At 38.9% G+C, this 72,089-nt stretch overlaps 1 protein-coding gene across 2 annotated transcripts; it reads right to left on the reverse strand.

Annotated features, from left to right (window-relative positions):
• Positions 1 to 20,980: 20,980 nt before the first annotated feature.
• On the reverse strand, positions 20,981 to 35,265 carry DIRAS2 (DIRAS family GTPase 2). 2 transcript variants are annotated; one of them, XM_072859385.1, is made up of 2 exons: positions 35,022 to 35,265; positions 20,981 to 21,867 (listed from the first exon to the last, which is right to left on the reverse strand). In XM_072859385.1, exon 2 carries the CDS (start codon positions 21,826 to 21,828, stop codon positions 21,229 to 21,231), a length of 600 nt encoding a protein of 199 aa, XP_072715486.1. In that variant the 5' UTR covers positions 21,829 to 21,867; positions 35,022 to 35,265; the 3' UTR covers positions 20,981 to 21,228. The 2 variants fall into 2 exon arrangements, with proteins under 2 accessions (XP_072715486.1, XP_072715487.1); XM_072859386.1 differs by lacking the exon at positions 35,022 to 35,265 and adding an exon at positions 25,296 to 25,394.
• Positions 35,266 to 72,089: the final 36,824 nt, after the last annotated feature.

Consider the following 72,089-nt stretch of genomic DNA (forward strand, 5'->3'; position numbering starts at 1 on the left):
AGCACACAGCTTAGCTGGCATGTTAGAAGGAAATATCAGGGTACCTGAATTTTAATGGTATGCTCTGCCACATGCCCCCCAAAAGTATTGACAAAGAGTCTCTATCCAAAAAGTGTCTGTATTCAAAAAGAACACGGCTGGAAAGAGCCAACCTGGATTTACGAAGGGCAGACTGTGCCTGACCAATTTGACTGTTCTCTCTGGTGAGTTAGCTGAATCCATCAACGGGTGGAGAGCAGCAGATATCATTTACCTTCACTTTAGCCAGGCTTTCAGTATGGTCTCTCATAACATGCTTATAGCCAAGTTAGGGAGGTACAGACTGGATGAGTGGACTACCAGGTGGGTTAAAAATTGGCTAGATTGTCACACTCAAAGGACAGTGCCAACAGTTGGAAGGCCAGTTACTAGTGGCATTCCTTAGGGGCTGATCCTGACATCAATACTGTTTAATATCTTTAACAACTCACATGATGGGATGTAGTTCCTTGGCAAATTCACAAATGAGACTAAGCTGTGGGGAGTGGTTGATAAACTGGAGAGCAGTGCTGCTCAAAGGGACCAACTGAGGTCAAAGGGACCTCAATAATCTGAAGAAATGGGCAGACAGGAATTTCATGAAATTCCACAGACACATGAGGAGTCATGCCCATGGGATGGACAAACTCAATACTCCAGGCTGACTGCTGGAAAGGGACTTTGAAGAAAAAGTTGGAGGGTCATAGTGGACAAGAAGTTGAATACGGGTCAGCAATGTACTTGCAGTAAGGAAGACTAACTGCATACTGGGCTGCATTGACAAAGCGTAGGAAGCAGGTTTAAGGAAGGGATTATTTTCCTCTATTCAGTATTCATAAACCCTCAACTGGACTATTATGCTGAGTTTCAGGTCTCCCAGTACAGACAAGATATTGACAAACTGTAAGATGTCCACCAAGATGGCTGGGGAACTGGAGCACAGGAGTTACTAGGAGAGGCTGAGAGAACTGTATTTGTTCAGTCTTAAGAAGAGAACGTTAAAGGGGTGATCTTCTTACTATCTTTAACTACTGTATGGAAGGGTTTAGAGCCAGACTTGCCAGGAGGCAGCAGAACACAGTGACAGGATGCAAAGTAGCAGGCTCAAGTTGCAGCAAAGGAATTTCTAGTCATATACTAGAGGCAAAATCAAAATTGTCCACTGTGGCTGGCGCCACTGGGGAACTTCTAACCTAAGAGATGTGGAGAATTTGACTGGAAAAGGTTTTGAGCAACATGATATACCTTTGAATTTGTCCTTGCTTTTAGCAGGAGGTGGGACTGGATGATCTCCAGAAGCACCTTCCAACCTATGTTTTCTGTGATTTTGCACCACAACACCCTCAAACCACAATCCTGGTATTACAACCAGTGGCTGCCTGGATAGACTAAACTTTTGATAGCATTGGCATTTCCCCCTCTCCATCCACCATCTCCCTCTCACTGACTTTTGCAGCCCACATAGTGTTACCGCTTGCATGCTGCTGCCTACTTCAGCACTGCAACGGCAACCAGCTGCTCCTACCAGCCAAGATCTAGTTCTCACATACAGACAAGACCATAAATGATGTTATTTCATCCTTTGACAGGTTCCATACACAGCTGAAGACATTACCTGTCCAGTGTATCATCCTTCTCTTCCATTTAGTAGAGGACACCCATTTCTAAGTAGACACTCGTACAAGTATGTGAACTTCCAGCTTAAAAACAAAAAGCCCTGAAAATAGAAGTCTTCATTTACCTGTAAATGGTACCTTGGATTGCAGTTGCAGTTTACTTGCTCTTTTCTCTTAGCCTTAACTAATTTTTCTAGCCTTCTCCCTTTCCTTGAGTGTCAACAGGTACGGAAGGACAGGTTGTGCATGACCCAGACAGCTTGCACAGAATTAGCGTGCTCTGAGGGTGCTGGCTAGTTAAGTCTGTAGGTGCACCTCAGAAACACAGCCCAAAGCAGTCTACCTCGAGGTGTCACATTTTTGGGGAGATAAAATGTTTGTGGTACCAAACTTGTACAGCTGGAACATGGCTGTAATTTCCTTCTATCTTATTCTATAGCCTGGTACAATCAAGGTCAGTGTTCAGCGCACTAGCACAGTTGCTACATAGTCGATAGAAGTCCTGCCTCTGTTACAGATTTTCTGTGTTATTGGGTCCTCTGCTCTTCATAACTGTTTGTGAGGAAGGGTAATAGGACTTCTGTACCCTGTTCATATGCAGTAAAAAGTGCTAAATATGAGAGGGATACTGTAGTAACATGCAGTGTATATGTCTTTGGTATATATGCACTCACTTTTCTGCTAACAGATGCTTACTAAATTATTTTTTTACAAGGATGCCAAGTTCTATTTTAGAGTCTTTATTTTGTCTTCTCAGAATTGAATCAAAAGCCCCATTTTTTTCACTACAGAGTAATTCTCTGATCTCTGTTTTAGACATTTAAAGATAAAGATGACATACAACATGAAAAAATAAAGGTGGGAAATGTGGGAAGAAGATTTAACAACACACACACACACGCAAAATACTGCCCTATAAAGCAGTAGTTTTTATCTGAAAAGCACTATGTTTCTAAAGTGTTTTCTTATCTTGATAGACTGCTTGGATTTTTCTTCAGTTGGTAACTCTAGGACAAAGCTTATGGTCTTGTGGCGAATCAACACTAGAAGTCTACTGACAATATTCAGTACACACTTCCAAATTCTATGTCAAAATCCTTACCTACATTACTGTAGTTTTAAGGCTGTCCCTGGACAGTCAACAGTATGAACAAGTTGTACTGCTACATATGCTAACATATTTTAATCTCAAAGACCTTTAAGAGGAAAAAAATAATCTGAAATATATAAAAAGAAGTGGTTTTTATTAAAGATGTAGCTGACTTATTTGGTTTCAAAAATGAAACCTTATCATCTGTATTAAGCATATATAAATAAGTTATTCTGAAATATGGCAAAAATCTAAACTAAACTGATTAGCATGTGATTTGTCACTGTGGATTTTACAGTAATTTTATAAAAGCAATCTGTGAAATAAGGCAGTAAGTCACCTGTTTCAAGTGTAAGAGGAATTTATTAGGCTGGCCTTGAAACAGTGGTAAAAGCAAAGATCATAAAATTAAAATCTTTTAAGTTTATTTTTCATAACAACTTTTAAACGTATTTATTGGTGCATACAGAATGGTATTATTAATAAAAAATTGTTCTCCTTTTTTTTTTCTTCATTTTACATAAAATCCTGCAGTCTGCAATCATCAATAATCCGGGATTTTACCTACGTTGGATTATCCAACAGGCTAACCGGGTATGGAGATTAATTTTGCTGTTAGATTCTTATGCCTCATTTACAATGACGCTGTTAAGAAGAGCATGAAAATTAGTTAGTATAATTGTGAAAATGGAAATTAAACTTGTCTTTTACTGAACTATTGCTCATGTTTAAGGACTGAAAACTTTTAGTCTGATCCTTTAAGCATAGCAGGAATACTGTACACTTAAGTGAACTTTTGATGAGTTGGTTCATTTTCAGATTTTCAGACACAAATATGTCTGGTTTTACTACAGCAATTAATTTCTAGGATGTCCTTATTCATTCTAATTATCTTGATTATATATAAATTTATTCATTGTAAAATGAACATTTTGCAAGTACTGTCTTAAAGAAATATTTCCTTTGCATTTCTTCACATTGTTAATTTGCTTTTGGTTTTAAAGTTTGTAGTTAATGGAAAACATCATCAAGATGTTAGCAGAAAAGCAACAAACCAGTATAATCCATCTTGAGAAAAAAAGCTGAACTTTTTCTGTGATACTTGAAAAGTGCTGCTAGCAGTTCTCTAACTGCTCAGATAAAGTGAAAAAATTTAGGAAAATTCACAGTAATAACTAAAGGTACTAATCAGGTCCCCTCTCATTGGTGAAAAGATCTTACAGATACCAAGAACAAGTGTATCCAATATTTGTGTTCAACATTTGCTTTTTATATTTGTGCTGAGATTTCTACATGAAATTTCATGTGTGAAGGTATTTCTGAAGTTAATCACAAAACTTTACAACCCTGACAACTTGAGTGTGCAAGTCCTTTGACTGAGGAGCAAGAATTGCACCCTTAGTAATATAATAAGGCAACAGTGAAAGTTACAGATTTTGCACTACAGATCACCATGTTTCATGTAATCTCCACCATCAACTTCAACTGTTTTACTATGTTGTTTATGGCAAAGAAAATATTTTAACTGACTGCCTGCTCTGCCACACAGCAATGGCTGCTGCTACCTTTCAAGAACAGCAGACACCACTATTTTGCCTTGGACATAGGAAACACAGATGCAAATTAAAGGAAAGGTATTAGTAATAATTGTATTCTCTCAGATCACCTCAAACAACTAAAAACAGCTGGGTAAAAATAAATCTGTAAAAATAAACTTAGGTGGGTGATAACAGTTATGTTCACACAGTATATTTCCCAAAGATTTTGGAATAGCTAACTGGATGTCCTTGAGTGTTAATACTGCCTTTCTGTGTGATACAACAGATTTCAGCTTTATTGCATCTTTTTGCTGACATTTAGCATTATGCTTTGCTGGCCACAGCCTTCTGCATATGTCAGATGTTGTCAGCTCTCCACTCGATTTGATGGCATGTAATTGAATAGGACATGACTTGAAGTGGTAGTGTTTTTCAGCCAAAGTTTTTATAAATGTATTTATTCATCTGTCAGTAAAAGGGGTCTTAGAAAATAACTAGATTTAAAGTTTTCACATATTGTGAATACCTTGAGTCTTATTTCTGGTGCAGCTGCCTCTCTTTTCCCCTCCTTTCCTGAAGACATCACTGTCCACAACTCAGGCTGTGTGACGGTTTCCCAGCTGAAGTCTCTATAAAGCCTTTTGAACCAGAGCCATGGCTGCTTCATTGCTCCAGCAAGGACTTGCTGTCCTGGTAATTGCTGCAGGCATCCCTCAACTTCTCACCTTCCTTAGGCTGTGTTCTCAAGATCAACTATATCCCATCGAGGACATCTGGATAGCAATTGGTTCACAGACTTGGTATTTTTCCTCAGTTTTGAAGAGCAGTTTTCCCTTATGTGGAGAAACTGTTAGACCCTCAAGTGAAACCCAGCATGCACTGTGCGATGCCTTGGCTTCCTATTCAATACATCCCCAGGAATCATGAAGGAATTCAGGCAGGAAAAGTGGCTTTATCTCAGGAAAAGTGGCTTTATCTCAGACCGTGAAGGAAATCTGCCAAGTAACTAACATAAAGTAACATCGCTGACTAGTGTAAGCAGGGTGCTAAACAACACAAATACTCACTTCCTTCTTACCAAGGTTGGGGTGGTGTGATACTACGTGTTGTATTCCTAACACAAAATTGGGATTTGTGTGTGAAACTGTGTTAAAACTAATATTTTAAAGGATTTTGATATCGCGTTCTTCCAACAGCAGTGACAGTTGTTAGCAGTGTATATTCTGTCACTGAGAATAATCCCTGAAGACTATATTGCTGACTTGGGTTGTTTACCCCATATACAAATGACATGTTTCCATGTGGTGGGACATGTCAACTACGTGCCATGCTGGGCAGAAAGAAGAATCTAAATTTAGGAAAACTATTTATCTAGTCAGATACAATTACCCCATCTGACCCTGAGTTCCGCAAATCTTCTCAGCTTTGTATTTAAATACGACTTTAGAATATGATCTGTCCATCTATCTTTTAGATAGGCAGAAGAACACTGTGGATGTTAGGAAATAACTGTAACTCTTCTGAAAAGAAATGACACAGAAATGAAACAAAACCTTGACGTAAATATTCTTCTGCTTCTTTAGGTACCAATAATATCCCATATAAAATACATAGCAGGTTGCCCATGTTTCATGTATGTTGAGGGAATGATGGTACAGCTCTTGCTTTCTTCTAAAGTCTTAGACAGTACATTTAAATCTGTGCATAAAAAATTGTCATTCTAAGAGAAACATTACTTTTTCATGGCAAACTGACTTTTAAAGATGCTAGACAATTATATTTAATAGCCCACTAATTAAATATAGGCCACAGAAAATGAATTTTAATAGGAACAAATAACAAGTTTATATACTCTAGCTTTTATCACTCTCTCTAAAGAAAAAAAGAAAACTGTTCACAAAATTGTCAGTCTTTAATCTGCTACATTGTATGCTGCATTGTTTAGTATAGTCTCCAGTGGAGTCGTATACATCTGAAAGTATCACATTATGTGTTTGAATGCACATGTTAATTCAAACATGGAAGATGCGTATAGTGCTGAACCAACTGCATTGCATTTAAGATTTGCACTTCTCAAGTTCACCAAGAATTTTTCTTTAAAGGAGAGAAAAAAGAACTGGTGTAAAAGCAGCGAGTTAAATAAAATCTTTATTTTTCCAGTTGACAGAAATAAAACAGAATTGGAAAAAAAAAGAGAAGATTAATGTCTTCAAATTCCATTGGGATCTTCCCTGGAGGCATAGTTCCCCTTCCCAGAATGTTTTAAAGATGGTAAGGAACAAAATAATAAACAAAAAATACTTTAAGAAAAATATCAACCATCTTGACAGACGATCAACTCTCTAGATAGGGTGTTTTGTTGTTTTTTCTGGGTTGTTTTTTTTTCAATGGATCTATCGTGATTAATCTCCCTTTGAGATTGCTTGCTATAGTAATTGAATTGTCCATATGGCATTAAAGTAATTTATAGAGTACTAAGATTCTTATTCGACCAGAGAAATCTTATTCTATTTCTCATAAAATAAATCTGCCATCATTTTTGCTGGCAAACACGTTTATGTTTCATAAAATGACTAAAGTCAGCCTATTTTTTCTCATATCTGGAAATACAAAAGATAACAAAAAAAATCCTGAAAAGTAATCCTATGCCAGCTACACCGCTTCTCTGTGCAGATGAGGAACTGAAAGATAAAAAATGCAGTGAAACACGATTCTTCCTGCCCACACTGCTGTCGACGTGGCAACCTCTATTGCCACGTGGGGATTTTTCTCCTACATCACAGCAACTATGTCCAAATGCCAGAAAAAGTCCTTAATCAGTCTGAACTGAAATTTCAAGTATATATCCTAATATTTATAACTGGCTGGTATTTTTTTTTAAGTAGGGCTCACAGAAAAGAACAAACAAACCCTAATATTATAATGTCCAAATGTTAATGTTTTGACTTTCTAGAATATGTTTTTATGTCAACTTTTAGACAAAAATTGCTAGGATAAGAGAGAATAGGTTACATTAACCATTATATAGTGGTTGTAGTTTTTCTTGTTGGATCATATATTTTTAGCAGGAGAAGTAAAAGAAATAATATTTAGAGTGTTAATCTTACTTGATAAAACACAAAAACCCATGAGAAAATGGTAGACGATGACTTTTTTCTGCCACATATAACACAATAGTAACAGAGAAACTATAATGCCTGAAGAAAGCAATCTTGTCTGTATTATTTTTTCCCAGAATGTTTAGCCATAAGAATGGGTGAAGAAAGATGGAAAAAAAATAAGAACTGTTATGAGGATCTCCCAGGAAAAACTAGTCTTCTCTTTAGTTGAGTCGAATACTAAAGGGCAAGAACTAAACATGAAAACTGTTTTAAAGAAAAAAGAGCATTACAAATACCAGTCTCAGGGTTGCCTTTCTCTCTTTCTCTGTTTTATCTTTAGCAATGTCTAAACTCTACTGGCAGTTCAACTGAGCATTTTTGAAAGAATAAAAGAAGTTAAAACATCCAGTGCCTATCTTAAGCTGAGTATTTATAATGACACTCCTCTTCATAATGAATCCAAATAGCGTATTCAACATGTAAAGGTAATAACCTTTAACTAAAAATATATATATCCTCAGAAATATTTTCTAAAACATAACCACTGACCACAACACCTGGAGCTAAGGTACTCTTCAGTCAGTACATCACATTGTTTTAAAGTCCGCTAATCCTCCTGGTGGTGTCTTCTGCTGCTTCATACACCTGCTACTCTGTCCTATTGCAACTACGTTGTGTATCATGCATTACCAATGCTGTATGCATTTCACAGCCACCATTTTTCCTGCTAGTGGTAGTATTAGTGTAAGAGTACGCCTGTTGTAAAGCAATGCATTAGAGGGACAGTATAGTTTGTATCTGTGCCGGGATGACGATGACCTATCTTCAGTGACTGTGATGGATCACAGAAGCAACAGAAAATGACACTGGTGAGGACTTCTAGGATGTGTTTGAGAGCCATATCAGCAATGTTATTAGCATTCATGTCTCTCCCATCAGTGGGTGTTTTCCCCAACCTGCCGCCTACAATGCGGGTAAAAGGATACAGATCCTTCAGTCAGTCTCTGTACTCAGTCTCCCTTTGGGTGCTTCCCTGCTCAGACTACTGAAAAATTTGCAGAAGCGGATGTGCAACAGAGTTTATTCTTCTTCACTTACTAGCATAGTTGAAGTGTATTATGGCTCTTACCATATGGCTCTTCTGTACTAGCCCAAACCATTTTTTCATCTATTCAGCATAGATCAGGCTTTCTGGATGTCCTGTTACTCCCATTGTTCTCTGGATCTCTTCAAATGGTCGGCACATTTCTTAATCTGGACCCAAAGCTGGAGGTACTTTGAGGTTTCACTAGTTGGTTAAAGTCTTTTTTTGTCTTTTTTTTTCCTTAGAAATGCATTGTCTTTATTTTGCTGATCTTCCTTCTTTATATTTCACAATCAGTTTCATCCATACTGTCTTCTGCTATCTTAGTCTCCATAATTTCTTCCCTGTTGATTGACAGTAATTACAGATGGTAATACACACTTTGCTGTAATTTTCTCTACTTTCTGCTTTATAAAAAGAAAGAGAATTTGCCACCAACCCTCTCCAAGACTTGCTGGACTGAAACATCCTGCTGTATTCTTTTCTCACCTAGCATTCAGATTGCTAAGGTCTCCCACATTTGCTGTAGGCAATCCCATTATAGTATTTTAAGTTTTAAAAACACCTTTCTCCTTACTCTCCCACCTCATTCTTTAACTGAAAAGGTCTAAAATCACTAGAAGTTACTAAAAAGGAGTCTTGTTTTAATGTAATGTCTGTTTAAAGAAGTTCTTGCATTTATAAATTAATACTCACAGCTAAATTAAAAACAAAACAAAAAACGCATGCATACCAATTACAAAATTCTAACATATGGAAAGGTACCATTGGTCAACATATCTGAAAGCTAATGTGATAAATCTTAGATGTATTGTTTGATTTTAAAATAAAATAGTCAGTTGCAAAGAGAAAACATTTAACAAACTATAAGCTCCAATTTTGTTCTACTTTTTTCCACTAATTGAACCTTTATTTTGCATCCCATCTGCACAAACATCAGAGAAATCTCTGATTATAGGTTTTTAAATTATTATTAAAAAGAAAATGAATGAACATGAATATCAGTAAAAGAGAGATTAGTATACATAAAATCACTACTCCTGTACAGGAAGTATTTACTTTTAAGCAGGATATAATTTTCCAGGATTTTCAAAAACTGAGTAATTGGTGAAGCGAATTCATGCTAGTCAAAAAGCCAATGAAAATAACACGGCTCTTGAAATGTGGACATCTCTTTGCTGTTTGAACTAGTCTGGGATCTTCAACTCAGTCCATATAATAACCAGAAGACATCATGTACCTCCAGCCTTCAAATCCAGATGATTTATAGGTAAAGTTCCCCACTTTTCAAACCCAGTCTCCTCAGCCAGCATTCAGTTCCAGAAGGTTAATTTTAAAATGTCATATTCAGAAGACACCTCTCCACTTTAATTCACATTCCACAAGTTCATAAAATGTCTAAATCTTTTCCCCAAATTTCCATCAAATATGAACAATTTAACTTAAATAAATTTCCACCACTGTTACTTCCTAGGTCAGATTTTGTTCTAGTTTAACCTGTGCAAATCCAGACTAGTGTCACTGATTTGAGGAAGAACAGATGCACCTTCTCTATGTCTCTGATTGACTTGTGAATTCCTGTGTTGTTGATCTCTGTATGTTGGTGTCCTTCCTGCCTGTGTAAATCCATTCATCACATGGTGCATTCTGCCTTTCTTTTGCTGGCGTTTCTTAAAGTACTCAAATATGCTTTTTAAGCAAAACCCTGCCTCATGGTGGTATTCTATATGCGTGCACTTACTGCTTTTAACCTGAGGAGAACGAGCATGACTGCAAGCATTTGGTGCTGGAACCGTGAATGGGACATTCCTTTTGGCATTCACCTAATCCGAGAAGGCAGCAACGGGTTTCAGAAACTCTCTTTGTTTGGTCAGGCACTTTGGGAAGAATGAGGAGCAATATTTTCCTTCCACTCAGCCTGCCAACCTACCTTCTTTCTTATACAAGTCAATGCTCTTTAAAACAAATACTTAAAAAGTAATCTATGAGAATTAGTCTCAAAAAAAAGAATGTTCCTTAGAAATTTGAGCTGTGTAAATAGGGAACAAATACTACTTATCAGCAATCCCTCCAGATTTACACTACACCTTTGTTTTTTTAACAAGGAATTAATTACATATTGATGCAGTCTTCAAGCCATTTCTCTCTCCGTTGGAGAGAAAGCACTAGACTGGGACAGAAAACCTGAATTACATCTGACCATTTGCTGGTTTGTAATCCCTGACCAAGTCTTTGTGTGAGATTTTCCCCACGTGCTAAATAGTACAAAGTTTCTTGTTGGTCTGTTGACATAAAAAAGTCATATAAAAGTATTATGCTGTACATACCTCGTTCAACTATATCAACAGAAATTGCTTATAGCTGATCCTCTTATTATTCAAAAAGAAGAAAATAAAGGGAAGTTCAGAATCTAATTTTCGTTGAAGGTCATTGGTCGCTGTTATTCTCAGAAGGATCACCCATTCAGATTCATTCATTGGCCCTCTTTGAAAGGTGTCTAGATGTGTCAAAAATCACTGGAAACTTTCCCAGTAGATCTGGGAAATTCTACTTTTGCTAGTTGGAAATATGGTATTCCAAAAATCAGACAAGCTGAGCTGTTCCCACTAATTTTTAGGATTTTTATTTCTAATCCTGGCCAAAGTCATAGGATAGGAGAAGTGGAGCAGTACCTATTTATTTATTTATTTCAAAATAGACAGTCTTCATCAAAGACCAAATGAGCTACTGGTCACTCAGTGCACATATCCGGTCAATGAGCAAATCTAAGCCAGAGCCTACTGAACTTAATTCGGTGTATTTTCCCCCTAAATTCTCTCAAGGATTGAACATCTATTCTTTACAATTCAAAGATGCTAATGGGAATATTGTCACTTTTCCCACAGATGGGGGATTAAAACAAAATCAATGGACTCATCATCATACCCTGCAGGTAACTTTACTCTTCAATTACTTGCTCCCTTTCTCACACCATGATGAAATTAAGACCTTTTGTCATTTTAGTCTTGCCCCCAGTAAGCAAAGATGATCATGTCAGTGAAAGCAAAAGTCAATAGTTTTATGTACCGAATTAGTGCTCCTTTCAAGGTTGAGTTGAGAACTCCAAATTTATTTCACAGCAAAGCTGGCTTTAAATTAATGCTCAATAAAGCTTTCATCTAACATGGGCTTTCCTTTTCAAATTTCAAAGATAAAACCAACCACCCTACAGCTTTTCTTTTAAAATGAAAATATCCTGCAAAGAATACATAAATTATGTCATACCTTACAGACTAAACAAAACTTCACATCCAGAGCCAAAAATAATTTTTCTAACCTCTAGGTCAGTGTCTACACTGGTACACATGGTGATGAATCCCATTACCTTAGACCTATGAAAAGGAAGTTGCCTACAGGCTCCAAAACAGCAGTGGGGCGATAGTGTGCGATGGATGTTAGGGTGAAGACAGCAGGCAGAGGCATCTGCTGGCTGGGGTGGGAACGCTCTCCATGCCAGCTCTGGTGCACGTAGCAGTGCCTGGCATGCTCAGTGTGAGCTGCCAGCTAACTGCCTGTGCTTGTGAAGGGGTCTGTGCTGAAGCCTGGCATATGTGACCGACAAGCAACCAAATTCAGAGGAACTGAGGAGGTACTGCAGATTTCTTCTCAAGCAAACACACAGGACTGGGAGTACGGCCCTTCCACACTCCCCCTGTGTCTCCTGTGGGCTTCTCTGTGGTGGCATCATCACTGTGGTGGAGCTGCAGTCTTTATCAACAGTTGAGGGGCTTAGCAAATGAAGTTGGAGGGAGAGAGTTATTTTATTTTGACACTGGAGTATTTTGAAATGAGAGCATGAGACCCAAGAGCGTAAATTCTGATGTGTCCAGAGGGAACAGATTTTCACCCTATGTTGTAAGCTTGTTTTTGAAAAATTGGCAGCTATTTTATAAAAAAGCTTTAAAAGAACATAGAGAAATGAAATTTTCACTTCCTATGTTCCCTAAGTTTCCTGCATCTTCAAGAAGAAAAAAGTTGTTCCAGTTTCATACATAAGGAATTTGGACACATAGGTATTAGTCATTTTGCTGAAGATCAAACAAAGTTTGAGTTAGAAAAAGGAAAACATTTCCTAAAAGTCCCCTTTTGTAACTTACTTACAGGTTTATCTTTCTCTTGGTTTGGTAGCTCCCCATACCAAAAATCAACAATATAACACCATAGAGTCCAAAAAACGGCTGTTTGTTATCACACCAAGTCCATTGTTTCCACACCAAATACAGTGTTCTTGAAAACAAGCTGGAAAACACAGGGACAAATTTATTGCAAACTAAATCAAGAATGGGTTTGGTCTCTGACATTCAAAAAGAATTGAACTTGCCCATACTTCCATGTATTTGAAAGTTAAAATACAAGAAGCTCAAGCTGTTCCTATTCAAGCTTCTGCTTTGTGTTCTAAAATACCCATTTCAGTGACATTTCAAACCGTAAAACATATTTGTGTGGGAAATGGATGACTAATACTGTCTCTACAAATGACTGTTAATTTTTTCTGTTGAACTTCAAATTCTAATTGCCATTGAATGCACTTTAAAAATTCCTTGCTGAAAATAGTCTTAATATGAAAGTTTATTTTCCTAAACTAACTCAAATTAAAAGACCCAGAAGAAGAGCACTAATTTCAAGTTTCTGAGGAAACACAACTGACAGGCTAAAGAAATCACAACAGTAAACAGAATACAGTTATAACTACTAGCTTGCATTTAAAAATACATTATCTCATGCATCTGTATAGTACAGAATAATATGCTTTCTTGACTGCAATGCAACATTGATTTTCTAATTAAATAATCTAACTTCCATAAGAAGTTTAAAATGGTGCTGTGTAACCTACATGACCCAACAATGTTTAGACTATGGTAACTTCTAGAGGCGCAGAGCTGTAGCTAAAAACACAGCCAATGGAGGCCATACGATGAAGTGTATTACCTTCAAGTCACATCCTTTTTTAATCTCCTTGCATCAACACACTAGTGCACAATACACAAATTTCATTTATTTGTACCCCTGGACTAACATACCATATATACCTACACACAACATCAACTCTGCAGATTTCAACCTGGTCTGGACTAGACATACAGTGGGAGAAACAGTGGAGCTGTGGATCCACTGGTTTGATTGGTGAATACTAGAAGTGCCTTTTGGATTCAGGAATTATTTCATTTAAGTAAACACATATTCTTTACCTGTTAATTGTTGCCCAGATATGTTTTTGTTCTTTTTAGTACCTGCTACGTTACTTCTGTGTGAAGCATTTGCGTCTGCATCTGTTGAGGTACCTGCTAAACTGTATTTCCACAAATTTATATCTGGACCATAAACATTAACCAGAAGCTTTCAGTGTTGCCACCTCTGCTATGACCATCACAGCATGGGCAGTGTCTACCAGGGCAGAAGCGATCGCCTGTGCTCCCTGTCCCCATTCCCATCTACTGCACAGGAGGGAACGCCAAGCCCCTCTGAGGGCCCTGGGATCTGCTCTTCCCCCCTTTCTCAGACAAGCCTGCCCATATAGCAGCACCTACTTCTAGAGGAGGGGAGAAAGCACATCAGTGCCTCTGGCCAAGTGGTGCTCTTGCTTTTTTCTCTGCTCTATAAACCGTTTCCAGCAGACAAGGGAGGGCTTTGAATGCAGTAAAGGCAGCCTGGCTGGCTGCTCTTCCCAGGGAGAGGAGAGGCAGGGAAAGCAGCCAAACAGAGGTGCTGCTGCTTCTTTTCCCCACCCTCCCAGTAATAAAATTTTGTGTTTGCATCCATCTGGCTTTGATGGTATTTTCCAGTTCTGCAATCTGGGCACACTTTAATTGCTGTTACATAACTGACAGGATTTTTTTTTCATTATTTTTCACTTGGGAATGATTTAACAGAGTTACTGTATCCCTCTGATTACTGGACTTGTCAAATTATTTTGAACTGTTTGTTAGTAAGTAATTAATCAACTAAAATGGTCCTCTACCATAGTGGGATTACTTGGTGGCTTTTGTAACATAGCATTGAGCTTTGGCTACTAGGTAAGTAAAAGACTGCGAAACAATTAGGTGTTGCTCAAACTTTCCGAATGAGGCCAACCTTAAATTCAGTTTTGAGTTTGAAAAGAAACAGGAGAACAACCATGGACAAATATGGTTTTGGCAGCATAAAAGGAGGGCAGAGTTTAAGATTGTTTCTTTTACCCCAACCTGTTTTTAATGTTCCTATTGACTGCTACTTGCCCTGAGTGATTGTTCTTTGACCTAATGGATTTTATTATTAGAATAATTCCAAGTATATGCAGTTGACTTTTTTCCTCCTTTATTTCATCCTTCCTAAATACTACCACTGAAATCATACATATTCACCTTCCCTCCATGTTCAGCATCCCCAAACAAGCCACTCTCCATAATCCTGCCTCTTTCTTCTAACACAGTCCTTCACCGTTTGTTGGTGTGTGAACATGCTCTTCACAGAGCAATATATAAAGAGATTATTATTTGGACACTTACAGATGTGCTTCTATAAAACTACCTTGCTCTCCCTTGCTGCTATATTAGACTTTGTTGTTACAGTCAGTTTTCAATTTCATTGTAAAAGACAAGCTGTGATCCGTGTGAGGTTTGTGGAAGGAAAGGACCTGGTGTTCGTACTGCAGGGTGGTCATGGCTGTATAAGTCATCCCCTCTCATTGAGGAGAACACCTGCCTTTTCCCACACGGTGGGAAAGAGGACCACACTTGCCCTTCTCCTCCCTGCTGCCTGCTTCTCAGCTTAGGTAACTGCTTAGTCACTTTCCTGCTTTTTGCAGATGCTTTCCGTAGTCACCTATCTGCTTAACCCAGGGAAGGGCTGGATGGTGTTATTGAACACCCATCAGAAATTTCTGCTTTTGAAGAACTGAGACCCCTCCTGGACTAAAGAGGAAAGAAAAAAGAGCTAAAATCCTGTGGCTAGAGAGTGTGTTCTCATACACAGGCCTATAAATTAGCCATCCAGTGTAGAGTTGCTTTTATAAGGAGTTACAGATTTGACTAGACCACTGGGTGAGCAGCAATTGCTCTCCTTGTGTAGCCTACTGTTGTGATGTCCATAACAGCAGTGTTCATTAGTGCAGCTCAGCATAGCCACTGAATATTGATTTTTCCTTTGAAAATACATTTAGGAGTCCTCGCTGATCTCAGAATTTCCTGAGAAATAGTAAGTTCATGCAAAATCTTCTGACATTCCCTTCTCTCCCTCCCCTCCCCCCCCCCCCAATTATATTCCTCCTACCTCTTTATTACAATGATCCAACTGCGCAGGGGACAGGTGGCCCACAGGTGAAATCTGGAATTAAATTCATGTGCTTAAGCATACAGTGCCATTGTATTGTGATTTTAAGAGTGCCTAGCTTTGAATAAATTAGTAAATAGGCCAGCGGTCTGTTTTTAAGGACCAAGCTGACAAGCAGCAGGAACTGAACCAAATAAGGAAGGGAGGTACCAGAAGCAAAGGATCTTTACAACAGCACTGAGCAAAAGCTGCTGCAAAGCAGATATATGTTAGAGTGATTGGCACTTCAGTGCTCTCCCCATCTCTCTCTGCAAGCTAATGAAAAATTATCCTTGTCCTCTTATATATAGAAAAAAAATGTTTGCCATACAACCCTTACGGAAAAGCACCTCTTCTGCTTCTTTATTTCCTGCTTTTTCTAATGGAATGAATACAAACACAATGGCAGCTTCCATGTGACAGGCACTGTCATCCACAGCTTTCAGACCATTAGGATAGAGATATACTTGTAGGATCTATTGTGGGCCATTTCTTAGCATCTGAATGAGGAATAAATACATCTGACTGAACAACAAATGCTACTTTGTGCTTCAGTTCCATTATGATTTTCAATAGGTCCACTATAACTCATTATAAAAAGTAGTGCTCAACCAAGGTAAACTACATGAAACAGAAGAGGCTTAATGCTTTCTCTAAACCCCATATTCCTCTGGTTAATTTAGAGAAGAGTCTTTATCCTTCACAAGGAGCATCCAGGTATATACTTTCAAAGGTGCTCAAGCTCTGCTCTCCCTCTCTTTCCAGTTTTAGTGGAGTTGGACTTTAGACACCATTGACTACATGAAATAAACTTGTGGATTAATTAGAAAATGTACATAGAAAATGGGTGGGACACGCCAGTTAAAGTGCCAGTGAAAATGCCAGTGAACTTAATGTGACAAGCATGTATTCACAACTTTGAATGAGGGTATGTGTTAACAATGAAAATATTTTCCAGTGGGAAACAGGAGTAGTAACCAATGACAAAAAATTTAGAGACAGCCAAATTAATGCTTGTGTGTTTCTGTGGAATATGATAGGGCAAACATCTATAAAACAATTACTGACTATATTGTGCAAACCCCAGGACACTGACTTGGCACATCCACTATTCCACAGTAGGCTGTGCCAGTAAATGATGGTGTATTAGAAGAAAAAAATGAATAATGGGAATTATTAGGAGTTCTGGGATGTCTTTTACTAAAAATAAAAAGCTTTGGACTGCATGTCCTATTACTTCACAGTGATATGAAATTTGCATTCAATACTCAGTATTTCATCACTAGTTCGAATGTCTACCAATGTGCCTAAGTATTCAAGCTTGTTTGTTGATCCCTCCCTCTGTTGAGTATGAATTATTGCTTACATACAGAAATGATTATGTAACTGAACAACTGTTACCACATCTGAATTGCAAGAAGTGTTAAAGTACTATATTTGGCGTTTTTTGCAACAGGTGGTAATACAATATGCAGTAGTAGGAAATTTTGCAAAGACATCATGAATTTAGTGGAAATAAGGAAGAATAGCAGGATCCATGTAGTAAGTTTCAATTTTGCACAAGCACCATGTTTTATCTGTCATTATTTTAAAGTAAATAATAAAATATAGACTAGCTTCCAGAACTGTTTTGCTTTTTGATGGCCAGAAGAAACACCCACTGAGAATCTGTGTTTTATGAAGGGAGATTGCTTTGATAGTGTAGGTGTTTGCCACAGTATAATAAAAGAAAGGTAAACCTTAGATAAGATAATACTGCTCCAATTCTCTCAGGACTTTTCAGGAGTCTGATTTGTACAGCTGAAGACTTCAGGACACTGCCTAACACGTAAGAATCTATTTTGATTTAGAGAATTGCCTTTACAACTTTTAAAAAATACATACTTAATATACCTATGAAACAAACACAATACAGGCATCAACAAGGCTTCTTCCAAACTTGTGTTTCCATTTAAAACTTTATTTTGTATGTTCGGAACATCACCGGAAACATAGAAACTTCTAGGCACAAATGACTTAATATCCAGAGTTTTTGAATAAAATATTTGCTAACGAAATGGCAACAACACATTTTCATGATAACTATATATCTTAATATTTCATATATACATATAAAAGTCATGCATTGTAAAGAGTCATTTTGTCCAGATCATGTTTTCTGGGTGCTAAAATTCACTGTAGATCTTACATGTTTTAAATATGTCATATTTTTTCTGTACATTTTAAAGAGTTTATTATACTGATATCACATTCCCAAAGAAAACACTAAATGTAATAAAGCTGTCTATTTTCTTTATTTACCTTACCTTTTTTCCCTGTATTAAAGAAAAACAACTGTGTAAGTAATAGCAAAACAAATGTTTTAAACCAGCTCACAAGTACATAAGATATGTAAAACCTCGTAGTATAAACTAGGATGACAATGCAAGGGTATCAAATATGTTCTCTTTTGAGTCTGTGGTCCATGAGTAATATTGCTTCTGCACTGGCCTTGCTTTGATACATGCAAGTCCATGCAATAATTCATGGCTTATTATGTAGCAGGTGAGGAATCAACTGGGAATTAAAGGAAATGGTCCTCCAGCCTAACAACCGGCAGCTACTTGTTTTATTTCCACCTTTGCCATACAATTACTCTTTTCTTGCTATGAGGCACATTCAAAAAAAGTTCAGGGCCAAATTTCAGCCGTAATATCCTTGCAGACATAACCTTTTCAGTCTAATTCAGATCCCCTATATTCTACTTCTGCAAGATTCTTTACTATGTAAATAATTCCTCCGGTTAAAGTAATAATGTTAAAAGGATCTTTGTCTTTATATGGCCTTTTTTCTTTGAGTTTCTATCATTATTCCATGGTGGCTGCATAGGCGTGTGCCATGCATGATGACCTTTGGCACCAGCGCATTAGCATCAGCGGGAGACCTCTGTACTGCTGATCTCTGTATGTGACCCATTACTCCTTAAGTGTGATCATTCTTTTGATTTTCCAGTTTCATTAGTGGAATCCAATGCTGTAAAGATGAGTATCTTCAGCCATTTGCTTACAAACAGAGTAGATGTATAAACATGTATACAAGTCTTACTAAATGTAGTGCTTTTAAATGATTTGTATCCGTGATCTGGAAATACTGTTTGATCTATTGACAGACTGACAAAAAAACGATGCACTTAGCTGTATAAGCCATACCAGGTTTCTTTACGTGTTTTAGAAACTATTTAAGAATGTGAAGAGGCAGCCTGACCACACGCAAAGTGAGCACTGGACTGGGACTGAGGAGATCTGCTTTTGTTCCTGGGTCTGCCACAAGCCTGCTGGGTAACCTATGTGCAGCTGCTTCCTCCCTTCGTGCCTCAGTTTCACCACCTGTGAAGTTAAGATAATGATTCTGTCCTTTTTGTAAAGTACTTTGAGATTTATAGAGAAAAAGCATCATGTAAGAGTCAGGAATTTATTGCTAAGGAAGAGCCTTAGCTTTTTTTCATGCTCTCTCCAATTTTCTCTTGTAATGTAATAAAGTAAACACATAAAATTCTGTCTTCTTTGAAATCAGTAGGAGTTTTACACTTGATTTTAATGGTGCCAGAATTTCTTCTGAGTGAATGACAAAAGTTGTGCTCCTTTCTAGACAGTGCTAAAAGCAATTCTTGCTCAAAGAAACGTATACTATCACTCTACCTGTGAAATGTCTGCACGTTTGTTTGGAAGGTGGAAGGTAAACAAGCAATAGCTCTGAGACCAACAAGTTAACAATTTTTAATGCAAATACTGCATTTGAACAGCTCCTAGAAGACATTTATAATGCGACAGCATGCGTACTAATAATACTAGTACTTGACTGCATTTTCCCATAGTATGATTTTGACATAAACATTTACCAAAAATACAGTGGTTTGTTTTTATTATTTCAAAGCAGTTCCTAAGGTGCAAATTGTAGCTTATACAATTTTGATGTGTCCTTTAAAAAATGTATGTGCTTCTTTTATCTTAGATGGTCTTTGTTATCAGTAGGATACATGCTTTACTCATTCATATTACTTTTTAAAAAAGCTTTGGAGAGAGATCCAGAAAAGTTCACATTTTGTACACCTTTTCCCCTTCCAAAGGTTTTGAGAAGAGCGGTTTCCCCTGACAGAGTGGTTTGAACCAGTTTTTTTCTATTCTGAACTTTGTATTGCATCGTAACGCAGTACTGACTGCAACTCTTAATATGCCAAATCCTGTGGTACTTATCCCAGCAAATCTTCTCTTAGAGACTCTTGTGGGCCCTAACTCCACATGTAGGATTTGGTTCTATAAACAGTCACAGCAGTTGAAATCATGAGTTTAAATGGTAAATATAAAACGCTTCAGACAATATAAAGGCAGTAGATCTAGTAGTGCATGAATGCAAAACCATTCTAACTGGAATATTGTAATGTAAAGAAGTTTCACTCAGCTAATCTGGTAATTTGAATAAAAACTTTGTATACTACACCGACCCCTCTCCAAGGGTACCGCCAGTTCAAGAGACTTTCCGTTCATTCGCAAATCACACAGCATGTTCGTTTAACCATCAGCAGCATTTGAACTGAGCCTTTCCCATAGAGGTTTTTGTAGGGGACTCCCCAGCCAGTCCTCCCTGGGGAAGCTTCCTGTTCATGTATGTACACCATTTTGATACAATCTGACATTCTCCACAGGCAAAAAACTGCTCTTATCTTAATATATGAAATATATTCGGGCTAGAAGCACAGGTCATTCTTGAAGCGATGGGTCCAGAAAAGGAGATCATCTCCATCTCTCCTACAGGGGCTGGCTTTTCCTCATCCTTCAGTTCAAACACTGCATCATACTAGAAAGAAATCTCATGCTGGGGGGGTAGAGAGAATATCTGTTCCTATTAACTGTGCTACCCCCACTCTTCCTTTTAGTGTGAAATAGTTAATTTACTTGGCAGATCCAAGACTACCCTATGCACACTGCCCCACCAGTCAGTAATGAAAATTGCACAGAATTGTTTGTCCACAGCATTCTTAAAGGGTGTGATAACGCCACCCAGCATGCATTTATACGTTCTAGGTTTCTTCATGGCCACTTCTTTGTTTTTCTTCTAACATCACACATTGCCTTCTCTTGCAGTTATATGCAAACGTAAATAATATGAAGTTGACTTCTCAAATCTTCCACATTATGCTAAGGATGAAATTTCTTTTCTTCTGTAAACCACAAAATTAGACATATTGGTCCATCTTTCTTTTACTTCCTGATTTTTTTTGCTGATAGCTAGAGTACATGATTTTTAATTGTTGGCTTTTTTCATGGTAACCACAGTAACTCATTTTTTCAAATTCCAAATATCTGTTTTAAAACAGATACTAATAAATAGGGTCTTGTATGGTTGTTTGCTGTCTGTAGGTTTTACATGGGTATTGTCAACAGGTGAGACTGCATGACTGACTTCTGACAGTGCAATTTCACATCACCACACATTTGCCTTTCAGCTTCTCTTTCCTTTTCTGCTGCTTGCTTTTTTTGCCATCAATTTGTAAACTCACAGTCCTGCGTTTCTCTAGGTTTAGCAATTCTTGGAATAACTCTTTCACATTGTGGTTCAGCTTGGCAGAGGTCTCCATGAAGGCACATTTCCACTTCTTAGCCATGGCTTCTCCTTCACTGCTGTCCACCTCTCGATTTTGGTTCTCATCATTTTTGTTCCCCACCAGCATTATTGGAATGCTTTCTATGTCTCCTTTAATCTGACAGATTTGTTCATAGATTGGTTTGAGTTCCTCCAAGGACTGTCGGCTGGTGATAGAGTAAACCAAAATGAAAGCATGTCCTTTAGAAATAGAAAGACGTTGCATGGCTGGAAATTGATGGCTCCCTGTAGTGTCAGTTATCTGCAAAGTGCATATGCTCTTATCACAGCTGATCACCTGCCGATAGGTGTCTTCAATGGTAGGGATGTAGCTCTCTCTGAAAGTGCCCTTCACAAATCTCAGGACCAAAGAACTTTTGCCCACTCCTCCAGCTCCAAACACAACAACCCTGTAATCATTGCTTTGCTCAGGCATGTTTCTCGGTGTGTCTGTTGCTCAGCTAGAGGGAAAAATCTAGGAAAGGAAATGACAAAAACAAGAAGACAGACATTAACACAGATACATGTGGAGAGCGCACTTTGTGATATCTTTCCCAATAAGAGAAATTAACATAATGTAAGTGATAGCATACTAGTTATAATAATTTAAGCAGACTTGCAGTGGGTTACAGAATTATTTATTTCAGTAGTAAATTTAGGATTTGCAGTCCAGCCTGGACTGGTAATAAAAGACCATCTTCGTCACTTCATGACTTATTTTAAATTAATACTGTGAGTTTAAGTATTCTTCCTACTGGACTAATATCCCCAGAAATAAAAAGCTGCATCTGGGAAATGGTATTTCAGCAAGGCCAAGGTCTGAACACATTGTAGAAACTGAATTACTCATCTGTCTCTAAAACAAGCCTCCTCAAATCATTGCTGAAACACACTGGTATATACGTGTATGACAGTCAATTACTCTAAACATGCCATCCCTTCAGTAGTTAGGAAATTTATCTCCACTACAACTGGACAACACTCCTGAGTGATGTCTAAGATGTATTGTAGTTTATTCAGCAATAGCACCAGGTATTCTTTGTTTCCAACTCTTTGGGAGCATGTACCCCACTTTGATGTGTTTTTCCACTTGCATTTCAGGTCAAAGAGTACATTTTGGTAAACTGAGATTGTTCATGTTCAGTCTGCCTTTTCGTTCTAATCTTTATTTCACAGCAGATGATATTTGACTGGAGATGTGTTACACTTATCAGAACAGTTGTGCAGGCATCTTCACAACATTTTAAGAGGCTTATATTGTCAAGATTGGCGAATCCATATGTCAAAGGTCACAAAACTCTGTGATCCCTGAAGTCAGTTCCCCTTGACAAAACCTGGACCACAGTAGGACCTACCTAAACAGTAGGACCACAAATATTGTCATCATTATTAAATAAGAGAAATGGTAAGGCTTTCACAGGGTTGCAAGCTGGAGTTGTTTTAGGATTCATTGAAATAAATGTGAAGATTAATTTGTCCTCCCATCAGTAGCAGCTCATTAGGTACATGGCACGTACAAGTCTCTTTTTATATTTAGTGAGATTTAAGCAAATAAACACTAGAAAATTGAACCCTAAAAGTTGAAAAGAGTCTAGGATATTGCTACTTTTCAGACCAAAACTAGATATATAAAAAGTACATGTGGAACAAACTGCAAAATTTGCTGCACTTGTATTTGTTCTTAAGAAAATGGGCTGATTTAATAGGGAATCTTGTCCAAGTGCCCTAACGGTGCCAGGTTATTGAATTTGCCTGTTGCAATGTTACCTGGGTAGCAGCTAATCCAGAACAACCCAAAGGGATTTCTTACTGAATAAGGAAATCCTTCAAGTTATTTCTTCACTGCAGCAGCAGGAGTGATTGCATTGTGGGGGCTGGGTTTTAAGTTACCCTTTACCTGTCTAGCACAGGGAGAATAGCAGTGATGCTGTAGAGGTATGGATGTCCATGGAGCACCCATGACCTTATCCCAGTTGCCAGCCCACGCTGAATTTTGTGCTTCTGCATCTTTGATGCTGTTGCTGCCTGTGCCAGATAGACTAAAGCTATGGCTACCCCTGCTGCACTAATGTCTTAATTTTGCTGTTCAAGCATACCCTGATTTTGTTATCCTTCTTGTCCAGAGCATCCTACTCTGTCCTAATTCTAATGTCTGAGTAAGCTGAAAACATCTGTCTTTACATAATGTGTTGGATGAAGGAGTTGTACTTCCTCATCTGCCACACCGTAGGCAGAATAACCCATGCAACTGGGGATGCTGATCCTGAGGCAAAGTGGAGAGCTGTGACAGCTCTTCCTACTCGGCCTGGCTTCAGGCAAAAGGCAGCTTCACCCCTTCTATCTGTCCTACGCTGCAGTCACTGTCACTCTCAGAGACCTGTTTAAATATAGGAAAGATTGATAAATAAGGGTGTTCATCCTGAGGCACTGAAGGAAAATTGTTTCTCTCTGACAGCAGAATTCAAGGAATGGAAAGAAGAGTAGTCTCAGAAAACACTGGTGTATGTGTTTATATAAGAGGGAAAACCCTCTGAGGAACAAGGAAAATGGGCGAGCAGCTCACAGTGTTGAGAAAACAAACAAAACCAAAGTAGCTAGTAAGAAATGAGAACAGAGGAAGCTAGCAGGATGCTGTTCCACTAATAAACTTGTATGTAAGAGCTGCAAACATGCAAATACAGAACAGTTGTAGAGCTTAGAGTCATGGGTGACTGCAGAGAATGAGCTGAATAATAATTTTTACTATGTGGTTGTACTCTCTGTGTGGATCTGGTCAGAGATTCTCCTGCAGTGAAAATAATTCTGTGTGACTGCGGTGCACTTGCACCCAATTGCGCATTTGTTAACGCTTTTCATACCGCCCTGTGAGTGTATTGATTTTTCTTTGTCTTAAAATACATTAACTAAAACACACAACAGGACAAAATAAAGTACCACATTGTTTCATCAGCTTTCAATATTCTGGCCAATGTGGGTATGGAAAAATTAACTTGAAAGAAGTCTGACTTCTCAGATGTACAACATCCTCTCTGATTCATACTTTGAGAACCTGTCTGTTTCATAATTTAGAACTGACTTTTTCTGGAGTTTGTGTATAATAAAGCCTAATTTGCTTCCTTTGCTACTTTCAAAAACTACATCAGTAAAAATTTGCTCTCCTCTTCTGAAGTGTCAGGTATAACAAAACTATTCTCACTTAAAAAGGCAAAGCACTTTTCATAACATACATCCATACCCTTCATTTTTTAATTGTTTGGTTGCAAAGATCAGCAAGTGAGTCTCCATATACCTCTGCTGACTTAGCTCTGTTTTCTGCAGATGCTCTGTTAGCACAAGGCTCGAGCTGCTGTAGCTCAGCTGCTGCAGGTGAGCTCGACAGGCTATTCACCGGGACAAAAGGCTGTTTCCAGTTCAAACTCAGCTACAGACCCTTATGTTGCTCTGCATTCTTTCCCTAGCTGCTTCTGACATGCCAGGTAAAAGAACTGAAGGGTTGTTCTGACAGGAGGATACAGTTTAAGGACTGAGTCATTTTGATATAAAACCTGTTATTTCTTTATATACTAATAACAAAAATATGTATTTAAAAATGTTTAAACAAAGTACCTTGCATTACAGATTATGCACTTGATAGTTCAAACTCTTAATGTTCTTCGGGCAACTAATTACATGTGGGTGTGTTAGCATTTACTAAATCGGTATCACTGATCCTGTATTTAGCCACTGGATCTCTATAGTTATCTCCTATCTTTAATTGGTTTTTATGGTCTAACTTTCTATCAATTGTATTTATGACTTGCCTCTTATGTTTGTATTTAAGCCATGAATAACAAATGCAATAATGGGCAAAAGTACAGGGAGGCTGAAAAATAACTGCTGAAAATTAATCTACTGAATACTTACCCTTAGAGTAACATGAGATTAGAATCTCACAGCTGGTGAGCCCTTCCAGTTTGTACTTGAATCTAGGTGTAGAAAAAATTTCTCACTCTCCAGTCTTTCCACAGTTTTGGTTTTGTTGCAAAAGATGTTCCCCATGTTTGCATTGTTAGACTTCCGTGAAATGTCACAGGTTGCAGATTTCTTTGAAATTGTCTGCCTAGATGGTCTCTTTTAGGGTAGCATTCATTTTGTAAAACAGCCTGATACTACCTTTGCTGTCTGGAGTCAGAGGCTTTGATTGCATCTTCACTGATACAGTTCTTGAGGTTTTATGATGTTCTACTGAGATGTCAGTCTGATATGCAATACAGCAGTTGTCAGATGTTGTGTATTAATTTCCTGAAAGCTCTTTTTCCTCAGGTAAAATTATCTCATGTTAGTCACTGATTTTTATTTTTTTTAAAGTCTAAAGAGATGTCTCTGTTTATATTGTCATTGTTATGACGAAAATCCAATAAAGTACAAGCAATGCATTTAGTTCAAAAGCTTATATCAATTTAAATTAACAGTCCATCAGGCTATCCATGATGACACCACTATGCAAAGATACAAGGTGCAAGGTGAAGAATAATACCAAATGTAGTCATAGATAAGATGGATTTCAGCATGGTTGTAAGGATAATGGCCATTTCACCACATCAAAGGTGAAAAAGGTACCCATTACTTATATGACTTACAAGAGGGAAAGAGAGCTCTGCAAGGAGTTTTTTACTTGTCCATTATGTAAATAAACAGGCATTTCTCAGGGAGTATTTTCACCGTATCTGCCAATGAACATGGACTTAAAGAATGGGGATTTTCCTACTACCAGTCTCTTCATCTTTTATTACAAGACTTGCTTTTTCATTCTTTTTCTTTCTTTTTCTTTGGTTGCTTTGCTTTGGTCTTTTCAAATCAATGGAAAGTTGGACATGTTTGAAGCCAAATGATAACAGCTAAAAGAGCTTTTTCTTGCAACATGACGCGGAAAGCACTTTTTTTACTCTCATGCTGAACAAAATGTTCTTTGAAAGTCTGCTTCTTGATGATCAGCTAGTGTAAACTGTGACTTCTTCAGTGCATGAATGCTGTAGCACTTTTGATTTATGTCAGCTCTGGCTTTTACACAGGTGTTGTTCTTGCCATCTTTGTTAACCGAGGAGAATGTTTTCATACTGTTAATGCCTGTGTCATTGATATTTGAGCAAAGCCTTGGCCAGAGATCAGTATTCATTCAAAATACCTCTTCTTTTTGCTTTGATTAGGAGGATGACTGGCCAAGTCACATCAACATGAGTAGCTATGCATGGATTGACAGTATTAATGAGGGTAATTAAAATTATTTGATGCATTTAGAGTAAAACTGCTTCCTGAATTTGCTTTGCCATATCAAAATTTCAGTTTGATAGGTTATTGTGACATCATGCCTTGTTTTCAAAATGTTTATCTATATATTGGTGACTTCCTTGCACTTGAATTTAAGTCTCTCATACTTTTGTTAGCAGATACTATCCAGATATTGTTGGATAATTGGAACATTAGGCTAAATATTATTTGGTCATAATAGTTATAACTTTTCAGATTCCTTTACAAGCCAAAAATGTAGGGAGGTGTGTCAGATATTTTGGATCATACCTTCTCCCTACAAAAAAACCAGGAAGTCTTGAAATGCAAAAAAGTCTTTCATGAAATAGTGTGAAGTGGGATTTGAAGATAGCAATTGACTGTATTTTGCTCAAGGCATTTTTGCAGTCCCAGAGATCATTAAGCCATTTGACCTAAGATTTCTCTGGGTTTTTTCACTGTCTCCAGTGCAGTTTAAACAAAGTATCTTGGTTTATTCCTAAAAAGAATACTTTGCCTACAGCTGTTCCATCTAATGATAACTCTCCAAAAAGCATCTCATTGCTTTAGGAAAGGTGATTATGCTGCTGCTGCTGAAATGCTGATAATTAGTTGAATTAGTTGCTTCCAGAAACTTCTCAGACTTCAGCACCAGTTTTGCTGTTGTTTCATAGTAATAGCTTGGTTTTTGCATTCGTGTAAAAGCTCACGATAGGAGTCCCTCCAAGACCAAAGTTTATGCAATTCATCACTGAATCTTGCCCAGTGATTTCAACCAAGACTGGAGGATGGTGAAGAATGGTATTTCAAAATGATGGCAATACTGCATGATCAGTAAAGATTAAATCTACTTCAAGATTTCCAGCACTGAACGGCCAGGCACTAACGTACTGGTTTACTGAAAGAAAGCTGAGTTCATGTCTTGTAGAGTACTGTTATAATGAAAAGGGAGACGGGCTCTGTTCATGGGACATGTAGGTCCCAGTTCAGCAAAGTCCTTAAGAAAGTGCTTAAATTGTGTCCATCCTTGTCATCTGTTTTTTTAATCTGGGCTTAATTGTGGTCTAATTGAACATTGTTTCTAAAGTCTGCATATATAGCACTCGTGCTATAAAGGCTGTTTACAGTGGAGGAAAGATTAAGAAAATCAGTGATTTTTGGCAGGTCAATGTAGATGTAGCAGTTAGAAATGACATGGGAATTTTTCAATGTAACAAGTCACATTGGCCAAACAGCATTCAACTATTGGACACTGAAAGCAATGTAGTAATCTAACTTTAAGATCTGTGTAGAAGTTACCAAGCGTGGCCAAAAAAAGACCTGAATGAAAAGAGGCTTTTGGAGTTCCAGGTTTATTTTCAGAGTCAATACAAAAATTGGATTGCATAATAGGCCATAGCGGAAAATGAGTTGTTCTCAACTATAGTTTGATAAAAAAGCAATGCCAACTTAATATTTTATACCACCAGCCAGAAGGAAGCAGACCAGACTGAGTTACAGAGAAAATGGCATCTTCTATGGAAACAAAAAATAAATACAGTTACATGTCATAAACCTGCTGTTTTTCTCTGACACACTGTTCTTGTTGTAATATTTACTTGATCTTCTGAGAGTAAGAGACAAAATCAGACGTTCTTATTCAACATATTCGTAGGAAGCACGAATTCAAACTACAAATTCAGTTTGTTTCAACTGAAACAGTTTCCATTTTAGAGCTAGACTCTCTACAATGTTTGAATTGCTTGAATTTGCATAGAAAATTCATCATTTAGAATTTTGTAACTGAAATGAAAGTAGTGGCTCAGTCTGTACAAAACTGGATGGGACTGAGTCAGAGCAGAAAGCCAAAACTGCCCTGCCAGCAAACGCCAGCAAACAGAGTGTGTGCTTTGGGGAAGTTTGGCCTAGGTGATTGTCGCATTTGCTTTCAAATATCTAAAAAAGAAGAAGGGAAGAAAAATAAAAATTCCTCAATTTTTTCAATGTTGGCTAAAGTGTTTCTTGCATTTTGGGACAGATTGTTCCCTGCATTACAAATGTGTATGCTACACTACAGATACAGTCTAGGTATTAAGCCAGGATATCAATTTTAGAAAGTTCTTCCAGAGAGGTTCTGAGAGGTTTTGCAGATTCCCTTCATACCACTGGCTTAACATAGAAGAGTAATAGAAAGGAGAAGAGTCTTTCAGAATGACTTGCTGAAGTTTTGTTCTGTATTTACAGAAGTAGAATATTGTCCTAATAACATCTGTAGGTAAAGGAGGTAGAATCCAGTCCCTGTACTGTTCTGTGGTCACAGATGCTGTGCTCTGCTTTAGCAAATTGTTGTATTTTCATCACACTGTTATTGAAAATCTCATTCCCAAAACAATGCCATTTCAAAATTGTTTGAAGCCCTATAAATTATCATATCAAATGGATCCCTTGGTAAAACAAAAAACCCAGACACGTAGTTGTCATAGCAGAAAAATCTTTACTAGCTCTTGGGCTAAGATACAGCCAGCAGAGATTGTGGCAGAAATAGTTTCACTAGGCAAGAAAGAACTGGAAAAAGAAAGGGGAGAGAATTACATGAGTTTTCTACAGGGGCAATAGGTATCATGGGTTTCTGAAACTAGGTTTAACCAAAGTAGCATTGCTTGTTGAAGAAGAAGGCAGGATGGAAGAATGAACAATGCAGAAAGGTCTGTTGATTCCCTTCTCTGCTGAGGGTTCACGTGCAGAAAATGCAGAAGGTGCTGGACCTGATCCAACAAAGAGCTTTAGAATTAGGAGTACATTTACACCATTTGCTCTGTTGTTGCTCAAGAGTTTTCAGAACTAACCTTTGAGTAACAGGTATGTACTAAGGAACCTTTACCGTAAAACAAGATTCAGCATCATTGAAGATACCTACCACATGAAAAAAACTTCCTTTCATAAAGAAATAGCAATAATACGCTAAGTTTACCCAGGGTGGATGGGTGTCTTACTGGTTGTCACTTCCTGTTTAGTGGATTGGCTAATCTTAAAATTAAAAAAGGAGAATTTCATGACTCAGTTCCTGTTTAAATTCAAGCTTTGCTTTAGGCATGTTAGATACTTTATTGACTTAAATGGAGCTAGTCTCATATTTATCTATCTATTCAAGCATTTTAGTAGACCAGTGTCTTAACCTTTTAAGTGCTTAGGGTCAAAACTCAGTAGGAAACAACTCAGAAGCCTTTGCGTATGTGTAGTTAGGTATTTGTGAACTCTCACATAGAAATAAAAATGTCAAGGTAACAGCACTGTATTCAACTCCCTAAGGGACTGATTTTTTTGAGTTTTCTCCCCAGCTTAACAGAACAAATACTATAGGTTTTGCTCAGTTTTCAATAGATTTAATTTACCTGAGTAAAGATGGAAAGATCAACTTACAATGTTGTATGTTCACCTTTCAACATGTAGGACATTATGCCATTGAGTAGAGCAATAGGGTTATTAACAGGAATTTTTCACTCATATAAATGCAGGATCAGAGACTCAGTCTGACCTTTCAGCCCCTCTGTTTTTAATAGCAGAACATTCTTTTTTGGCAATTAGCTATGACTTTACATGTTGTAGTGAACTTCTGCTTCTCCAGATGCCCACTAGCCAAAATAGGTGACATTTTATTCTGCATCTTATGGAAAAAGGTGTGGCTTTTAGGTTTTCCTGAATGGAGAAAGTTAGAAACATACAAAACACTAAAAAAACCCAAACCAAGAAGGAAAATTTCCTAAATAATAATTTGGCTCTAGAGGCTTTGTATGTTAAATTCCATATATTGCTAGATTCATGATAAAAATCCCAGCATAGGCAACAAGCTAGTTCCATATAAGTGTGTGTATTCACAGAAGAACCATGCGTCTGTGGAAGACTGGTTTCAATTCAGCAGAGGAAACTGTACAAAGACCAGTGTCCCTTTTGCCTTTCCACTGTAGTCCTCAATTCCTTAATGTTCATTTGAGACTATTTGTGCAAGTCTTCTATAGAAGCAGAATTATTAAAAGTTAAGGGTTCTGACTTATTCTTATGAATATAACTCCTATTATTACTTTTCCTTGCTCGGCTGGAAAGGATAGTTAGATTGCATCCTGACCACTGGAACACTTCTGATACTCTTCCACTGCCCAAATAATACCCCATTCAAAACAATGAGGCTTAAGCTGAGAATATCAGTATCTGTCTTGCTGTCCTAGCTGTGCATGGTAAGTCCTCCAAAAACTCTGCCAGCCAATATAATACATTTTGCAACTGGTTCGCTGGGCAATAACTTGTGAATAGTTTAATGCAGTGGGTTTCAGGACCCAGAAGGATCCCTGACAAGTAATTAAGTAATGCAATCCCGTCGTCGATATGCTTCCAGGCACTAGTAAGAAACCTATGCTTCCACTGAAAATTGTCTGCAAATCAGAAAGGGTTGAAAACCAGCAATTAAAGTATAACTGTGGGGTATGATGCAGGAATGACAGCTTTCTGACAGGAGTTTCCAAATGTTCAGAAGAAGCTATTTGCTGCCTATGATGTGCAATTTATCATAAGCTGGTTTGGGGGGGAAATTTTATTTATTTTTCTTTTTACTCTAAAGTGTATTTTCTTTAAGAATTAGTTTGCAAATCTGCATCTCGGGACTTCCACAAAAATGAATACTTTACTTACTGAAATTTTTAAAAAATTTTTAAACAGAAAAGCAATTTCATACTAATCTTCACCACTGCCCCAGCTTTCAGGACGTTCTACTCTGAAGTAAGGAAAGTAGGTTTAGCCTTTAGAGTAGTTTATTCTCAATTCATGTTTCTTTTCCTTGTAGACAAAATTATAAAAACTATATTCTAAAGATTGAAAAATACTTTCTCAGTAACACATGGTAGCATTTTAATGTTTGAGTGAACAAATTGGGAAAACTGTAATGTTTTTTATTTGGGTTTACAGCAATCTTTTAGCTATTGATGGTAGCTAATATTTGATTATTTAAATTACTAACTTTTTCAGAACAGATAAAAGCCGTCAGTCTAGATTTTGGGGGGAGAATATAAAAATAAATAAAAATAAATAAAAGGGTAAGTCTTCTTTTCTTAGCTTCACATTAATTTTAGGTCAGAACTACTGGGCATTTTGGGAAGGAAACATCTGCAGTCCAGGAATGGATTTGCTGCTTTCATATGGCTGCTTTACTACATACATATTTTAAATGAGAATGTTAAAGGGCTGTCATAACTTCATTGACCCTTATTCAGATTCAAATAAAGCCAGTTCCATTACCTTCAGTCTGGGTGAGGGGGATTGCATTTTGCTGCCATGGAATACTGCAGGCCTGCACAGTGAGAGAAATCAGAGACTGATTTTCATCTCAGATACAGAAGTCTAACATTCAACTCAAATTTATTGGCTCGAGAGGAGGTTCTCCTGACCTCAATGTGAGTGGAAAAGTGCATTTGTCACAGACTTGACACACCTGTTTTGACATTTTGCTCTTGTCTTCCTTTGATACTCATTTTAAGAATTACAGAGTAATCAATATTTTGTGGTTGAAAACAAATCAATATTTGTTTTCTCAAAAAGGCAAAATAAAGTATGTTCTGTTTCAATTCATACATACAGTTGCCTTGTCACTTGGTGGGTCTTTTCCACTGCCTTTCCAGCAGTAAGATAAGATAATTTAATGCACATTTTAATTTTAGTGCAACAATAAGTATGCAGTGAAAGTATCTGTTCATTGATACTTAAAAACCTTTGTGTGGGTGGACAGTAAAAAATAACAAAAGGAAAAAATTTTCCAAGATTTTTTTTTTCCTGGTACATGTAAGGAAATTGATCATTTAAAAGATAAAGTAATATTGCTAATATTATGTATTCATGTTTCACAAAACTGCAATTTTTCTTCTTGTATGTAATACTGATAATTTCTCAGTTAGGCGTAGTAATACAAAGTATTAAGGGGAAAGTAACAAACATATGGTATCAGCCCTACATACCAAACCAAATCTCCCACAGTGAATACTGTTTCAGTTTAAGTGTACAAATGGCCTGAGACTCACACGCAGTGTGGGAGCTGGAACATTCAAATGCAGCTTATTATATATTACAAAAAAGTTACTGATGGACACTGCGAATTGACAGCAATCCAATGTAGTACCTAAATCAAAACCATAAAAAGGCCAGAAAAGGATCAGGTTATAAAGAGAAAGAAGTAGAGGAAAAGGGAATATGGAATTGAATGTGGTCATTCTGTAGGAGCATCTTTGAACCAGAATACTGCTTATTGCAGGTTTTTAAAATAAACTAAGTTTGAGGCAATAACACACATTCTGTCACAATGAAAGTGTGAGTCTCTGCTTTTTCACACATGATGGTGGGATCTTTACACGGGCAGGTGTCTTGGTTAGCACAAAAGAAAGTTATCGGTTGATCCTCAAAGGAAACTAGAACCAGCACTAGTAACAACTTCAGAAACAGCATTATCAATTTATATATATTATCCACTATTTTTGTTGGTACTACAGAGACTGCAGTGCTAGTGTAATGTAATCTTGACCACTTGGCCAGAAGAACCCATGCCTCTGAACTCCATCTTCCAGAGAGCTCTGCTCTGCACTGTGAGAAGGGAATATTATTCAGCCGGATGACCATCAGGGCTTATGTGTCTGCTGTTTGGCCATAGGGGTGTAAACAGCAGTGCAGCACAACCTAGGAGAGAAATATGTTTTCATTTGGCTCTGATGTGAGATATGTGGAAAACTGTGTTTCCAAAGACCTTGACCCATTTGCAAAGAGACTTTCTAATGCAGGCAACTTCCAGTGAAAAGTAAGAATGGTATTCAGTACTGAAAGAGATCTTCTGGATTATGAAATCCAATTCTTTGCCATTGCAGGCAACCATTTCACATAATCCCTTCCATCAAGTTCAAACTGAAAGGCATTTAGAGCCTTTTCTTTCTATTACTTCAACGAGAAGGTAATTTCAGAACCTTGCTGCTCTAATGCTTTGAAACCTTCCATCCTAAGTGTATTCACAGCCCATTTATACCCATTTGTTCTTCTCTTTTCCCAGGGGTGAAGATAAATAGCTGTACCTCGCAACAATTCCCCCACTTCCATGGGGCCATTGATTTGCAGCTGTGTATTTGAACCTGTTCCATGTTTGGACAATTCTTCATGCAAGAACCTCAGAAAGGTGGTGTGCAGTGTGAGAGAGAGCATGAAAGCTGGAGGGATACTACATTTCACAGCCCCTGAACAATCGCATGGATGCCATTCTGCCAGAATTAGGCACTACTGCATTTAGTAAGCACAGCTGGACCCCGGGGGCAGCCCCAGAACAAAAGTGAAGTCCACCAGTCAGAAAAGTAAAAGGGGGGTGGCAGGAGATGCCAAAATAGCCCTCTGACCTGCAAACAGTCTACATACAGTAAACTGTGAACCCTGACAAAGGTATAACAGCAATCAGTTGCAACAACTTTGTTTACATGGAAAGGTATGGGGATGCACACATTACGTACCTACACCTGAGTGCATTTATAAATAGGCATATATGTATTCATGTATGACTAGGTACTCATGAAAACAAGACATTCAGAAATTGCTTTAAAAATAAAATACACCAAATCTTGCTGCTCCATTCTGGGCTCACCCAGCTGTGACTGAGTGCTGCAGCATATAGAGCATCCCACATTTCATGGGGAAGATAGCAAGAGAGGAAGTATTATCAACCCTGAATTCACGTCACTCACGGATGCTTGAGAATTGCCTTTCATGATTTATTTTCTTTCATTCAACTGAGAGAGGCACAATCTACTGAACAAATAAAATATTGTCCACCTGTCAGTGGAATGCTGCAAAGTTGTATTTGTTTCAAAGAAAGCAACATCTGGTGCTAATTTATTCAGACTCAAAATTTTTGTATTCTTTCATCACATAAGTTAAAATGGTGCTTTCATTTTTAATAAAATGAATCTCTCCTTAAAGCACTGCAGTGGCAGTGGTATGAACTAGGGCAAAATCCAGCACCTAGAGTTTTAATGAAAGACAGTTTTAAAAAAAAGGTTATGAAGCCATTACTAGCATCCCAGCACACAGAAAAATTATGTTGTTTAACTGGTCAGTATGCATGTGACCAGCTTCTGGCTTCCTTGTCAGCCCCAGCTTATAGCATGCCATGTTCTCCCCATAAGATATACGCTTAGATCAAATCGTGCAGTCGTCAACTCGTGCAAAACTCTATTGACTCCGCTGGAAATTTTGCCTGAGTGAGGACCGTGGATTTTGGCCAAGGGAAATAAAGCCCTCTAATCTCAATGCAAAGCTGTACGCAGAAAAAACCATGTAGACAAGGTGGAAAAACAACGGGAAGAAAAATTTTACCTGTGTAGGAAGAGAAAACTCCAAGTGCTCTTCAGTTTCTGCCTGTCATCGCACCAGCTGTTCACGCTCTCCGCCGGGGTTTCCTCCACCAGAAAGGAGTCCCTCTCTCACCCGGGGGGCTGCACCTCCGGCGCCGGCTGCCTGCCCGGGCGCCCGGCGGCGGCCGCTGCCCGCCGTGTGCTCGGCGGCCCGGCGCTGCGGCGGCCCCGCTCCGCTCCGCTCCGCTCCGCTCCCGCCTTCTGCCCGCTGCCTGCGCCCCGGCGAATGCCTTCGTGGGCTTGATCGCAGCCTCTCGCTTTCGTTCCGCTTTTACGGTGGGCTGACTCCAGCCTCCGCTGGTGCTGCTGCCTAAATGGCGACGGCAAGGCTCATCGAGGCTTTTAACTGCCACCTACTGAATAACCGCGGAATATATACATATGTACACAGCTCTACGTTATGTATATAGTTGTACAGCTTGTGTAAAGCTGTAATTTTCTGGCTTTCCCAGCATATGTAGTGGATTTTTACAATTAGTCTTTAAGCCCTCAAAATATTCTGTAGTTTAGCATTTAAAGCTGTAGTTTACATTAATCTGTGCTCATAATGCACCCTTTCCTTCAGCATCTGAACACGGAACGAGCCTGTGCCTTTAACTTTAAAAAGCTTACAAAGCTTTTGGTTAGGCTAATCCCCAGTGGGCATAAACCAGCACAGCCCTATTCAAATCAATGGACCTGTGCTGATTTATACGAGCTGAGAAATTCATCCCTTAGGTCTAATATTTATTCGCAAAAATACAGCAGATGTCAAGTATGAAAAACATGCCATAAAAATAGCTTTTGTCCGACACAGCCTCTCGAAGTTTCATCATCTGAAACAGATTTTTTTTTTTCCTGACAGCAGTGTAAAATAGGATTCTTGAGTTTTATGGGCAAACATAAATTAAGAAAGTACATTGTTTTTTCCACCTTTAATGGTGATTTTTTTGGTGAAAAATGCAAAGGCAAGATCTAATGTCTCCTTCAGCTGTTTATTTTTAAAGCAACTCCTAGAAATACTCAGAAAGGACTTTTCTTCCAGACTAGAAGTGGCGTCCACTGGCGATGTTTGAACTCCCACTGCAGAAAGGAAGCCTAAGTAAGTACAGGGTTCCTCTGTGAATCCCCAGGGAAGGTGTGGGGAGATGCTACCTTCATAACCCAGTAGCAGGGGTATGTAGCACCATAGTTTCTCTAACCTTGCAACATGTAGCTGTGTTGAGTCCAGAAATAAAAGGGCTCTGTGCTTATCCTGAGGAGCACTGCCCTGTGGAGGACAGGTGGCACCCAGCACCCCAGCACAGCAGCATGGAAAGTGTTCAATTTTTAGGGTTGCTGTGACTGCTGAGAAACACAGGCTGAGCAGCTAGCTGCCAACAGCTGGTATGATTTGTTAAATGCCACTCTCAGTAATGCCACTTTGTTTGACTTGTTTTTATGAAAGATTCATTCATTGTGTTAATGTTTTTGCCAAACACAGAAGTGAAAAGGTTTCTCCTCAACATGTGCATCTTACAGAAGTATAAGTGTATTAGGATACGTGACGACCTGGCCACTATGCCCCAAGGAAGTAACTTGCACTAGCGTGCGGTTCTGGTACAGATTAATCCTGACCCGTGTTTCTACAGGCTCCTGGGCAGCAACCTATGGATCAAACCACGTACTTCTCCCAGCTGCAGGCCTGCTCCTACAGCCTGGCCCTACCTTTGGTTTTGTCACCACTTCTCAGCAATATCTTAATCCCGTGTGCTTGGAGAATTGGTTAATTAGTATCCTGAAACCAAAAAGTCTAGGCATTATAATTACTGCATCACAGAAAAGCTTAATCTATAAAGTTTATAATATTACACAGGGATTTAGCCTGTGCTTGTTCCTGGTCCTGCCCCACGATAGCATGAGTGCAGAATCCAGCCCCACTTGTTCAAGTAGTCTACGAAGTGGTTGTGTAGTTACAAACAATGTAGTTTCTCAGTAATTTTCAAAGGTAACAGATCTCAGTCCTCAGCAAGTGTGTCCTTATGGCAAATGTGTCCTTATGGCGAATGTGCCTTTTAATTTTCTTTAAAATAGTAGAAGTACCTGATGAGCTTTAGAGTTATGACTTGCCATAACTTTTACTCACTCAGTTTACATTACAAGTCTGGGAGACTTTAGTTCTTGAACCCTATTCCAACAGGTAGGATGTTCAAAATTTTAAGAACATACCTTTTCAAAATCCCAACTCTTTCCAAAACTGAATTTACTTCAATTACAAGTATCAGTATAGCCCATTGTAATTCTTTCCTTACTTGTCCAAAGAACTGAAATCTGTCATTTACAGATCGCAGATATGTACCTGCACCGACAGACAGAAGGTCCAGGTCTACAGCTTCCACCTGGGCTCTCTCCCATCGAAATCACTATGAGATTTTTCTGAGCAGAAGCACAGTACTGGATCACCACACTATAATACACTGTAAAGTATACTTGTATGGGATTTCCCTTACTATCTCTGCTGAAAACTAGTGTGGCAGTTCCTACCCTCAGCAATGGTTTTGTAACGCTGCTGCTTTCAATGGGGTTGTTCAGGTGTGCCAGACAAGGCAGACTTCCAAAATCCCAGGTGTGCCTCACCTCATCATAAACACAGATTATTCACACACGGTCCCAGCAGTGGATCCCACAGACCTAAATCCAGGTCAGTCCCACGCAGACCAGCAGTGGCACAGCAGGGTAAAGATTTCCCTGCCCTAAGCTGCAGGGAGGTTGCATTGCACTGAATGCTGATGTTAACATGGGGCAGAGTGGACAGGGTCTGTACACAGTGAGGAATTGCCCTTCTCCCAGGGGCACCAACAACCACCACTCTGCAACTCCAAAACATGTACCAGTATGCCTCACCAGTGTGGCCAAGTGGAAGGGAAAGTGCAGAGGGCAAGGGCACAAAGCCCCATGAGACTAATTCTATTACAAGCTTTCCTCACAAAGAAAAGTCTTAGGCAAGCTACGTGATTGTGAGGTTTCTGTGCTGCATCCTGAGCTAGAGAGGGCATGTAAGGAACAAGAGACCTCCTTAGTTAGCAAAATATGAGCTGCCTAAAGCTTGAATGCACATTTAGCACAAAACTGCACGTGACCTGAAAGTACAGCTTCTGAGTCAAAATTCAATCCATGGCCCATGTACAGCATGGAAAAATCGGAAAATCTTCAGTTTCCCTGTAAAAGTTTAAGATGTAAAACAGTTGCTCACTTGTAAAGATTTTCTCTCTGCAAGGCAGAACGCAATCTTGACAAAGCGCAGCCAACAGAGAGCGAGGACTAAGCTCTGTTTTGTCTTTTCTGGGATGGTTTTCCTCCTCTTAACCTCTGTTTCTCTGGAACACTTTCACTAAATCACACCCTGGCTAAAATACATCCCTCTTCTCTTGCATACTTGGAAAGCTGCTGTCTCAGCTATGCAATGTCTTAAAGAAATCTAGTTCTTCCCTACAACTATCCTTAAAAATGGCTAATAGTTACCATAAATCTATAATAATACCTTGTTATCTTCCCATACTGTATTTCCGAGTTGTGCTCAAAAATGAGCTAATGAGTTGTCTTCATCAGAACTATGTAGGACATTACAAAAGATCTTAGCATATTATTTTTTTCAGAAAGGCTTACTGGAATTTTTGTCCAATAGGAAGAAATTAATCTTAAGGAAAAGTTATTATTAAGAGTGTTTTTCCAGGACAGCTGATGGTCAGCAGTGGATTCGTTATCACCCTGTAATTGGTGCAGTTAATTAGATTCCTACTTTGTGAATATGATATGACTGTAGCTACAGGACAGGCTATCACAAAGGCTGTATTTTGTATTTTTGCACTGCATTTGAATCTTAGGCAATTGCCACCATTTTGTAAATGAAGCATAAAATTTTAATGGTCTTTTTAGTGCCTGCACACTACTTTGAACCTGAAAAGCTCAAAAAAAGTAGATAACTAGCAAGTCACTACTGCACATAATTTTGAAAATATAATAATCACATTATTTACTGTACTTTTACAGTTTGGCTAAGTGCATCATAGCCCATTTACAATGCACTGGAGCATGTGACTATCTCTGGTAGAATTACATCTTATGTATAAAGCAAATGTGATTAAAACTCATATGTAGTGTATCAGGCAGTTAGTGGTCTACACCAATGCCATGAGATGATGGGGCCAAATTCTTCCTGGGTGTAATTGAGGTTCTCATTTATGTTGAAATGACTCCAGACTACCTCTTGATTCGATTGGGGTTAGAAAGATGGATCCTTATCTAATATGTTTTAAAATAAGGCCTCATCTGACAACCAGAGTCGCTCTGTGAAATGTTGTGGAGAAAGCTCAAACTGCAATTCTTCTGGAGAGGGGTATGTTATGCTGTAATATTTTCAGGCCCTGTGGGTAGATAGATGAAATACTGGTATTGCTAACTGTGGTCTTTTAGTTCATCATTTTGCAAGGTAACATTGTATTGCACACAAAAGTTAAAAAGAAAATAAAAAAATAAATTATTGTTGTAATAAAACCCTGCCTAGCTCTTACCTTGCAGTAAAAGAAGGCAGCTACTCCAGCAAAATTGCAAGACGTCACTCCTATAGACTGTAGATGGAGTTGGTAGTTTGGAGAAAATATTGCCAGATCCCACAGAGTACAATTTTCTTCTCCTTTAGATTTCACTGGATTTCAGCCCAGGCTTTTTCACTCAGACCTGCAATATGATGAAGGCAGTTGCCTTTAGACACCCTCTTGACCTGCAATTTCTGTTACTGGCTGTATTATTCTGAACCAAAAGTTTCTAACTTTTTACCTGGTTCCTGGTGAAGGGAAAGGTGCAAGAAGACATTTTTGCCTTACTGTCTGTGTGAGGGTCATAAATCCAGGGCTTGCTTCTGAACGCTTGAGAGCAAGCAGGGGTTTGCTTGCTCTGTTGATTTACAGGGAAAGCAAGACAGAGCTTAATCCTCACTAGTTTCTGGGATGTCAGATACCATAAAGGTGATTGAAGGAGACAGGCTATTAACTCCATTCTCTAATATCTGTCCAGGTACACAGGGGAGAGTGTTATTGTCACTGAAAATTTGTAGCTAACTGCATTTAACCGTTCCTGTGAAATGGGAAGATACTGTAGCACTGCTCAGTATTTAACATGATAATTTCCAAAAAATATACTGATAGCATTTATAATAACCAAAGAAGAACAGAAAAACAAAATTTCTTTGTTGTGAAGAGCAAAAAAGGGTCACGTTTAATTGGCCTTTTTTCCTTTTTCTCCAGAGATACACCTCACTAAATCACGCACAAACACATGCACACACAAAATAGCGATTCAACACCAATGAATTGCATAGAACTGTAAACACAGAAAAAGTGACTATGCTGTGTGACAAATCCATAAACAATACTTAATATTATTAAGAAGACTTTGTGAAATTTCTAAACTGTTAAGAACCCTTTATAGAAAACAGTATTTCTGTCTTCATTAATTTGTATATTGTATAACACAATATACTGGATATAAATTAGTATATTAAGAACAGTCTTTCCATTTGCTGATCAATATTCACCCTAAACCCCGCACTGTGTTTGACCCATAGTCATCCAGGCATACTGAAGGAAACCTCTGTGAAGGAGAAAGGTTAAGAAACTTGTGACTTGATAAATGTAGATGAATGACATTGATCAGAAGAGTCATCCATTGATCTTAACTCTGCTCTTAATGGGTGGCAATGTATTACTGTGCATAAATGTTTTTTGTACATAGCATTTAGAAACCAGTGAAAACAAAGGAGAAGCAGAATTTCAGAACTGGAATTACCCTTTTCTTCAACATTTACATGGGACTGAGAATCAGTAAAGACAGCCCAGCTATTACAAATGTAATTACAGCTCACAGGAGTACAAATGATATTTTAGGCAGTCAAAGACTTAAGCATAATGCCTTAAAAATTCAAACATTATGTGAGCTACTTGCATTGCTCCTGAAAATAAAATTTAAAAAAAGGAAAAAAAAACCCCATAACTATGTAGTCCTTCATTTATTAATGCATCCATTTATCTTGTACCCCTTAAAAGGAGGACAACCGCATTCAGGTTTTACAGCAGCTCTTAGGTGTAAACCATTACAGGGCTCACAAAGACTGAGTGACTGGTGAAAGACTTACAACTACTTTACTGAGTATCATCCAAAAAACCCCTTCATTTACCGTTACCAGACAGAAAGTAAGTCACACTGTGTAAGAAAATATCATTATTTACCATTACAATATTAACCTCATTAATTTTACAACACTGTAAATGTACATAACACATATACATAAATATAAAAATTATAATTTCTTATTATTCATATAAATTATAACAGAAGATGTGGACAGGCTGGATCGATGGGCTGAGGCCAATTGCATGAGGTTCAACAAGGCTCAGTGCTGGGTCCTGCACTTGGGTCACAGCAACCCCATGCAATGCTACAGGCTTGGGGAAGAGTGGCTGGAAGCCTCCTGGCGGGAAAGGACCTGGGGGTGTTGGTTGACAGCCGGCTGAACATGAGCCAGCAGTGTGCCCAGGTGGCCAAGACAGCCAACGGCATCCTGGCTTGTATCAAAAATAGTGTGGCCAGCAGGACTAGGGAAGTGATCATGCCCCTGTACTTGGCACTGGTGAGGCCGCACCTTGAATACTGTGTTCAGGTTTGGGCCCCTCACTAGAAGGTGGGGGCCCATTGAGGTGCTGGAGCGTGTCCAAAGAAGAACAACGAAGCTGGTGAAGGGTCTGGAGCACAAGTCTGATGAGGAGCGGCTGAGGGAACTGGGGTTGTTTACTCTGGAGAAAAGGAGGCTGAGGGGAGACCTTATCGCTCTCTACAAGTACCTGAAAGGAGGTTGTAGTGAGGTGGGGGTTGGTCTCTTCTCCCAAGTAACAAGCCATAGCACAAGAGGGAACTGCCTCAAGTTGTGCCAGGGGAGATTTAGATTGGATATTAGGAAAAATTTCTTCACCAAAAAGGTTATCAAGCATTGGAACAGGCTGCCCAGGGAAGTGGTTGAGTCGCCATCCCTGGAGGTATTTAAAAGACATGTAGATGTGATGTTTAGGGACATGGTTTAGCAGTGGACTTGGCAGTGCTAGGTTAATGGTTGGACTTGATGATGTTAAAGGTCTTTTCCAACCTAAATGATTCTATGATTCTATGATTCCATACAGTCATCATATTACTTTTGCACTTTCAATACCACATAACATCCCCATTTCATGACCTGCTCATTTGTTGAGGAACAACAGAGTCTGAAACTTGCTATTACTTTCTGTGTTTAAGGCTAATTGTTTGAAGTGTTAGCTATAAGTATTCTATATCAAACATTTGGATGACATCAAACATTTCATGAAAGATCTTGCCTTTTTAGTTATAGACAGTGTATTACACCCTTTGCCAATTAGTTTCATTTATGCAGTCACAATTCCCAATTTTCTCTTCAGACCTTATTGTTGCCTATTTGAAATGGAAATTTTCATCATAGGTTGTCTTGACATCACAGATCTAATTGGTACTCAAATCCCTCAATTGCAACAATAATCAGATGTGAGCAGTGAGGGGAAAAGAGCCATCTATCATTTGCTAGATTGCTGTTGAACTTTTTTCCATGTAAAGAGTAGAATCAGGGTAACAATACAGGAAACAATAGACAACTGCTAATTAGACATGCATTCTACTAATCTGAAACTGTTCCTAGAATCAGTGGTTTAATCTCGTGCCTTTGCAGAAATGTCCCAGGACAAGAATGGTGTTTAGCTTATAAGCCCTATAGTGTAGGTGCACAAAATTCTCACATTGTTAGCAATTTTCTGGATTCTGCAGTATACACAGAATATCAGCAGGACTTTTTTCATGCTCTCCTCTTACCCTGGGCTAAGTCTATTATTACCTCTCTCTTCTACCAACTAGATTGGAAGCAGAGAGTTTGTGTAGCAAGAATCCTTTCCACGATTCCCCACATTGATCTTGTATGCAGAGGTGTGCACTGTTGTTATTCACCTCTTTCTTGAGGATGTTCACAGCGCGGAGTAGAGCCATGTATCTGCCAATGGTATCTGCTAAGTTGAGCCCTATGGTCTTTAAGTGCCTGACCACCAACTGGTTTGCTCTCCTAACCCTGTCATGAAATGTTAAATACTACAGCAGTATTTGACACAGTGTACAAACCTTTTGGTATGAATATCAATCAGAATCTACTTCCTGAATAAGACATCTGGTGTGAAGCAAGTTTAAGAACATGTCTGTTTCTTTTTCATTGTCATGTAATACAGTGATAAACTGATGTGCTTCACTTTCCCTTTTCCACTGCATCAGCCCTTTACTCTGTTGATTCAATCCTCTCATCAGCATTTCTGTCATTACAGAGAACTTGTGTGTCTCCAGCAATGTTTTAACAAGCAGTGTTCCATCACCTTGTCAAGAATAGCTGAGGATTTAACATGTTTTTCCCTCTCAGCTGGGAGAAACGCTGCCTTTTACCTGATTAACACTGAAATTCATCTTTACTTGTCAAGGTTAAAGGAGGAGCACTGAATGCCACAGCCACCTGCCTGCATTCCAGCAAGGCTGGCTGAGTCTGCTAAAATCTCCCCAGGGTAACTGGGACATGCAGGCTAGGATGGCAGCTCTGACAACCTTGCACACAAATCAGGGTGTGTTCTCCTCTGCTTCTGTAGGGCAGCTTGCTTAGCTGACATGGTTTCAGAGTGAAAGCTGAGCAGACTACCCCTTCCACACATCCCCTTCCTGGCACTGATGAGGAAGGCTTGTACCAGCAATGGCAGCAGCCTAGTGCCACCTCGTGTTACAAGGATCTGCCTCCTCCCTTCAAAGATATTGGTCGTCGACCAACCAAAGTCAGGCAAAAAGGTTGCATACATTTTCAGATATGAAAACTGAGTAAATAATGGGAATAAGAAAGCCTGTTGATGATATTACTGTCAGATTCCTCCTTGTCACCACTTTGCCAAATTTTCATTGGGGTTTCATGTAAACGATGGGAATATTTCTATCTGCCCTTTAGTTTTTGGCGACTTTTCAGTTCTCTCTATGGTTCTTGCTACATATTCCTCTATTAAATGTCTTAACGTTTTTAAGGCCTTTGCTGGCATCTGTACACTTATTCATATCTGCAGAGCTATATAAAATGTCCTGGCATCAATGACACCTGATCCTTCTCACGAATTGTCCTTGCTTCATGTTCATCCCGTCACTGTGGACTCACCACAGAAGCCAGTAGATCAGACATATTTATCCTCTTTATAAGGACAGCCTCTCTTCCCAATGGCTCTCCCTACCCTTAAAAATACACGATCTTGAATGAAACTTAGCCACACAAAAACATGGAATTGCCACAGTGGAAAAGAACAACACAATAGACTTATTTTCTTTTGTCTGAATTATCATATTAAATAACTTGATCAGGCAAACAAATAAAATCCTTACTTATTTTTCTTTATTAATTATTAATTGGTTTAGAGAATGCAAAGTGAAGGTTGTTTAGCGGACATTACAAAATTCAAAGCCACTTTAGAAAGAATGTTACCCAAGGTATCAAGAACAATCTTCCAAAGGACAGTTTTGGGTAAGCAAAATTTCTTGGCAGAAGTTCTATTCATTTGGAGGAAGAGAGAAGTTATTTACTCTTCTGAACATTATTCCAAGTAACTGAACCTATAGACCTTCAATTTCTAGAATACAGCTCATGCTTGAATAGATTATAGGCAGAATTTTCATATTCTTCACTTACCCTTAAACATGAATAATAAGAGGAGTATTAAACCTTTTCCAAGTACGTGTCAGATCATAACCCAAGGGCAGACAGTTATCACTGTACTTCAGTGGGTGGAACTGAGGCCTGGAGAGGTGAATTCATGCATCCAAACTCATCTAGTCTACCAGTAACAGGGCTAAGAATAGATTCTGCTAAGTCTTAGCAGAGCTTTCTGGTCACTAGCCCCTCCTGCTAGTTCCGGTTCTGTTTAATATCTTTATCAATGATCTGGATGAAGGGATCGAGTGCACCCTGAGTAAGTTTGCAGACGACATCAAGTTGTGCGGGAGTGTTGATCTGCATGAGGGTAGAAAGGCTCTACAGAGGGACCTGGACAGGCTGGATCGATGGGCCGAGGCCAATTGTATGAGGTTCAACAAGGCTCAGTGCAAGGTCCTGCACTTGGGCCACAGCAACCCCATGCAACACTACAGGCTTGGGGAAGAGTGGCTGGAAAGCTGCCTGGCAGAAAAGGACCTGGGAGCGTTGGTTGACGGCCCCTGAATATGAGCCAGCAGTGTGCCCAGGTGGCCAAGAAAGCCAATGGCATCCTGGCTTGTATCAGGAATAGAGTGGCCAGCAGGACTAAGGAAGTGATCATGCCCCTGTACTTGGCACTGGTAAGGCCGCACCTCGAATACTGTGTTCAGGTTTGGGTCCCTCACTACAAGAGAGACATTGAGGTGCTGGAGCGTGTCCAGAGAAGGGCAACGAAGCTGGTGAAGGGTCTGGAGAACAAGTCTGATGAGGAGCGGCTGAGGGAACTGGGGTTGTTTACTCTGGAGAAAAGGAGGCTGAGGGGAGACCTTATCGCTCTCTACAACTGCCTGAAAGGAGGTTGCAGTGAGGTGGGGGTCGGTCTCTTCTCCCAGGTAACAAGCCATAGGACAAGAGGGAAGGACCTCAAGTTGCACCAGGGGAGGTTTAGATTGCATATTAGGAAAAATTTCTTCACCAAAAGGGCTATCAAGCATTGGAACAGGCTGCCCAGGGAAGTGGTTGAGTCGCCATCCCTGGAGGTATTTAAAAGACATGTAGATGTGGTGTTTAGGGACATGATTTAGTGGTGGACTTGGCAGTGCTAGGTTAATGGTTGGACTTGATCTTAAAGGTCTTTTCCAACCTAAATGATTCTGTGATTCTATGATTCCTTATGTTCGCTATGAGAATGTGGCTGTGGGCTTATGGATCAGGGTATTTAAAAGTACTTGAATCATTCGCAGGCATAAGTTTCACCGATTTTCACTGGATTCTGACGATACATCTTCACTGCTGGTCAAGGGGGTAGAAGCAGTCTTACTGTGGCTGCATGGGCAAGGGCAAATTTGCTTGCACGGAATTGTGAGTCCCTTTGGCTAGATGGCTTCCAGAATTACAGCACGTTATGGATAGCACTCTTGCATATCTGTATGCTGCACATCAGTGGGCAATAAAGACACAATCTGAGTCACATGGAAAGATTAACAAAAATGTTTAAATTCACATTTTCATGCCTAGACATCTACACTCCCTTGTGTTTAGTAGCATTAAAATGTATGCATTTTTATGACTCCCCAGATGTGCTTGTTTTCCTTTTTAGGTGATAGATGCAAAACTGTCATTTGAACACTGCAAAATTCCGTCTTTTAGTTCTCTTTATTTGGGTGGCAGCTCTTTGGTGAGGAATTTCCAGTGTTGGGAGAGCACCACTAATGAACTACAGTTAATTATAATGAACTTCTGTAGCCTTGAAATTGAAAGAGACAGTGAGGATGAGGAAGGAGGAAGCTAATGAGGTGAGAAAACATAGATTAAAGATGTGGGGTAGGACTACCATCAGTTGGAGTCCTAGGATATCTACAGGAAAAATGGCCAGGCTTGTTCCAAAGCGAGAGGGAAGCAGTCAAGGCTGTATCAAGGTCTAATGTGTGATAAAAGGTCAAACACAAACAGAAAATATTGAGCTGCCGCCTCCCTTCACTGCTGCGTTAATGCTTTTGGGAAGCCCTGTTACACAAATCCCTGCTTGCTGGGCTGGATAACGCCATTAGTAGCTGTCTGCTCTGAATGAAACTGTGGATCACTGATTGTATATGATGAGGCTTCCCACATGCAATTCATGCTACAGTTCCTGAGTACAAAATGCTGTTTTCCCTCAGTACCAAATATTCCAGCATCAAGAAGGTGAGGTACCTGGATTCATAAACTGTTCATGGGTATCTCAGAGATGCCCACTTATCCCAGCTGGTTGCCTGTTGGTCTGTGATCAAGAAAGAAGAAAAAAAGTGTACGCATCCTGTAGGATATCAGGAATGTGACTGTGATAAAAATGCTCCCTGCTTGAAATATAACAGCCTTTTCAGTGTAATTTGAAGGCCTGCTGTTCATTTGAATTACCCACTGTGTGGGCTGTGTGCTATTACACTGTGCAACATAAAAGGAATATATAGTATTTGCTTTCCGTAAAATAAATAAGGAATGCTAACATAGAATGTTTTCCGAATAGCATAATCATGTTTATTTAAGAAAATTAGTTCTTAAAAAATAAAGAAAAACTTAAAAAAACCTTACCATTTATGCAAGCTAGTTCTACCCTTTTCTCTGCCACTGTTACTGTACCATAGGTTATTAATATGCAACAACATGGCTTTGTTTGGAGCATTACAGGCCTTAGAAGACCTGAACTGTAAATGTGATCATGAGATTCTTTGTGCAGACAACCAGCTAGGCACCTGCTAAATCAAAACTTGAGTCCTCTGAACATTTCTCTTGAGGAAAGGCGGTAGAATTGGATGCAAGAAGGTGTATGACTTTTGTTTATAAGCTCTGGGTCATTTAGAGTATGTCTAAAGAACACAATGTGGACTGTGCAGAGATACCTGAGCCTGTGCCAGATAAGCTAGCTCCAAAATCGAAAACAGCACAACCATCTTGGCTCAGCAGTTCTCTCAAAGTAATTGGCTCTACTGAAAAATGTAGTGTGATGCCTTCAGTGACATGATGATTGTACATCTGGAACCTCTGCTAGTACCTGGATCCTGTGCGGCACAGATGTACGCTGCATGTAGGCATGTCCAAAGAGCCCACAGCCTATACAGTGGCCAAAAGATTAAAGGTTTGCATTGATGGCGGTAAGACTTTAAAGAGCTTTAATTACTGCGCAGCAATGCAATCACTAACACTACCACATTCATGCTGAGGGAATCATTCAGGTATATAATGGTGTACTTAAAAACATAATTTTCCTGAAAAGCCCACCTATCTATTAGACAGTTATGACATGACCATAATAATAATCCTTGTGGGGTCAGATTCTCACTGTTTTTACACTGGGGCTTTGCAGACTTCAGCTGAAGATAGAACTTGGCTAGTAGACTTCTTTTTTTCTACTAACAGCACCTACTGAAGAAATGGGATTTCTCAGAATAAACTGAAATATTATATAGAATATTCTTATGTAGGATAGCAAAACGTGTGCCTTACCTCTTGCTTTTATCAAATATCCCAGGGCTAGCTCAAAGAAGGCTGCTGTTGCTGTCACCCTTTTCAGGGAAGATATTTTTGTAAGAAGTAAGCAGCCTTAAGCCACATACTCAGGGGGTGAAAGCCTAGCTTCACTGAAATTAGACTTCAAGTTGTGCCAGTTTACAGAGCTAAGAATTGGGACCTTTCTGTGTAAGTGGGTTCTAAATAAATGAGCCCTTTCCGTTCTGTAACACTGCTGCAGTCCTAGAACAAGGATGAATGCAGGTATATTCTGCCCAAATCAATTGTGCTGGCATAGACAGAGAGAATACACTTGCATTAACTGCTACCACTTCATCATTCTGTGAGTAACACAATCTCACTAAATCTAGCAAATGTTCTTTCCCTGCTAAATTTGCTGACGTTTCACAGATAAACTTGATCAGTCTAATCCATTGCTGTGTGGACACTGAATGTTTCATTTTATAAAATATTATCAATATAATTCCAGGAAGAACGATGTTGATGCACAGAAATTGGAAATGGGCAAACTGTTTATTGAATCAAATTTTGTATGGAAGCATAATGGATAGAAAAGATTTGCTTAGAGATGGTTTGCTAATCTGTTCCAGTTAACCACGAAGGATTCTCCCAAGGGAAGAGAGCTACCAAAGAAAGCAAGAGCGAGATTAAAAGTATGAAAGATTTCATTGCAATCCTTTACTTATCCCTAAGCAAGAGAGAAGCTGTCTGATCCTTTCCATAGCTTGTATTTCATTGCAAGAGGCCTCTGTGTTGAGATTCATGTGCTTCTTTAAAAAGATCTTGATTTCAGTGAACTTTATAAGTATTACCAACAAACATGACAACCATGGCATTTTCTCTGGGCAGAGGCCAATGCTTCCCATTACCAGAATGTCCCAGGTTGAGCTGCAAAGTCCAGTTCAAGGTTGGAGGTTCATTATGGCAGACCATATAGGTGTGCAATTTGTTACTTCAATTAACCCCAAATTTTATATCTATATGCCTGCTTGGTTTGGGGACTTTGACTAAATGCAGTATCCCAGCTTCTTTTTCTGTTGGTTTTGGGTCTAGTATTATACTTTGCAAAATATCAGCGTGACCTTCTGATCTTCACTCACTAGAAAATAACCTAAAATACAACAGCTGAGTCCCTCACTAAGTCTGTACTGACAAAGGGTTATCTGGATATTGTCAGAGTTCTCCCTTCCTAATGATTTCAGTAATCTTACATGACTGGGTTTTTTTAAAATAAATATTAGCCCAGTAGTGTCAGATTTGGAGACAGTGCCAACGGCCAGGAGGTGCTGGCATTGCTCTTATTCCACACAGCAAGATCTGGAGCTCAGTTCAGGAATGCACTTCTGATTTCTCATCAGCAAGGCACAGGGCTTCCATCCTCACTCTGATGAGGCAGTAACCCTGAAAAAGCATCTCCTGGGCCAGTACAAAGATATATTTTTTTATCTGTCATAACATGACCAAAGTAAGAGGTTACAGTAACCAAACAAAGAGTTTACACTGATCAAAACAAGTTGCAAATTACATTCCAGTCTTTAACCAGCTGGCATCTTTCACCAAGATATTCCGTGTGGTCATGTTGTGGCCTCACATTACTGGTGGTAGGCTACCCTGTGCTCACTACCCTTGCCTTCATTGTTCACTTTTGGATAGGTCTGTGCACCCCACACCCACACGCTCCCCTGACCTCATTAGCATGCATAAGTCTGTAAAAGACATGCACGTTTGACATACAGTTCCCAAAAGTCCTGCATCAATCAGTACTTCAGTGAAGTCTTTACATGATCTAATGTTCTGATGGGGTCTGTAGTGGACATCGTTCCACTACAAAGGAAATAAGCTTCACCACAAATGGCTTGTGCTCTTCAAAGCTGTCTTCAACAGCTGAAAATGAGGATTTAAGACACAGCTTCTACAATTAAATCCACCAAACCTCTTGTACCCTCGGTGGAAGGGTAGCATAAGCTCAACAGATTGAAGGTTTTCCCTCTCAGCCTGTTAGTCTGCTTTCACGATACATATGTCACACCATGAATGGCCTGCATGATCTCTAACATTACGTGAAAATGACATATTTCTTTCCACAACAGGGAAAAGCTGACGGCAGTAACTGACTGAAGCCCTGTTCCCTCCAGGACAGCTGCCTTTGACGTGATGGTCAAGGCTGCCTCACTTTGCTGATTACTTGAATCTTTTAGACAGGTTTCACTCAACAACTTGGTTCAACACAAGTTATTTTCACTTTTCTGTTAAAGGAATTTCCAGAAATTGTCCAGGCATTTATCCAGTGTCCAGGCATTTATCTCAGGAATCAGAAAGAGGAAGCTTCTCAATGAGACTCCCAACGTCTTTTGTTCAGATGCTCTCTTGAAGTTCATCAGGCTGTCTGGAAATTCAGTACAGAAAGCTACACTGAGAGAGGCTACAGTCACCAGAATAGATTCCCCTCTCATCAGACCCCCCCAAAAAGCTGTGAAGGAAGGTTTATACCATGTTTTAGATTACACCTTCTTAGGAGTTCAAAGAGTGAAACTTTGCTGTCTGTTCCATTTTCTGCAGGTCTTCAGCACCTGACTAGCCAATAATAGCAAATCAGGTGTGTCCCCTGCTGCTGCAGCTGTGAAAAAAAATCTATTTAAAAATATCCCACCCTGAAACAGTATAAGCCTGGGGGAGAATATTTTTTTTAAATTGCTAAATTATATGTGGGAAGATATTCACTTTGGTTCTAATTCTCCAAGGAAGGACTAAAAGGGCAATGTGCAAAGCAGTTCAGTTGCAGCTCTGCTGAAACCAGTGGTGTTAAAATGATTTACTCCAGCAATGAAGTTATCCTATAGGATATATCACATAAATAGATTTTTAAAAATATATACCATTATCCAAAGGAGTAATTAGAATCAGAGAGGCAAATTCAGATCATTTTACAATCTATCTTTTAATCAAACTTACAGTATCTATAAGACTATAACTTTAACTTCTGGTGGCTTAAAAAAAAAAGTTTTTAAAAAATTTCCACCTTGTATACACACCAACAAAAACACTGACACTGTCTTAGAAATCTATCAGATAAATGAATGTTTAACCAGGAGCACACTGAAGAAAATTACTTTGAATCAGAAAAGCACAGAAATTCATTGCTGGAAATTACATATTTTTGATATGTCCTTGGACTGTACTATGTGATATAATGGTGTACCAAACAGTTGTCATTATTATAAACATTTATCCACTGCCTCTTGATGACCCTAAAGTGTCTGTTAGTTCAGTAGAAATTCCAGTACTGTGCAAAGTCACAGTAATAATGTACTATGGCAATATGCTGGTGAATGTTTGTGAAAGTTTGAGAAAAGGAATTTGAGTAGACAGTAGAAATGATAAAATAAAAATGTACTAATTAAAATAACTAAGAGATGTTTAAGAAATGTATTTGTGAGGTAGGTTAAATGAGATACAGAAAACACATGAATATTTCCTTCAACCTTTCCCCAAGATGGTATCTCTAGACACCAGGCCACCATACTATCACCAGGACTTGTGCTGTGTTAATGTGCTTTGATTTTGTCAGCAGAGAATTTTTTCTCCTTTTGTTCTGCCTTCTAATTGTTGTGTAAATTAACCTGCAATGTTCTGCAGTAATAACATTCTGACTAATCAGAAACAAAGTTAAGAAAGTGAAAACAGACAGAAGTCCATGTGCAACAAATCACTAGCGCTCTGCTCTGGCTCAGAGTTTCTTGACATTGAGGTGCAGGTATCCACATTGCAGTAATCCATTTGAACCTTATCTCACAAATACCTCCTTCCAAGTCAATAAAACTATACAGGACCTGATTCTGCAAACACTGCTTTCAGCAAATTTCTGTTTGGCACAGCTGAATAGCCTGAGCATAAAGCTCAAGCGTAAGATATCTCATAACAAGTCTATCATGCGTACAGCTAACAGGTGAGAAGAAAGAGGTCCCATTTGCCTGGTGTTTGGAAGGGTAAGGCTGTCTGGTTCGGGTCAAATTCTTTGCAACATGGGATTCTGGGGCTTCAAATGGGACACTGGGGACTTTGCTGCCCAGCTTTTAACCATCACTGGGATGTTTTTATCATCAGGCCCACAAGAGACTAAGTTGGCACTACGGCCTTCTCTTCCCACCACATGGTCACAGAAGAGGTAGACCAAGACCAAATATATGGCTGTAAGACTCCAGTAATATTTTTAATGTTTTTTTTTCAAAATATTCCTTATCTAGTTATTACCTTGTTTCTGTCTTCCATTTTATCTACTACTGAGGGTAATCACTCCTATGCAGGGAAAACACTGTATATGAAAAAGACTTTTTAATCTCCTTGCTGGGCTCACAATTTAGATTTATTTCTCATTCATTTGAACTCAGGATTGGTATCTACCTGGTGAAATCCATGCCATTATGTCAGCTCGCAGAAAATTTGCCTGTCATGGATTAAGAAATAGTGTGACAAGTCCATTGTTGGTGCAGTATATATTCACCTTTGTGTTAAAAATAGTAATGCAGAATACATGATTTATTTTATGGTCCTTTTAGGTATGGCCTGTGTGAAGACTGCAGTCCTGTGTGAAGTCCAATAGATGTGACTTAAGCCAGTATTAGATTACGCTTTAAGCAACGCTGGAAATTTAAACTAAAGTATCCTGTATTTGGTGCTGTTCTGCATTTTCTTGGGTAATGCAGAGCAGAAAAAGGGAAAAGAAGTTAGTGATATAAAAGGGCACAAATAATTTATGGCACATACTACTTACTAATGTCAAAACAGTTGCCCTAAAACTCAGCTTCTGAAATTGGGTGTATATTTTACAAGAAAGACTGTCAGCCCTCTCACTGATTTCTTGTCACTAAGGGGTATTGCCTATATTAATGCAGTCGTTTCGGTTTGGCGGTTGGGGGTTTTTTTGCCTTTTGCATCCTCTCCCCAAAAATAGTTAAATTTAAGCTAATGCTGTATTCATTTGATCTCCCAGTGATCCTTTCACCTTTTGCCCTACTGTCACAATTCTGGCCTTGCAAACCAGGACAAAGCAAAGCCAAGCAAATGAATTAGCTCTGTAATATATGAGAGTGCTATTTTCATTACAGCTATCTTTAAATTGCCTTTTCACATAACGAAGTGTCTTAGAGTGGAGCAAGTTATACCTGCAACCATTTCAGAGCTCTTTTCATTGACAGACTAGCACAAACCGGTTTTCTGTAAATATTCATCACATCTGTTACTGGGTTTGGTGGATAAAGGTTAAACATAAAATATTTCCATGTGAGTCATAAAAATTATTTTTTACAAGAAAATTCTTCATACACTTTGTTTCCATGTGTAAGGATTTTAAGCATATATGAACAGAAATTTGTAGTCAGGAGCCTATTAAATGCAATGAGATGTCTGCATAATAGGAGAAGGAAAGGGGGCTGCCGGACAGGCTAAATTGCTTCAAACATGGTAGATTTTCAGGGTCCAGCTCCCAGAAAGATCAACCTAATGTACTAAACAGGAAGACATGTGATAAAGGTCAATCAGAAGATGGAATAGAAATAGTAAATAAAAACTGTTGTGTCTGCAGCCCTTTGGAAGAAAGAGTACAGGAAGAAAGTTAAAATAATATCTCTGACTCTGATGCTGTAGTAAACGGCATTCTGCCTCTAACAGACTGTTAAAGAAGTGAAGAAAATCAGAGATGACCACAATTTTAACAGATGATACAGAAAAATAATGAAGAAACAGTATAAAAGCTTCCCTGTTTGGTTACTCTGCAGTGAAGCATGCAGGCTAGAATAGCGGGCATCTGATTTTCTATAGCTAGAGTTTCTTCTGCAATTGTCTGAATTAGAGTTTTAGATGACCATAGGTTGTCACCAAGGGGAATTGTACTGTATGTTCCACTGATTTCATTATTTTTCAGAACAGATTTTTTTTTTCATTCATGTATTGTAATGGTTAAACAGCTCAATCCAGTAACAATAATTTCCCCATACCTGTGCAATTTTGTGATTTTAATTAGACTGCATTCTAAAATTATGTATTTCTTCCTCTCTGTGTATATATTTATCTGTACATACTTATATATAAATGCATAAATAAATATATTTTTTTAATATATATACCCTTAAAGCTTGGAAGATGAGAGATTTCATTTAGGTAACAGTATCTATAACAGAAATCAATGTACCTGTCAGATAATTATCCTGTCATATAATTATGTGGTACCATAATGTATGGTACCACAGTCTGTTCAGGTAGTAAATAGAACATATTATGCTCAAAATACTGTACCTAAAAACCGACCTTCTTTGTCTTCATAGCTACTTTGTCAGTTCCTTACCTCCACTTCAAAATTCAGGGCAAACAGAGACATTTAAAGGATCTGGCCAAAATTCCCAATGCCTTGTTTATTCATTAAACACATGTTTCTGCCTGATTTTTTTGAGAATCTCAACTACAATGATCACTGACTCTGTGCTGATTACTGGCAACATCACAGTGCTTGCTCTTATTTGTGTACTGTGCATTTGTGTATTCAATTTCCACAGGCCAACCCCCCAAAAAATCGAACATTTTGAAAGGGTGTTTCATGCAAAGTTTAAAATTTACCCAGAAAATGTAATTAACACAGATCTTGCAGTTTATTTATCCTCTGAGAGGATGGTGACAAAGTAAGAAAATGCAGTGTTAGTCTTTTCCTGCTTCAAGCAGTGCAACACGACTGATGTAATTGAATTTGAAACCAGTGGGCTGCTGCCAACCATGTGCTTCTGAAAACTGATCACATGTGAACACTTTTAGGAACTGAAACACACATAAGCTAACATTTCCTGAAGGTTTGGAAATTTGCTCAGCAAATAAAACCAAAACAAAAAACCTAAAAAAACCCCACCAACTACACTGGAGATGTTTAGGATACATCAGAAAACAGATGTGAGTATTTTTAGGATTAGACGGCACCGGGGACCAGCACCATACTCTTCTTACACCAAACCTAGCTATGAGTACCAAACATCAGAAACCTCTGGAGAAAAATGGGACTTCAGAATTAATGCTGCTGCTGATGATGAAACATTCAACTAGTTGCTTTTCATGGGGTATTTTCATATGAAACAGCTACTACTTCTGTGTCAAAACTCCCCAACATATGGCACTCTCTATGTAAAGTTATATGAATAAATACTAAGTCCATAAACATATTATTGTGTCTTTCAGTGATATTTACATATTTTGGCAGAAAACATTTAAGGTTATTCTCCTTCAGTCAGTCTTGAAAAGTCAGATGGGAGTCAGGAGCTCAAATTGTGCTTTTCAGCTTTCACCTCATCACCTGAGGTTACTGCAGGTGAATACTTGGGTTTCCAGACTTAAAAGTTAAAGTACTGTTAAAGTGCATCAGCCCTGGAGTAAAGTTCATTTCCTTACAATTAACTAAAAATTCTGAGAAACCATGCTTTTTACTCACCTGCAACTGCAGTTACTGAACATATTCCCAGCCTCCTATATAGCACCTAATGGTACCTACCCCCTTTCAGTTGCAGTCTGTATTTGAATCAGAATATTTGTGTGACCAGAGAAAATTGTACATATCCAGCTTCAGTGGGGAAACATGACCAAACACGTGCAACAGGAGTGCTTCAGATTGAGTCAGTTGTTTTGCACGTCTGTTTATAGCCATTCGTGTTGTGTGACTGAGTCAGAGTAAGCATTAGAAATGGTTATAAAAAGAATCAAGGAAACTTTGGATTCTATAATGTATAGATTATAAACATCAATTCATTTAAGTGGCATGAGGGTTAGGATACCTTTCTCACCGCCTATCAACTCAGTTCTGTCACGCTGAGTATAATTAAGCTGGACATATTAATCCTACTGGTATTTTACAGTACAAGAAAAGCATTACTTTCATGGAACATTGAAAATGGTTAACTCTGACAAAATAAAATGAAGCAATTATTTTTATAGATTGATTTACCTTTTATTTCCAAACAGTCCTATCATCTCTTAATGAATCATAGTTCCTATTGACCTGTGATGGAATCTGTAAGTCCTCTATGTAAAAGAGCTTAAGCAGGTGCAAGATGTGTAGTCACATCCTCTCCCCAAATTAAAGAAAAAAGAAAAAAAAAAACCAAGAAACCCACAAAAAAACAGTAAAAAATCCAGATCAAGAAATGAAAAACTATCACTTCTGCAAGAGCTCTCTTTAAGCAAGACATTAAGTTGCCAAGGTGCTACTTATGAATTAGTGACATTTTTGAAAACAGTTTTTTCTTTTTATGCCAAAAGGTCAACTATAACTCAAGATGTAAAAGAAAGAAAACAGTCTGTCTTTTTGTTCTAAGGAAAATATTAAAGAGGAGTCATTAATATATGGTGGAACAAATCCATCCTTGGCTCACCTGTTTCTGAGTCAGCACTAAAGAGGAAAGCCAGACAAAGGGAAACAGCTGAAGTAACAGTTTCTTAACCCGCAAAGGGAAATGAACCAACTTTATTTACTTCCATGTATCAGGAGTGTTTTGCTTGCTGTTGCTGTTATTATTTAATAACTCTGCTACAGTTACATCCAGTGATTCCAGGCCTTATTCTGCCCACGGAAGAGAAGCTGAAGAGTGAATGACGAGTCCTGAGGGTGTGAATTCCTGCCCATTTCCAAGCACACAAGCCCATTACTAATTCTCAACATACTCTTTCTGCACTAAAAAGAAGACCACAGAAAACTGAACTTTCACTTCCACTTCTGATTTCCAGCAGAGAAAGGAAATGATAACAAATCCCTTGCTTCATCTGGGATAAGTAGTTGTGCGGGAAGTGTCTCGTTGACAAAGACACTCTTGTGTCTCTGACCCTGGCTCTGTGGCCATGTCTGTGTCCTTGCAGACTGTGAAAATGCTCCTGTTTCTCTTCCATCTGTTTCTGCCTTAAAACGGTTATGATGACTTCTCAGGACACTATATTCAGTGCTGAAACATTGCATATTAAGACACGTTGGCATCAGTCACCATTATCTTTCTGATAATGACATGACTTGGCCATGGCAAAGAGTGTCTCCACTGACATCCTGGAAGTATTGGTAGGATTATTTTGACAGACATAGATTAAATAATAATTGCAGCTCCTCAACTTTCTTCCCAGCAAATGTTATACTTAAGAGGCAGAGAAGTGATAGTCAGAAGTCCTATTGCTGTCAACAAACCACTTGAGCAAGGTTGTGGTATAAATAATACTAAGCCCTCATTTCCCTAAACCCAAGAATGTCTGCTGCTTCCCCCACCACATTCTTCAGAAGTCTTTTGCATTCTCGCTGTTCCACACTCTCTATTTAAATACTGATGAATGTGTATGTGTCTTTGTTTCTCTGTATGTGCATAAAATAATTTGGGACCTACTCCCTTTTATACCTCGCCTAATGTTTTTGTAGGATCAAAGTTCTCTCTTCTGAAGACCTCTTCTCCGAAGCCTACAAATTTCATAAAATTTATCAGCATTTCCTCCATGAAAGTTAAAATGCATTAGAGGAAAGGCACGGCACTGGCCACAGGTTACTTTAGTCTACGCTTGATCACACAGATTTGTGGCAGAGCCTGGCAGAGGTTGGGGAAATTATTGTTATCATCTGACCCTATCACAGACAGCTGAAGAGTTTTAATGCTGTGCTTGGTTACATACGGTTTTGTTATTGAGTTCTAGAACCACAAAAGGGGCTTTGTTTCTTGAGAACTCGTCTAAGCATTTTCATGAGTTATATATTGCTGAAGTTTCGTGAGCAGTATTTTCCGTGTTGTTTAAGCAAACAGCTCTTCTTCAAGCTAGTCATTGACACACTCTTTTTCTTTTTGCTTGTGACAACATATGAACTAAATCCTCTTTTGGGCTCTGGTATCCTCCACTTTTATCATTTGATTAAGCCATCTTGTTAGCCCTTGGTATAGCAGTTTGGGCACTGATTCTTCACCAGCTGTCTTTCTTGCTTCACATTGGAGCAGCTGATCACAACACGCTTTGACAGACTTCCATGGATGACAATGACAAAATACCTCTAGGATTTTTTATCTCTCTTTTTCTCTTCCCACATTTTTATGCCAGGGCACTGAAAACAGCTGCATTGTATGTCTTTGCTCTCATACCAAGGCAACCTCTGTCCTGGGAAGAGTTCTAAGGATAGAGGCAGAAGCAGAAAGGAGCTTCATGTGTATGTCCATCTTGACTCTTCTCACACCACTGAATCAATAAAACGTACTGGCTTTTGCTATCAGCTACAGCAGGTCCGTGATTCACCTCTGAACTTCTCCCTCAAAAAAAATCTGGCACTAGGTAAAAATCCAGTTTCTAAAGAAAACAGAAATCACATAAAACCACAAAATTACATTATTTTAAAATTGCATTCCTTTTTATATGATGTGCATTGAACAATAAAATGATTTTTCGTGCTCAGTGCTACCAACATTAAAGCTAAAGTTTTAGATTCCAACAACTCCTTTTGCTGGCTCAAAATACCCATGGAAACCAATGCTGGCATACCTATGTTAGGCTTTCTGTCATATCTCTATACCAGATATCTCTCTTGCTTTCTAGAATTTCCACCGTTTCATTTTTTTAAGATTTTCTTTCTTTTAATTTTTTTATTTTCTCCTTTCTCAACTGGAAGGAAAAAAAAAATAGAAACAATTCGAGAGAAAAGTAAAAATTACTTTCTAAATTCAGAAAGAACTCACTGAGAGATTCTGTCACTGCAGTGTGAAACTCTGCCATCTTTCAGTCTTTTTTTGGGGGGGGTTCTGCTACAATACCTTCTAGAAGTCAAGGAAATTGGCATTAATGAAGCAGAGAGTTTGGCTTCTTCCTTTAATATTTTCTTTTTTATTGACAGTTCCTGGCAGCAGATTTGGCCTTTGACAAGAATGCCTTTTCTGACTGATGGCTTCATACAGTAAGGTTTCAAATAACTCTATTAATAAAGTTAGTACTCGGTATGAACTATTTTGCACATGCAATTCTCCTTGAAAATCAAGGCTGTAGTGTCAGGGAGCAGCAAGGGCAGCTGCCCCGCATGGGCAGGGATGCCCCACAGCCAGGGTGATGGGACAGGATGGGCAGTGGCCTCCTTGGCCACTGGGAGAGCAGGGCAGGACTAGTGACGGTAATCGGGGTCAGCTGAGAGGCCAAGTGACGGCTGGGCAAGTCACAGGGTTGAGGCAGGTCTACGGCCAAGCCAAGACGTCAGGTCTGGCAGCCAGCACCAGGAGGGTGGGTGGCCAGGCACGGACATGGTCACAGCTGTGGTGCAGTCATGGCAAGGGCCTGAGCTCCACTGTGGCTCCCAAGCCAAGGCAGGGAGGCTCTACTGAGACATCTCCCAGCTTTTTCTCATGTGGCTTTTTCCCAGGAGCGTGGTGTAAGGGCACACGATAACAGGGCTGGCCTTGAGCACAGGCAGCAAAGGGCTGGAGCAGCAGAGGCAGCAGAGGCTGTTGCTGCACGCAGACTCTCCCTGGCACTTAGTTACTCTTTTCTCCCAGGGAAACTGAGAAAATTCCAAACTATAAAAGGTAGTTTGCATCATATCCCCACCCTCAGTCTTTGATCAGAAGAGGAAATCACGCTGACAGGCAGACAGCCATAACACATGAATTGTTATACAACAATATACAACAATACAACAATACAACATATATAGGAGAGCATTCCAGCACAGGGATGCAGTGTCAAGAATGATGTTATATCACGATTTTGCAGGATGACTACTTCATGCTTCTTTGCTTCTCCACCTAATTGCAAAGTGGATCTTTAGGGCTGTAAGCATCATTGAGATACATGTCTCCAGCAGCCATCAGCTGCTTTGTGGTTCTGAAATAATCATGCAGCTAAGCAAGAGAGACATGAATTTCCTTCATTAGGAAACTCCATAAGGCTTGGCATCGCTATCTTGTTTGTCCATTTAGATTTACATTGACAAGATGAGATTTGTATGCAGTAATTGTCTCAGGCCAACGGTTTAATAATGTTTCTAAATTGCTATCGATAAACACTAATAATTTGTCTATCATTTCATAATGTAGAAATGTGAAAGACATCCCTCATTCATTCATCTTCAATCATCTTGAGTTCCTTCAGGCCCATGCTTTTTACCAAATCAGTAATAATCAAAGCTCTGATGAGTCGTTTCCTCCACAGCTTGAAAGCAATTCTTTTGGCTTATTTGAGAAGCAAGAGTTTGACATTGGTTTCAAATAGAGTAAAAATTAGCTTAATGGTGGCAAATAATAGCACCATGGCTCCTCAGCAGTACAGACAATAGCATTTGGGCCTGTGTACAGGGAACAGTAAAAGAAGAAAGAAGATTCAAAACAGCATCACAGTGCAGGTAAGAATCCAATATAACGTTTTACTTCTTTACAGTGCATTATGTAATGACTGTATGTGCTGTGATTTCTGAGCATATAGTGCTATGTACCGATGTTGAGGTGCAAAATTTCTTCTGCACTGCCACCCCAGTGTGCCATAAAAAACTACTCTGTAGGTTTTGCAGTTTAATCTAGTCTGGGGACCAGCTGAAGACAGCCTCACGGACTACAAGTATGATGTGAGCACAGCTTGGACACTATTGGTAGACTATAACAGGAGAAAATAGTGATTTTAAACTGAAAGTGTAAAGATAAATAGTTCTTTGTTTTATAACAGCCAGACTCTAACAAAATTATATGAGTACCAAGGTAAAATACGATACACAGGCTCCACAATCAAATTACAGTGAAGGAAAGAGACAATAAACAAGAGAGAAATCAGAAGTTTCCAGTGAATGCTGGCAGGGCAAAAAGTCTGTGCAGTTGGTAAAACAACAACAAAATTTATTGATAGACTTCCTTAATGTAAAACTTTTACATTTTATGGGGTTTTTTTGTATTATAACTCAGATGAGCATTTTCTTCTGTCTTGTAGATATTACAGGAGATTTTGGGGTTCAGGAAAATGAGATACTAAAAATATTGATTTGAGCTAAAGACTGTAAAATGATGTACAAAAAATTCCAACCTCCCCCTACCACAACTACTTAAAGCTACGCATGACATCTTCCCTATTCACAGTTTGAGATTCCTGACCTGAAAATCCATCATGGTGCATTGTTAGAGGAGCATGCAACGTGGACAAAACTCACAAAAAGACAAAACAGAATCAAAAGCCAAAATGGAAACAAAAATATACTAGGAAGAAACAAGCAAATACCTTTTAATTTATGACCTACAAAGAATTAGGAACTCAAGTTTTCACACTGTGTGTTAATATCTCTATCATATAAAATCTGGTCATCACTATGTTTTCATACCCCGCTTCACCACATCAAAGGTTAACATCAGTTTCAAAACATTACATGATGTGCTTCCATCTCTCCTCATTATTTAACTATCTTCCATGAGTCGTCACTGGAAAGGAAATGTACACAGAAACAACACAGAGAGGGACCACCAGAGTCTTTCTCAAGTCTTCCCCTTGGCTGACATGCGTTCTCACATTTTCCTCCTGTTCCTATGTTCTCCTTGATGCATAGTTAATTAGCTTTTCCTGTTAACATTATTGCCTTTCCGTGACAGTCTGTGTGCAAGAAACACTGCAGAGGCAAGCTCAAGTCTCTTTCATTCCTTGCAACCCCTTCTACAATGACAGCAGTATAAAATAGGCCTTCAATAAAAAATCCCAATGCCCCAAAAAGTGAAACAAAACCATTCCCTCTGTGTAACTTCCAAGTATGTTTTGCTGAGAGTGCCATAACTGTTTTTTCTTACATTATTCTCCTTTCATACCTTGGGCATGTCTTTCTTTCCTTTTGTTACATTATGCTACACATTTTGTAAGATTTTTGCTATCAACTGTTGTTTTGGGAAATTTAGCAAATCTCAGGGCAGTAAAGGAAATTGTGGTGATCAGCAGGATGGTCAAAAGGTAAAGTCCTAAAACTAACACACTAACACTTGCAAGGCTTGACAGAACACATAGTTTATGGAGGGAAGTTATAAATGTAAATTATTGACAGGATGCTATGCCACACTTTCTGTCACAGTGAACATGTTGCATAGGCAATTCATTTACTGACAGATGGTTTATGAATGTGTTTTCCAAAATATAAATGCACTTTGTGTCTACTGTTGCAAATGAAGACTGCTGAAAGCAAGCTGCAAAGAGCCTTTAACCTAACGCAGCTTTTAAGAATGTTTTATGTGTGTCTAAGAAAGCAAGGTGACTCCTTAATAACAGTGGCAATGACCACTCATTTATTCATTGTTTCCATCCCCTACTGAATTTGAAGAGGCCTCTTGAACTTTGTAGTTATATTTTCAATTAGGACACCAGGGACAGCATCTGCACATAAGGTTTCATGCTCCCAACCTACTCAAAGTAGCACACGTCTGTGCCAGACCAGCTTAACTGAGCTAGCCAGATGCATCTGAAGTAGAACTGTCTACGTCTAACTCTTTCTTTAATAAAAACTTTTTTGTATGTATGTAAAAGCCGTATTTGTGCTCTGTTTTTCAAGAGTCTCAGGCTGTATGTATTCACTCACAAGCTCTCTTATTCATTCACAAGCTCTGCTCCTAGCAGAAAATGATTCAGCAACAGTTACGCTTCCCTCTGTTATAAAAAATAATATTTTAGATGGCAGTTTATATTTTTTAAAAACAAGAATATACAAGACCACACCAAAACTCGCTCAAAAGCCTGTTCCCAACAGTGGCCAAAAGCAAATGACGAGGGAAGACTTTATGAGAAGGGCAAACCTGCTGAATATTTTCCCAGCTGTCAACTACTTGAGTCTGAGGGACCTCCTGATCCGGACATGGTATCTTTGAATAGAAAGATCTTTGTCTTGAAAACCCTTCAGAGGATTTCTCTTTTATAAGCATGGCGATTTGCCTCTTAACCTACCACCAAATCGTTGAAGTCTACAGCAACAGGTAGCAAGGCCTCCTACAGCTTAACTAGACACTGTGTAAAGAACTATGCCTTTAATTTGTTTTGAACCCATCCTCTCAGTTTTAATTGGTGCCCTTACCCAGTCACTCTGTGCAACCTATTCTTTTATAGACCTATATCAAATCTTCTCTGCTTGACTGTTTCCGAGGTGGATGAGGCTTAGTTTTTTCCTCTCTATCTTTATTACTGCTTTCAAAATAGAACCCCTCACTGTAGCAGCTATCATAGTGTAAACAGCTGCATTTAGAGCACAAAATCAATGCAAAGGTAAGGACTCAGCATAACACAGTAAAGTGGCAATAGAGAAGTTTTTTCTACAACAATCATGTGACATGACTATTCTTAGTCAAAGCTTTTTTCCCCTTAAGTGATATAGTAATACATAAACAAAATCATAAGGTCTGCGCTTGCCCCTCTACCTGACCTACCTAATCATGAGAGAGAAAATGTCATAATAAATTTGCCTCAGAATCCACTTTTCATGCCACTTTCTACTTTACATTATGATTTTTTAGCCAGAGATCCCCCTGAACTCCAGCTAAGGAATATAACAAGCAGGATGTTTCTTCTAGTTCTTGCGTGGTGCCCATCACCATTACACCTGGGCAACCAATTCAGGATATAATGCCATCCCCCACACACACACACACCACACCCCACACACTTGCACTCAACAAGCACTGAACAATATTTTCCCTCCATTTATGGCAGAAGAAATGTGACTTACAGTTTTTCCTCCAAATACATGGAAGTTCATGGTCATACTAGACTACTTGTTTACAACAACATCTTTTGTGACTGAGTCTCTGGTTGGTAGATAATTTTCTCAAAAAAAATCCCTCTTGTGGAATGTGAATTTCCTTTCTGATGTGAACAAAACAAAATCTCCAAAGATGTGTTCCATCTGGCAAACGAAAATCAAGAAATGTAACTAAAAAGTAGATCATGTGCTCATACGTAAGCATCCATGTGCAAATATGCCTTAGATAATTTTGATGATGTCAGTATAAAATGATGCAAAACCAAGAGTTTAAGATTCTACAGAAAAGCCTAGAAAAAATGAGAATGAATCCAAAGTATCCAAGAGGAAACATAAGGCACAGCTTCCTCTACAGGCCTTACCAAAATTATATTATAGACCAGATGTGGAACATAAATTATATAATATGATATATAGAGAACATGAAATAAAAATGTCTATCTAGAATGAGTAAATAATTGTGCAAAAAAATGCCTTTTTCTTTTTTGGGGGGGAAAAGTGTAAGTTTGTAAAACTGAAGCAAAATATTTCCTTTCAGATGTATTCAACATGAAATTGTAGTTCTCCACTGTAGTGCATTACTTCATATGGACTATCGTCCAGGCTGTTGGGAACCCTCATTTTCTCCTATGTGTTAGCACTCAGACCAGAATATGTCCCGTATCATATACCTAAAAATATGGATGAGAAAGGCTTTGCACTCTTTGACATGTAGCTGAAGAAGAGAACCTAAAAAACAAGGAGGAACTGAATCCAAAATCATTGTGCTGATACATCAACTGCAGGCTAATGTAGGCAATTAAATTTTTATAGATTACTTAGAAGCCTGGTTTACCAAACATGATTTCTGCTGTTGTGTATACAAAAAGACTGTTGGGCTTATCAAAAGAATACTGGTGCGCTGGGACACTCCACAGAGCCAAAGCTCATGTCGCTGCACAGTACACCAGGAATCAGGATTTCAGGAGGGTAGGAGACAGTGCCATCAAGGAGTCCCTACACACACACTTTGCCAGGTCAAGCTGAGCTTTCCGTCCTGTGTGTTGTCAGCAGCAGGGCCAAAAGCAAGAGGGGTGAGAAGAATATGTCAGAAGTCTCATAACTGGGAAAAGAAGAGGAAAGACTAGAAACTTTAAAAAATGCTGTTGAGCCCTACAGCACCAGGAACAACCTGGAGGCAGTGAGGTGTGGAGTACTGCCAGTTTTCTCTGTTGAGGCTTGTTTACAGTGAGATTGCAAACTACTTGCCTCTCCTTTAATACTGTATTTATGTAGCACTAAGTGAGGAACTGAGCTCTGACACCACTTAATGGTGCTGACTGCAATAGCCCTGTGAACCTGGCATGTGAGCTGTCTCCCAGGCCATGAACCTGGCCTGGCAGAATAGAGGAGAGGGACCAAACAATCTGGTACCTAACACTCATTCCACCATGGATGTAGGCAAACAGCACCTTACTGAGATCTCCGACAATAAAGCATTAGAGGAAATGCTTTTCTTGCAAGACGTCAAATGCAGTAACAAATTCTGTAACCATCCTGAAAATCAAAGGATTTGACATGATTTAAATGACATCAAATGGATACACAGGACACAGAGCCTCTGTGATGCTGCTCAGAAAAGTGCAGACAGATGGAGGAGGAAAAGGAAGGGAGGGCTCTCAATGGACTTCTGTGCATTTTAAGGTGGGTGGGAATTTCCTTACTGATATTCAGTATGACATCTTACTCCTGCTAAAGCTTACTAAGGGCCTGCCCTGCTAAGTTTTGCTCAGTACTGAAATATGATGTGCTAGGAAGCGTTGTTTATTTCAAAAGGATTACTTATTATTTTCCAGACATGATGTCCTACATTATGAAGCTCTGAATACAGCTCTTGATAGCCAATTAATTTAACTTTTGACCAGCCTAGAGTGGTAAAACATGGATTAAGTAAATGGACTGTATTTGCAGTGTTCATACTTTATAGCAATATTGATAACAACTTATTACAATATGCTGTAACTGGGTAAAAATGCTGCAAGTCATATATCTAAGTTTTTCCACAGAAATCTCAGTCCCTGAGCAGTGGCCAGTCCCTGAGCAGTGGCCGCCCCACCAACCTCACCCCTAGTTTTATTGTTAAGCGTGACATCATATGGTATGGAATACCCCTTTGGTCAGCTGGGGTCAGCTGTCCCAGCCATGTCCCCTCCCAGCTCCTTGTGCCACTCGCTGGTGGGGTGGGGTGAGGAGCAGAAAAGGCCTTGACTCTGTGTAAGCACTGCTCAGCAATAACGAAACCCTCCCTATATTATCCACACTGTTTTCGGCACAAATCCAAAACATAGCCCTATACTAGCTACTGTGAAGAAAATTAACTCTATCACAGCCAAAACTAGCACACTCAGTTAAGGCATCTCTGCAAAGATGTTTTGACTAAAGCTGGCTTTAAATCCACAACATTTGCTTGCTGCTGATGTACCTCTCCCTTCTCTTTATCAATTCTTCTGTCTTTTGAGGTCAGTGGTAGTTCACTTACTGATGTTTAACAGCAGACGTTTTTACTCATTATGACTTGTTCTAATTAACAGGGTATTAAAATATACCGATATCTTTCTCTCCAAATATTTTGGAAGACAGTATTCTTGACTGATCTTCCTATTCACGTTAAAAAATAAACAACTAAAAAAAAAGAAGACAGAATAGAGGCTTGTCATGCTGATACTTGCAAAATCTTCTGAATCTACATTTGGTGTTGACACACCTTGCAGCTAAGACATCAAGACAGCAGATGCGGTGCCAAAATAAACTCTGTAAAACCCATCTGACTTTACATATAATTCCATTGACCTTCATTTGGATTGCAAAAAATGTAGCCCAAAGCAGAAGTTAGTCTTTAGTTTCTAGACAATACAAACTAGTTTGGGCGTTGAAGAGATCAATAAGTTTCTTTTTTTAAAATGAGCACGCTTGTCTTCAGAACTATACCAGTATTAAGGAAAATACATTGTACAATATTTAATATCTATGCTTACTTTATAGATAAATTAATAGTGCGATAATCCTTAACTTTAACTAAATATGTAAATGTCCCTAGTCATTTATAAGAATGCATGTAGTCAACAGAACATGTAGATTTATTTAATTATTGGTGAATGTTCCCACACTTCACTGAAAGAAATTCTAACATCTGTTGAGCTCATTAATTCAAGTAAGCTACAGTCTTATCATCTTAATCACAGTCCTTCTCTAACAACAATTAAGGAGGAATCTTTTGGTTATTTGAAAATATAATTTCTGAGTTGTTAGGAACTTAATTTATTTTATCAGAGCAAATATTTATCTGCAGTATGTTATTCCAAGAACAAGCAAATAGTTTGCATCTTTTGTTCCTCTATTTTGGTCTCTTTCCCTAACCATTGTCATAGTTTAAACCCAGTGGCAGCTAAGCCCCACACAGCCGCTCGCTCAGTCCCCTCCTGGTGGGATGGGGGAGAGAATCGGTAGGGTAAAAGTAAGAAAACTCCTGGGTTGAGATAAAGACAGTTTAATAGGTAACGCAAAAGCTGTGCATTCAAGCAAAGCAAAACAAGGAATTCATTCACTACTTCCCATGGGCAGGCAGGTGTTCAGCCATCTCCAGGAAAGCAGGGCTCCATCATGAGTAACGGTTACTTGGGAAGACAAATGCCACCACTCCAAACATCTCCCCCTTTCTTCTTTTTCCCCCAGCTTTATATGCTGAGCATGATGTCATATGGTATGGAATGTCCCTTTGGTCAGTTGGGGTCAGCTGTCCCAGCCGTGTCCCCTCCCAGCTTCTTGTGCACCCCCAGCCCACTCGCTGGTGGGGTGGTGTGAGGAGCAGAAAAGGCCTTGACTCTGTGTAAGCACTGCTCAGCAGTAACGAAAACCTCCCTGTATTATCAACACTGTTTTCAGCACAAATCCAAAACATAGCCCCATACTAGGTACTGTGAAAAAAATTAACTCTATCCCAGACAAAACCAGCACAACCATTTATCCATAAAAATCTAGAAGAAAAAAAAAGTTAGAACATGATTTTAGAAACCTTTGAAACAGAAACCCACATGTCAAAATGTATGTCCAATAACTTTAGTTTGGTAGTCTTACAACAGTGTGATTATGGGTACAAGTTGCTAACCCTATAACTGAGATGGCTCCACATGTAAACATTCATTTAGGCTTTCATTCAGCCAGTTGCAATGAAGAAGGTAGCATCCCACTCGCATAACTTCAGCCATCAGAAGTTAGACATCTAGCTTAAACTGTCTCCACAGTCTAAAGAGAGAAAGAGTGAGATATGCAGAAGGTGAGTTGTTCCATTTACATTAGACACTTACCTTGCTATATAATTAATTATCTTTCAGCACTGTCTTTCTCCTTTGTTGGATTCTACCTGACTGTCCTATACTAAATATACATACCATTTAGATGATATGTATATTTACATATCTCACCTTTTCTGTGTGTTGATATCTCACCTTTTCTGTGTGTTGTGGATTAATATGGATTCTTCATGCAGAGTATGAACTGCATAGTGTAAATTTGCATCCTAACATATCACAAACTATTTTCCTCAAGTAGGCTACCTCCAAGCATGACACACTCATTGTGTCACCCAGGATTGTGTCCCTACAGATTCATCTTCTCACCCAGGCATTTTACTTCAAAAGATTGAGCCATGCATTGTCTCAGTTTAGGCACTTTGCAGGCAATGGAATTCACTCTTGTACATAACAGACGATGTAAATATGTGAGGTGTGGGTGAAACTGGGGAAACTAAATGCCTCATGAATTCATAACAAATGGGTCACCAGAGCATCACCATGCCATCTTCAACCTCATTCAGCATCATATTGTTATCTTCTACCGACGTATCATGGTTTGTGTGAAACGAGGGGGTGTTTTCAGTTTGACTATCAATGGGCAGGTGTCTAAGTGTTTTACTTTTGGTCACATCAGGCACCACTGGTGCCTCCAGAATGGCCGAGAAGTGAATGTTGTTAGGTAACAAAGTAATCCTGTTATTCCTTTCTAAAGTAAGCTGGTTCATCTAGTGTCTTGAATATATTATTGAAACTCTGGGTAGAATTCACATTTAAATCCATGTTGGCCAAAAAAGCCATGCATAAACTGTTATCTTTGGACTACTAAACTGAGTAATTGGGAAGGAACTGAAGCAAAAAATGTCAGTGACATCATGATGATTAGGGAATCAAAAATACCGGCTGTGAGAGCAGCCAGCAAAGGCCGTGCTAGCTTGCTGAGGAAGGCAAACCCATGGGAGACAGTCTGAGTCCTAGAGCCAAAGAGCCACACAGTACAACACTACCCTTGAAATCCTTCTCAGTGAATTTACCTGTGGATTCTCCCAGAATTATTTTAAACTGATTAGTTAGGCCCTTAAGCCCCCTCCTTTTTCTCTAGTTTTAAAAATAGCCATCAAAGTCCATTACCTGTAGCCTTGTCCTTTAATTTCTTATATGAAATATCCTAATGAATAAACTAAGGCAAACTGAAAGCATCAGCTGATACTATGAATAATATCAGACTACAGCTTAACTGTTGAGAAGCTGTACAAGCATAGCTTCATCTTTCAAATCTCCTCTCTTTACAGAGATTCAGCTAAGGACGAAGAAATCTGCAAAAAGTGACATGTTACCACTGTACAGTGGTAGAGATCTTTCCAGCTTATTTTATGCAATTTATAACTTCCTGAATAACAGTTACCAAATAACATTTGGAGAGCATTTTCTAGGTTATACCTTTTTAGTGAAACAAGATTTTGATTTGGACTTCTGAACCCAAGAAGGCCAAAACTTACTCCATGTGCAATCAGAAAACAACTAAGGATTGTGAACATTTGCCTATGGCTGGGGCTAGGAGTTCCCACAGTGCCACAAGCTGCCTGCTGGAAACATAAAGCAAACTAACGTGGATCTCTATTAATCTTAAATTCACTGTAGAAGTAAAATTTAATACATTCCCTTGTACAGACTTGTAGAAACCTAGACCTGGAAGGAACAGTGAGAGGACATGTCAGGCTTCTTGTCCAACACTGGATCGTATGAGGTGTATGCCAGAGACTTGTTTCTGAAGACTTTCAGAGACAGTGATCACACAACCTGCCCACACTCTTTATTCCAGTTACTCACTGCCCTCCTTATTAGAATGATTTTCCTCATTTCTATCCTGGACATCTCTGGTTGCAGCTTAAGCATATTATTTCTTGTCCTAGCTACTTTTCAGAGACAAGGAGAACAGGGTATTTCTTTCCTTTTTCCATAGCCCTTTTGTTACAGAAAGGTCACCATCATGACTTCTGTTCAGTCTTTTCTTCATGTTAACAGCTCCACAGGGCATGGTTCCTGGACCTCTCACCAGTTCTGTGGACTGGACTATCTCTGAATGTCTCTGCTCTAGACAGTTTCCCTGCATGTTTCTGGAAATGCATGTGCCTGCAACTGAAGATAACACTCCAACCACAGCTTTAGTAATGCTGCAGAAGTAACAGAGCAGAAGGAGGATTTCACATGCCTCGCTGGCTGTTCTCCTCCTCATAAATTCCAGTACAATGGTTGGGGTGTTTTGTACTACCATGATACTGTTAATGCACATTGAGCTTGTTATAAAATGTAACCTCTGAATCACTTTCAGCACTGTTATCTCCAGCTGGCTCTTCTCCCCCATTTGTGCCATTGATACTCCTTCCTACATGTAGTTCCTTGTATTTGTTCCTGTTAAATTTTGGGTTAATTTCCCTGAACATTTCTCCAATTTGTTTTCTGTTTTGAATTCTAATACTGCTTTCCAACCTGCAGTGCCTCCCAGTTTCATTTCACTCACAATTTTATTAAGCACTCTTTGTATTCAGGCATAACTGGATAAATACTCTGCGCAGAAAAATGACAATATCATGAGCTCCATGTTCTACTTTGTCATTTGAGTAAAAGTCTGAGCTCTGTGTAACTAAGTACTCAACGACACCTCTCTGAGTGTATGAGGTAAGGACTGTAGAAGTTGTTCCACTGCTGTTAGGGAACTTTGGAGCATCCTATGGCTTTTTATGCTCTTTTTTGTGCAAACTACTTCTTTATCTTAGCTGCGACATTTCAAAGATAAAACAGCAGCAGACAGAGATTTACTGCAGTGCATTGCACTGTTGTGTCACACGGCTCGCTGCCTCAGTGGCATTTTCATGGCAATCTTTTTTTCACACCAGAGCTTAGTTAAGGAATATGTGGTGCAGTGAGAAGGCAGTTTGCTGTTATTGCCTGTTACTGTGACTGAGTAACACTTATGGTGAGGTCATAACGACATTTGGGGAGTCCTCCTCGTCACAGCAGCTGACTTTTCTTCATCAATCCTTGCTTTTTCTAATTTAACAAATATCTGCATAGCTAAATATTATATACTTCCATCTCAGATTGACTGAAGTGTGGATTCAAAAAGTAATTTTAGACCCCAGCGTCTAATTAATGCACTATTTTTGGCATTCTACAGCTAACTTCCTATTAGGTAATCTAGCACTGTCATCCATTAAGAAAGTAAATCAAAAGAAGAGAAAGTGTGGATGGACATGGCAGTAATTACTAGTACTGGACTGGCAGTCCAGGAGAAAGATGCTTTTTAACTGATTGACAGAACAGGCATAGTTTCAGCTTGGTAATACTATTCAAACACTGTGCCTCAGGTAAAACTCAACTCAATTGCTTTTGTTGTCCAGTGTACATAGATCTCAGTGCCCATGACTTGCTGTTTTCTCCAAGACTGCTGGCTGGGCTATCAGTTAAATATCTTTGTGGAGGGAAAGATTTTCATCACGCAGATATTTCATTTTTTTTCAAGTAGACAAAGACTTCTATATAAACTACCAGTCATCAGCCATCCATTTCATCTTACTCATATTTACCTGATGTATATATTGCCTCTCTTCAGTTTGAGCTCCTGGAATGAAACAGTTCAGCTGACCACATGGTTCACAAATTTTCTTGTAGACTCTTAAATTGACAAGGAGAGCT

The sequence above is a fragment of the Ciconia boyciana genome, chromosome 4 (assembly GCF_034638445.1).
Source record: "Ciconia boyciana chromosome 4, ASM3463844v1, whole genome shotgun sequence".
Lineage (NCBI taxonomy): Eukaryota > Metazoa > Chordata > Aves > Ciconiiformes > Ciconiidae > Ciconia > Ciconia boyciana.

Excerpts from the sequence above, each read along its gene's own strand:
- DIRAS2 (XM_072859385.1), bottom strand. The coding sequence starts at position 21,828 with ATGCCTGAGCAAAGCAATGATTACAGGGTTGTTGTGTTTGGAGCTGGA.